Here is a 72,089-nt window from a genome sequence, read left to right on the forward strand (position 1 = left end):
TTTTTACATGTTTAGGAACATATGTATTAAATGCCTATTAAAAAATTCAAACGACTATAGCGACCTTCGATTATGTTCAGATCTACGGGAGTGTAGGGAATTGTCCTCGTGTTAATCTTGTCATCCTCATACAAAATATACGGGAGAACAAACATTTACAATTGTAAATATATATTTATATTTGTTTTATTAAAACATTTGTTTTATCCTGTTTGTCTGAATTGCCTTTTTGGGAAACTTTATAATGAGCCATGGAAAACATGACTTTAAGGATGTTCTGCATTTTTTTTTTTTTTTTTTTTTTGTTGTTGTTGTTGTTGTTGTTGTTTTTCAGTCTTGTTAGCATCATGACAACTGATGCGAAAATGTTTACAGCTGCTATTATTTAAGTTATAACCTACCTGATTATTATCCTATAAAAGCATGTCAGATTATGTTTTTATCTTCACATCCAAAGAAATTGCAATTTATTGTGTCTTCTTTAGTAGAAAAGAATAATCTAGCATCCGTGTAGCATATGGTTCATTGCGACATTTTCCTGTATCTAGAAAACAAGAAACCCAGATTCCCTTGAAAATGACTAATTGTGGAAAACATTTTTGTGAAATGCCATTATTTCTTTCTTTTTTTTTTTTTTCCTTTTACTTACTGTTTGGATGAACATTAATGGAAAGCTTTGTCATGTCAAAGTCAATTCCAATACAATACTTTAACTTGCAGTGGTCAGTATCTTTTAAAAGTGCTCCAAGCAAGGAACAGTGATGAATCGGCGACAGAGTCATGGGCGGCCAAGGCTTATTGATGCACGTGTGTTCCGATCCGACAGACGAACTTTTGCAGCAAAAGGGGGACCAACACAATATTGTCACACATGTACATTTATATAATATAATAAATAAATCATTGTTTCTGAATGTCCCATATGTTTTCTGTTATTTCTACCATTACAAATTACATGTATATTTAGTAAATACCTCTTTTTTTATTTTATTACATTTAACATGTAATAACTACAGTATATCAGATGCAGATTGCCCTTGTGTATTTATTTATTCATATTCTATTTGGGCCCAGAAAATACTGCTGCTGTCTTGGTTCTTTGACAATCGTTTCCTAAAAAAAATAATTTTAATCAATGTTTTCTTCTGGCAGTGGTAATAAGGTATTATAATGACATTGATGCTATTTATACAGTGCTTCCCCAAACTGTTACCACCAAGTTGGAGGCACACAATCGTATAGGTCTTAAACTACGGCCTGTGAGCTGAATACTGCCCACCCCCACATTTGGAACAGCCCTGTGAACAGTACCAGAGACTTATTTTAAAAACTTAATTTTAGACCTGTATTTGACAATGAAGGTTGGCTTTCAACCTAAAATATTACTTAGTTATTAATGTAGCCTAATTATTTGTTAGATTCACCCACCAACACACAGAATGGTACATTCAACATAACATTTCATCGTAATCGAGCGGGTGCTACTGCACGCAACCCTGCAGAATGAAAAGTTAAAGTGACAAAAAAAAAACGTCCAAACGTTTGGAAAATTTTTATTCAAAAGTGGACAAGTGATGTTTTTTTTTGTTAAATGGAAACAAATGGCTTTTTGTCTCATCTCTTAAGAAGCAGTGTCTGTATTGAAATACAATGATTAATATGCATAAGTAAGTAAATATTTTCATAGAAATCGCAATGAATATGAACAAATATCATTATAATAGAAATAATGCTTTTTTTTAATAGGTGATATATCTCTTGAAAAGTAATGCTCAATTCAATTCAATTTCAATTCATTTTTATTTGTGTAGTGCTTTTAACAATGAACATTGTCTCAAAGCAGCTTTACACAGATAATGTGGTGATTAAGAGTGAATATGTTCTTTATGAGTAAGTTTGTCCCTGATGAGTGAGCCGGTGGCGACTGTGGCAAGGAAAAACTCCCCGAGATGGCATAAGGAAAAAACCTTGAGAGCAACCAGACTCAAGAGGGAACCCGTCCTCATCTGGCTTGCACCAAATGTCCATTTATAGCAGATATACGATGTTGTGGGGTGCTGTGATGATGATCAGAAGCGAAAAGTAGTCCTGAGTCAGTGTAGCAGACTGTTGACATTAACTACAGTCCAAATCCATCCTCAAAGCGCCCGTTCTTACTCCGGAATTTCATGGAACCACCCAAGGCGTTGATGAGGAACCGTCCGAAAATAAATTAATCTAGCATTAGGATACATCATAAATACATTTAAAATCTCTACAATAATACTGGTAGTCACTCTGGCCCATGTCACTTCCCCCATTATAGAAAGGAAATATTATATTAGGGTGTCTATGGATTTGGTTGCTTCAAATTTCACTTGATCTAGGAGACCCAAACCTGTTCCAGCATGACTCTGTACCTCTGTATCCCAAAGTCAACTCCAGGACAATATGCTTTACATGGGTTGGAGTGGAAAATCTTGAGTGGCCTTCTATAAACTATTGAACACCTTTTGGGTGAATTGCAATGCTGACTGCACCCCAGGGCTCATCACAACCAGACTCTAAAATAGATAGATAGATAGATAGATAGATAGATAGATAGATACAACTTTATTGTCATTGCATTGTACAGGTACACAGCAACGAAATGCAGTTTGGCATCTACCAGAAGTGCAAAATGTAGCAGTAGTGCAAAAGTGCAGATAAATATCTAGCATATTTACAGTGCAAATAGAGGAACATCTCAAAAAAAAGAGTGAAGGTTATTATAACACCAAATGGGGACTATTGTAATAATGTTGGCAATGTACAGACTAAAATGGAATGAATCTCACATACATTGACGATCTCCTGCTTTATCCTATCTAAACCACATTTCCCAGAATACCTTGAAATCCGCCTATTGCCTCACACTTCCAACCATGACTCGGTTGTAACCTTGTCTGTGTTGTGTTTTAGATGCACATCAGACCCTTGTCCAACACATCTTTCTGATTTACTGTCCAGAGTCAGAAGCAAGCTGTGAAAGCTATCTTGATTCTTTCTACAATCATGAGAGCAAACGATCCTCTACTTTTCTCATCTAGACCCCAAATAGGCGTGTTATATGAGGCGGGACTTAATGACAGATGTGTCGGTGAGCCAATCGCTGTCGGCATGTGATGTTTCCTGGCGTAAGCGCTCGCGTCAACCAAGCTTTATTTTGCGTGCGCGCCTCGGAGTGGCGTGCATTTCGGCCAATCGAGTTGCAGAATCGCGGCGCGCGAGCCAATCGTTGAGGGGCATTTCGCACGTAGGCGGTACGATACGGAAATAGAACGACGTGGGGGTAGGTTGTAAGAAAGTTAATGGCTTGGGGGAAAGAGAATCTCTTCTCGCTTCAGGAGAGTTTGAGGGTTTTTCTGAAGTAAAACGGAACCATTGAATAACCGTAGAACCCCGGAGAAAGTGAGAGGGCAACCTTACCTTTACAAACATATACCTTCTTTAGGAAAGTATGCAGGATGCAGTAGCCGGGACGGCAATGCTGACGGACGGCTTCGAGGACGAGATTGACTCGGTGACTCCGCGCTCCTCGGCGCTCGGGATGGGGGTTGGAGCTACACCAGGAGCCGGACTCGGAGGCCTCGGGTTGGGTGTCGGTAGCAAAAAAGTCCGCTTGTTCGGCGAGCCCGGCGGGCCCGCAGCAGATAGACTCGATTTCAAACTCACCGCAGCCGCCGTTCTTTCCTCGGGCCCTGGATCCGGGAGCGACGAGGATGAAGTCTCTGAGGTGAGCTAGATCGTGGATTGAGCGCTAGCTATCAAGTTAAGGCTAATAGCTCCTCCGTAATTTTAGCTTTAGCTTAGCTAGCGTTACCCAACCGGAGGGGGGAGAGGGGAGGGGGGTGGATATGACGGCAGACAGGATTCTTCAGGTACTAAAAAAATATATATTTTAAGGATAAAGTAAGGGTGAGGGCTCTCGCTTAACATCATGCGCTTTATTTTCACCCTGTTTAGAGGCTTGTGTAGGATTTCGGCGCTGTTTTATTTGATCACGCGAGCCCACGTTGCGTTTCAAGATAGCTCGGATTGTGTGGCAGGGCTTAGCCTGCTTTGCTAGCTAGCTAGCTAGACTGACGAAGGCTGCGATTCGGGCCTAAAAGACAAGCAGCGGGCAGCACCTGCTGTATTCGCCTTCAATATTTCTCTCCTCGTTCACACGTTTTTTTTTGTTTTTTAAATCGCATGTTATCTGGTTATGTGGCATGTTAAAATGGGGCAGAAGGTTTGAGAAAAGGGTTCTTTTAACACACCGTGGTGCAGACACGACGCTAACTAGCTGCGTAACACACTCTCACTCTATTTATTTATTTATTTATATATATATATATATATATATATATATATATATATATATATATATATATAATAGCTCTGAATGCAGACTAGCTAACTTATCGCTGGTTATCTGGTCAGCAAAAGCCGACTGATTCTTTATTTTTTTTGATCTGGCCACTTATTTAAAAAAAAAAAAAAAAAAAAACTAAACTGTGTGTAAAACAACCCTGATGTCCAACCAAGGATTGTGTTTTTCCCCACACATATCCAGCTTTCCAACTAACATCTGACACCTAATGTTGTGGAAAGACGGCGCTCCATGTTGCAAGTCACCTTAGTGTCAACACTAGGGTTAGGGTTGAGGATGTGCTCCTGTTTGCAGGATCTCATCTGGGCTCTAAGAAACATGTCTGGTGTCTGAGACAGACATGTCAGTACTTCGGGTAGTGATCTGACCGGAACGTAACTGTGTGTGTGTGAGAGAGAGAGAGAGAGAGAGAGAGAGAGAGAATGTGTGTTACTGACTTCCTGCAGACATGTTTTTAGTTGTTATACATCACATGGACTTTTAAGATCTGGTGAAAAATTTGATCCTGATTCTCCACTGCAATATTTCATCATGTCCAAGACCTCCTGCTGCCCTCATGGTCATCTAGAATTACACCTAAGGATGCTTCAACTTTATTATATCAGCGAAGTCAAGCACTTTGCTTTAATAATTAACGTATTATAACTATTGAGCATTCTGTGTGACCCTCATGTCAACACTAGGGTTAGGGTGGAGGATGTGCTCCTGTTTGCAGGATCTTCTTTGGGTTCAGAGGAACACGTCTCAGTCTGGTGTGTGAGGTAAACATGTAGGTAGTGTTTTTCAGGAAAGGAGCACTGTCTCTGTTTTGTTGACTTTCTACATACAAGTCTTTTAGTTGTATACATCACATGGACTTGCAGTGCCCTGATGGATTTTCAGGATCTGTTGGAAACAAGATTTGATCTCCTCTGCCGTTTACATCACATTTCAAACTACTTCACCTTCAGCATTTAATGATGAATGTAATATTAAAACTGTTGTACCTCTTCTAAAGGATCATGTCAACACTGGGGTTAGTGTTGAGGATGTGCTCCTGTTCATATAGTATCTAATCTCGGGTTTGAGGAACATGTCTGGTGTGTGAGACAAACATCAATTGTTCATGTGGTGGTCTGGCAGGAACATTTTTTTGGGGTGTGTGTGTGAGAGACTTCCTTCACACAAGTTTTTAGTTATATACATCACATGGACTTGCAATGTACTGATGGACTTCCAGGATCGGGGGAAAAAAAATCTGGTCTTGGTTATACACCGCAATATTTCACCATTTTTAAGACCCTCTGCCCTCATGGTCATCTATATTACGGTTAAATCAACTTCAACTAATTTTACGGTTATTTCAGAGAAGTTTGGCATATAATGATGCCTCAATAACAAATGGATCATTATAACTATTGAGCATTGAACCTTTTCTATTTATATTTATACCGTTGGACATTTTTTTAATCCCACCCCCCAAGGAATGTGATTTTCATGGATGTGAAAGGAGACTGAAAAACACACACACATAAGCACTGTGCAAAAGTTGTGCGCGCACATTTCGTTATATAAAGTAGAATTTATAGACTTCTACACTTTCAAGTTGGAAAAAAACTTTAGAATATTATAATTTTTTTTTTTTTGAAATTGAAATTTCTTTGTAGATTGCATGCCAATGAACATAATGTAACGATCATAAAATAACCAAGTAGGGTTTATCTGATTATTTATTTTTCTTAAAAATAGAGGTTCAACACCAAATACTCATTCCATTTAGCTTATTTCAGTTTACAGTGTTTTATTATAGTTTTATAAAATGTACAAGCGTTTAATTAATTACCTTTGAAAGTGTTCAGGATTACACTGCAGCATTTCTTTGCGCTGTATTGCATACCTGATGCTTTTGCTCATCTCCTCTCTGTCTAATGGACAAGGGCGTGTCTGTTGTCTGGTGTATCTGGTAGTGGGTGCGAAGTCCCGTCTCGTGGTGCTGAAATTCGGTCTGGAATTTCAAGGAAGTAGAGGGAGGAATGGAGGAATGTCGTCTGGTCGACATCACTCTCTGGTTGCACCCAGACACCTGTCCGGATTGGTGAATAGATTCGTTTAACACGTTTCTATGTCACTTTAGAGATTATTCTAATGGCCTAGGTGTTGTCCATTATAAACGTGACAAATAGAGATTTGCCATAGGAAGTAAGTGCGGTTATCGTGTTAAAAGTACGCAGCATTTCCAGGTGGAACATTATTTTGGAGGTTATCTCGCTGTCACTCGATGGTTCTCAAAGATGATGTTTGTATTTTGTGTATCAGTCCTGGTTGCAGGTTTTAACTAGCTAGGAATACCAGATTTAGCTAAATATAACCTGAAAAGAAACTGTTAGATTGGTTTTACTAAAGTGTATTATATATATTATTTAGTTAATGAAGAAAATGCGATTATATATTTGGATTGTTTTGCCCGTGAAAGGTCAACATGTCTCGGGTTCAGGGATCCTTTTCGTGTCCAGGTTTCTAAAAATCGAACCTGTACCCGGGCTTTTAACAGAAATCGTCACAGTTTATTTCAGACTGCATCGTATGTATACTTTCAGTGTCCAAAACCTATTAATTATTTTATAATTTGTTAATTGGAAAAAACATTGCATGTTGTTCAATACACATTGTCTTTCGCAGTCACCTCATAATTAAACGTATTTAACGGTGAAACATTCGTTATGAAAATTCAGTTTAACAATCGAGGGAATTCCCTTAATCCGAGACGCAGTACATGGATCAGACTGGTTTATTCCTGAAATCATGTTTTAGTTTAGAATAATGTATCAACATTGTAGCGAAATTGGGGAAAAAAGTTTACAGGGTTTCGGTTTGTTACTAAATTACAAAGTAAGATTAAGTGCTTATTATGGAGTCTGGATTATAAAGTGCCATTCTGTCATCTACAAGGACGTCGAGTCAAACATTATACATTAACACACCTTTGTGTGTATAAAAAAAAAATTATATCAGACTGCACACATGCTTGGAAAAAAGTTTCGCTATTGGAAAATCTTCAACTGAGAAGTTTGATCCAACCTAGATTCCAGATCGCAGTTTGTAAATATTAGCAGAGGGGGAAAAAAAAAAAAAAAGTACCCGTTTTTGATTTGACTTCAAACCCTTTATTTGGATACAAATTTTCATAATTACAGTCTAACTTTTGGTTCTTGGTGTGAACTTGTGGAGCCTGTTCAACATCAAGTTCTGATCACAAGTCAATTTTGTACCTGTTCGTTTAATCAGGTGTAAAATAAGTCGCGGCGTGTTTGCTAGACGTGTGGATAGCTAGGAATGTTCTAGGGTTTTCTGGATGACCAGCTTTTATTCTAACGGTGAGATGAGGTGGTAATCTTTCTGCAGAAAAGCCTTTGTCACTGAGTAGATAAACTAGTTTGTGTGGCTGTTGCTTGATCCTTGCCCTGCGTTTTTTTTTTAAGTTGTAAATGTCTCAAGACTATAACATAAGAATGTATATATGTACATCCTTTATTATTTATTTTATATGGAGAGAGAATAAAGACCACAATGAGCAGGTAGACAGTTGATGGCTGCAGTATGTCAGCACTAAATGTTCTGTCTATAGCAGGAAGCGCGCGCGTGCGTGCGTGCGTGCGTGCGTGCGTGCGTGCGTGCGTGCGTGCGTGTGTGTGTCAGTTGTACAGACACTTGTGTAGGATTTTTTTTTTCCCCACAGGTGGTTGAAGGAACTGGTGCCACACTGAACTCATGACCTACACGAGCTACGTTTATTCAGGAGTTATACAACCCCTGTGAATGCGCCATGCTTAGTGTTTTATTTATTATTTTTTTATATATAAATATGGATCCAAGACTGACTCTTTCATTAGACGAATAAATATTAATCTAGTAACTTTTTTTTATTCCAGTTTACACAGTGAAACGCATACACTGCAAGGCTTGTTCTTCATAACATTGCAGAGTTATAACGTTATAAATAAGTAAGGAATCACAGTAATACTGGACTCTGAGCGAACCGAGTCTCATCCCTCCGGACCCCTTTTTTCATGTACCTGTGAGGTGTGAAGTTTCTTATTCCACTTATATAGCAGCCATTATATTTCAATCGTTACAGTATTTACTTGATTGATGAGCAAACGTCACACATTTTACCCTTATTAGTGAGATCTAATGCTTTGGGATGTTTGAGACATGTTAGTTCCTGTTCTTACTTATAGCATTACTGTAATGAACAGTCATTCCTTCACCAAACCTTATCTCTCTTTCTCGCGCTCTCTCTCTCTCTCAAAAACTTTAGCTTTCCAATTTACCAAGAAGCATTTTAATAGAGATCAAGACTCAACCATGACCCCTTCAGTAAATGTTAAATATCCCCTAACAAAGTCAACACGTCAACGATTGTTGTCGAGATTTTTTTTTTCAGCCTGGATACGATTTTGTCATTAACTTATCCTGAGCTGATTTTATAGATTTAAAAAAAAATGCGCCGATTCCAACTAATCAGATATGTGCATTAAGCTGTGCTTCGTTATAAAACGCATTAACAAGTCAAATTTGTATTTAGTAATGTTGCAAAGATTCGGGATTTGTTCCTGTTAGTGAAGTACATTTTTTGAGTCAGAATTGCTCGACGTGTCAGTAAGAGCTGATCATCAAGAATATACTGGTTTGATTGTTGTAATAATTGAAAAAATGCCTGGATTGCTGCAGAATGTCTGCACAGTCTGTTAGTGTGGCATCAGGCCCATGTAATATTATATGGTAGTTTATTTATTTTTTTACGTACAGGTAAATCGGCATGGTATCAGACAGACACCTGATATTAATATCTTTACCGATGCATTGCTAAATGAATCACGTGAATAGAGGTCGTCCCATGCAGACGCTCGTGTCTGGAGGATGAGGCAGCAAAAGATAACAGAATTTAGTTGATTAGTTTTGTCGATTCAGAAAAGTCGCACGGGTTCCATACACGTTTGTGTTCTGTTGATTCTTCTGGGGCGGTTGTGAGAAATTGAACACGCACATGTGTAGAACTAGTTCCTCGTTGGATAGTGACCTAGCCTAGAATTTTACCAGTGGGGTGGGAGGTACAGGAAATCATGCAAATCGTATAGCGATCTTTGTGTGTATTGTAAGTAGTTCTGCAACACCAGTCTTATACAGATCTGAAGATTTTCGGCCAGGTTTGATTTTCACGGCGATTAATCATGTAGTATGAGTGTCCCCTGGCATCCTATGGCATGAGCAGCGGATCCCTGAATCCAGTTAATCATCAGTCAGTTTGTGGCGTGGGAATAAATGTTCAAAACACCAGCGCACCAATTTAAAACATGACCATTTGTAGAAGCTTTATTTTTTAATCTTCTCCTGTTTTCTTTGCAGAACAGACGATTCTTGTTTAATCGCATCTCCCCAATTAATCATTTCTGTTTTTTTCTCTTGGACAGCTCTCGCCTTAATTACTAAAACAGGAATCAAATGAGCTTCTGGTCTTTAAAATTTAGGTGGATTCAATATCTGAATGTTTTCTGCCCATTAAGTGCTGCCCCTTGATCCATTGTGGTCTTTAAAATGACTGACAGTAGGTGTGAACAAACACAAACAAACTCGGAAGTCTGTTTTCCATACGGATTAATGGATTTTTTCTTTCTATAATCTTCAACAAATTCAGGCTGTTTTAGTTAGAAGTTAGAAGTACAACTTGGACTATTGTCCTGTTTTAAGTGTAACCCCACCCCATTTTATTTTGCGGCAAGACTACTTTCAATAAACGCACATCATCCATATTTCTCACGGCCACTTTTCAAACGCATTCGAAAAACACGAGCAATCGTACCAGTGCAAGCAGTTTTACTTCTTATGATCGTTCACAACCTGGTCGTGAAATATCACAGGGGACCGTAATCTATTCATGTGAGGAATGAGAGGAACTGATCTCCTGAGACATTTGTTTGTACCTTAGATCTTATTTATTAATTTATTTTTGCAATCTCACACCAGAACCAACACGCTGTAGATGTGTGTAACACGACTGGATCACGGGATCAATTTGTCTAAATGCTACTGATCTGAGTAGGAGAAACCCAAACGTGTGAATCGCATGCAGGAAAGTAAAGTGTTTTGCATTTCCGTACGAAAAGAGCTGCCTACAGTGACGAAAGCAAAGGTGTGGGAAGTGCCGAGTGTCACCATTTTATTTTTTCAGAGTATTTTATTTTTAGTTCCTATTTTGGCTGACAGTTTGAGTAGTTATAGTTTTCTTTCATGCACATGCTCTTTTTGGATACATTGTATTTTTTTTTAGCAGACATTTTAGTTAAAGAAATGACACAATATATGCCTACTGGATCAGACCGGTTCATCAAATGGCTTATAATGAGTTTAAACCAAACTAATCCCAGATTAGTGGAAGTAGTTAATGGTTATAGTTTCTATTCCATTCCTGCATAATTTCCTCTCATTATATCTGGTTATAGTGCAAATCTTTTATGTTCAAATATAAACATTTATGTACAAATAGTGTCGAGTCTCAATGTAATATTGGCTTTGTCGTGTGTGTGTGTGTGTGTGTGTGTGTGTGTGTGTGTGTGTATATATATGTTAGCAAGTATTGTATAGTAACTGTAGCAGCGATTTCTAGCTTTACCTGTTTTGTATAATTATTTGTTCTATAAGTCAGAAATGCTGTAGATCTGAAGCCTGGACTGTGAATAGATGTAACTAGTTGTTCGTGTTTTTTTTTAGTTTGCAGTGAGTTCACCCTTATGAGCAACACAGTTTTGATTTCATGTGGCTGTATTTATTCGGCAGCATCAAGGGAAGACGCTAAGACGCACCGGCGAGGGTGGTTTTGTCGGAGTGCAGGTCGCTACAGGATCCACAAAATGAAATAATGAAATAAAACTTGGAGTACGCGTTGTATGCCGAAACAATCGTTTGAAAGCTCTCGATTATTTTTTTGCTTTTCTGCGAAAACGTGTAAGGTGCGAGATGTGTGTAATGAATTCGTAGTGGATGCTGATTAAATGCCTGCACTGTGGATGTACAGAACAATGTCTCGCTTCTCTCCCCAAGCTAGAGAATATACACATCGAATCAGAAAGCATAACGATATCTATTCTCCTTCAAATCTAAACAGGGCAGGACTGTGGGAAAGGTATTTTTTTTTTCCCCCTCCATCTTTGTTTTTCCAGTTGTTTAAGGGTGGAGGAAAAAGACAAGGCGCCCAAGTTGCGTCTTTGAGTCACAGCAGTGCAAGAAAATCTTATTGGTGTGTATTTGTAGCCCAAAAGCAGCGCATTTTACAATACTCGGAACATTTCCTGACCTGTGTGTTAACTAAGCTGGAGGAAAAAACACCCCTTCTTGCTTTCAGAGTGCTGGTGAGGTAATCAGATTCCCTGGATGGACACGAAGCCTCTCTGTCTCTCTCGTGACTGGGCCTCTCCCTCACTATATCTCCATATTCATTCTATCTCTTCATCGGCCTTCCTTGCATCTAGTTTGCTCTTCTGCGTTGATTATACATCCCATAAGTAGATCGTAGAGGCGTAAAGGAAGAGTTTCGAACCATCCGAACTTTACACGCTTTTAATTATTCTGCCTGCAGATGGACTTTTCGCTGACCACACCCACACTCGCTGCCTTACTCATTTTTTGTGGGTCAGCTCCTCTTGGCAAGCCTTGATTCCTGTGAAAAAATGTTTACATGGAAGACTGCTTTTGTAATGTAATGCAGCAGTGACACTTCATTTTTTTTTCCATAAAAAAAGAAAAAAGTGCTCATGTGGCTGATGCGACACGTGCGCAGACGAGCACTTCCCCATGGTGGTGTAGTGTGCTTGTGGGGATAAGATGCTGAATTATTTACACGCGGATGTCATTTAACTGCGCTCGGGAACTCTGCCTTTTTGCATTACGCACATACACGGCGTGAACAAACACGCTTTCCTCGTGTTCGAATCCGCAGAAGCGATATCGTAGTTTTACACTTTAAGAGCCGTCGCTGGTGAAATCTATTTTCTTTTACGTTTTCCGAGCTCCGGGTGGACATCCGTTCATGTAGCTGTTTTTGGAAGGTGTTGAAGCATATCCGTATCTAGCAATACGTATTGAAAACATTGAGCATTGAACATTTATTTTAGAATACAGGATTTCTGTGTGTTTAGGGAAACATGAGGCTTGATGAATATTTTCATGTGCTGTATAACATCTGTGTGTACTAGAAAGGGAATACTGAAGTGTTAAATTGGATCACATTTCATTTAATGTCATTATAGGCTCACAAGCACATTGTTGTCAAAGTCACTAGTAATTATGTAGATTAAACTCTGCTGTGTGCCCGAGCTGCTGCTCCTTCTAATCACAAGAGTCTCTGTGGGTCAGCAACACTGGTGTGCAAACACACACACGCCCGCATTTGCTTGACTGCTGCAGTGGTGTGTGTGTGTGTGTGTGTGTGTGTGTGTGTGTGTGTGTGTGTGTGTACTAGACGTTGAGCCTTTGGGGGGGGTGGAGCTGCAGGTGTGAGAAGGTCAAGGACACAGCTAGGGAAGGGGAGGGATAACCTGCTGATCAGCTCGTCTTGGTGCTTACTGTAATTCCATTGAGGCTCAGGGCCTAAATATTGCACGTTCCCTCTCCAGGCAACACGCCTGCAAGGCCGGACCTCGTGGCCCATGCGAACTTTGTCACCAGAGCCCTCTTTTGTTAATTACCTCACCAGGCTCTGCCAGACAAGAACTCCCTTAGTATTATGGTTCACATAAAGAATTTATTTAACTAATTCTTTTATATGTAAAGGTTAAAAACAGGGTGTTGGACCATTTATTTTTGTAACATTGAGGTTTCTGAGCCAGGAAGATCCTGCAGGTTGATCAGACATTATTAACTAACCGGTGTTGTGAGCTTGTTTTGCAATAATACTGAAAATAAACCCAAAAAACAAAACAGCAAAGTACTGAACTATTAGTGGTAATGACAAAGAGCATAAAATATTAACATTATAGTTAAAATGAATCATAGCATTAGAGCTTCATCTTAAATTATCACTTTTATGGGGTATGTGGATCTAAGTGAAACCAAAAGATCAGACGTCATTATGCTTATGTAATTATGGAAAAGATATTTTTGTAGATTTATTTATTTATTCATTCATTTATTTATTTTTTTTCTTCACTGTGCGCTTTCATCACGCTGTCGTTATTAAGCTGGAAGAGAGAGCGGCTATGAGAAAAGGCGCATAAACATCAAGTCACTCGAACCACATTCAGAGGTGGTCTGGGAACAAGCAGGACCACATCTCATTTGTCTGGTGAACAGAAATGAGTCTTGATGCGTCCCAGACAACAAGCAAGGACCGGCTAATCGACTGCATCATTGCCTTAGCTGGAAAAAAAACACACAATCATTGTGAGATTGTTTGGATATCGTGCTGAAAGGGCAGAGTGCTCCACGGCCAGGCTAATGGACAGACGCAACTCGAACACCAAAGACGGAAAACAGCAGCTTTTCATGGCTTCATTATCGTCTTCGTCTCACATCCGTTCATCGGTTGAATTAGCAAATCAAAACACTTTTGAAATGGCCCATAAAGATTTGTGAGGTATGATTGATAAATGCAGAGGCGCGAGTAGGACTAATACACGTGTGTGACGGCCTCGCGCTAGCGGAAATGACGTGTGAAAACGTAATGATCACAAGCGAGAGGATTGGGAAAATCTTTGGAATTTGGTTGGGAAGTTGCATCTGGATATAAAAAGGATATATGCCGATCAGGCATAACATTATGTCCACCTGCCTAATATTGTGTTGTCCCCCTTTTGATGCCAAAAAAAGTCCTGACCTGTCGAGCGTTAACTTCTTCAGCAATTTGAGCTACAGGTGCTCGTCTGTTGGATCAGACCACACGGACCAGCCGCTCCCCACATGCATTTGCGTTCAATCATCTACCACTGAACACCTCGACAATGATGGAACTGTAATGAATGGACATTCGGTGCCTCCCAGATGAGGACGGATTCCTTTTTGACTCTGGTTCCTTTCGAGGTTTCTTCCTTATGCCATCTCAGGGGGATTTTCCTTGCCACAGTTGCCACTGGCTCACTCATTAGGGATTAACTTAAAATTATAAGGAACAAAATTATACATTCTTTTATACAACTTTATACCCACCATATCTCTGTAAAGCTGTTTTGAGATGATGTCCATTGTTAAAAAGCGCTTTACAAATAAAAATTAAATGAACTGATATATTTTGATACATATCTGATGTTTTCCCTCCCTCATTCTCACCCTGCAGGTGGAGTCCTTCATCTTAGATCAGGAGGATCTGGATAACCCGGTGCTAAAGACGGCGTCAGAGCTGCTCCTATCCAGCGCAGCCGACGGAGCTGACCTCAGAACAGTAGATCCAGAAACACAGGCGCGGCTGGAGGCGTTACTAGAGGCAGCAGGTACGTTCCCTCTAGACACTCGCTCGCTTTGAGTTCTCAGCACAACAGCAGCTCTGACGGTTCTCACACGCCCCGCATGCTTTTACTCATCTGTTTTCTTGGTTATTTTCAAAGCAAATCTGAGCTGCTGTCGCTTTGTATGCACGTTCAAAAGAATTCTTGGATATAAATGACTTCATATTCATATCCATTTACCTGATCTGGGAACAAAGCTCTTCTCAGCAGACTTGCAGCTCCTTCGAGGCATCTTGTTGAATCGTGCACTTTGTTTACAGTGTACATATACAGCAGAGCAGCTTTCCTGTAAAACACGTTGCGTGTGTATATTAGGATACGACCCATAGTTAAAAAAAAAAAACTAAACAAAAAAACCTGCAGTGTTGATGTGCAGCGTCCTGTAGGAACAAAGGGTCTGGGTTGATGGCGATACAATTACACGGATCTACTTAAAGGTGTATTTTTATCGAGTAGATATTTGGTGCTTGTGTTTACATTCAGCTGGAGGCAGGTCTACAAAAAAAATAAATAAATAAATTATATATATTATACCTGTTATTTAGACTAAGTTGCAGCCTTGATTAGACAAGGCTCAGCATGTTAGGCCTGACGGGTGAAGAGGTACAGGCTAGCCCGGTCCTGTGAGCTGATCTTTTGCTCAGAGCAGCACCAGGGGAGATTACGGGGAACAATAGATTTCAATACAGCAGCCTCTGCTCTGATCATGACTCAGCAGTGGCATTTAGTCAGCTTGCTGTATGTGTCTGTGTGTTTAAACGTAATCATCTGCGGCCATGCAGCTGCCTGTGTAGTATTAGTGCACAAGTATTGTCCCTATATAGTTTCTTAGATACTATGTTCATTACTGTCTATGAATGCTGCCTCTGTTCTCCATCTGTGTGTTGGAGTTAATACGGCAGGCGACTCGCTGTCCAACATCAGTGTTAATACGTTAAGCGTTTATGCAAGTTATTCAGGTATTTGTTCTTTCACTTTGTTCCCATGTTATTCGTTGGTTTGGAAATTATGTTTTTACTTATACAAGTGGATGCTACAGTTTAATCTTCCTCTCCGGGGTTCTTGGAGAAAGCAGATGTTGCGACTGTCTTGCGTAGATGCATTTGACTTGCTGCTCTTATAGTTTGGATTATAAACCATCAGGAAGAGTTAAGGATAAGAGACCTCGTTTTCCGGTGGGTTCTGGCCGTTGTAAATGTTTCGGGAATCCAGGTCTTTGCATAAAGCCTTATAATTGGCAACTTCTACTTTGATCCTGATTAGAGGTCCCCTGATAATGGATTTTACCAATGCCGATAGCTATGTTGGATCGTACTTGCCGATAACCGGATTTTTTAAATGGATTCTGGATAAACATAAAACATAACGCTCCTTTTAAAACAGCACAAAACTTCATTACAAACAAAAAAATTACTGAATCATAGAAATGTGCTAAATTTAATAAATATGAATATATTCATTAAATATTCATATAATTATTACATTTAGATAATTTTATATGGCGCTCTCCGTGCAACGCGTAGTCTCAGGTGTAAAAACAAACAGCACGTGGTGCCAGTGAGTTGCCTCTAGAGGCCGCTCTCTCTCTCTCGAAATGACAGTGGAGCGGAAGAAGGAAAAACTTATCGGTATGGGTTTTTGCTGATTGTTCGAGCAGTCAACCTTAAACTAAATCTGTAGTGAAAAGAACAAGAGAATCGGAGATCTTTAATTGCTGGGTACATTATGCAGCACGTGCTAGTGTTAAACGTTTGTACTCCGGTGACATTTGCTCTCGAGCGTGATTTTAAGTGGCAAAAGTTCACTTGATTTCCTGTTCTGCTGAATCTGCATTTTGTACAGGATTAAGTCACTTCTCCATTTTTTTTAGTCGTGTTCTAGTTTTGCTAATTACGTGCTAATATACAATGCAGCCTTACTTTTCGGTCTGTGTTCGTGCGATGCCGTTAAACGGTATGCAAATTCAGCAACAAACATTTTCCTTCATGCGTAATTAAGCTTACTATTTCACAATCATCTTGTGTACTTCACCATGCTGCATGGTTGGTTTTAAACATGACTAACCTGTGTGTGTGTTTGTGTGTGTGTGTGATTTGGGCGTGCACTAACTCTGGATGGCCTTGAATGCTGCGTGTTGCTGGCGTGTGGCCGACGCTGCAGGCATTGGTAAACTGTCCACTGCCGATGGCAAAGCCTTCGCAGATCCCGAGGTGCTGCGCCGCCTGACGTCATCGGTGAGCTGCGCGCTGGACGAAGCCGCCGCCGCCCTCACACGCATGAGGGCCGAAAACACACTCAACGCCAACCAGGCAGACAAGTAGGCATCTCCTCTCACTTATACTCAGCATATTTTTGCCTTTTTCTTTCTTTTCAATACTTTCTTCTTAAACAGAATTGTTGTTGGTGTTCTGCCTCTCACGGTCCTTTAATGAATGAAGTATATTTTACCTATAAATTCGCAATTATTGTTAGCTAGCTTTTTGCCAGTGAAACACATTTTCATGGCGATTTCTTTTAATTCGTCACCTATCTGTGTAAGATCAACACAAGTAGCAAAATAAACCGAAAAAAAATTTACTCCTCAATTTTAGTCACTAATATCAACTTACTGTTTCTTCTGAGCCATTTTAAGTTTTAATTTAGTAAGCTATTTGTCTGCACATGAAGTAATCTTTACGTAAGCTTTGTCTTTGTAGATCATCTGTAGTATAGTTATAATGTTGGAGGAGCGGTCAGCGTAGCTAGCTTAGCTTTGCCTGCACAGTCGCGGTAATTGTAGCAGTCTGGTTATTTTTAGCCGTAGCCTGCCTGAGGCCTGCTCTGACGGAGACGTAAACGCGGTGAAGAAGCTGCTGGACGAAGGCCACAGCGTCAACGAGCACACAGAAGAAGGAGAGAGCCTGCTCTGTCTGGCCTGCTCCGCTGGATACTATGAGCTCGCACAGGTAGGGCTCTCGCATCTCCTCCCTCTCTCACACACACACACACACACACACACACACACACACACTGCTCTTTTATACTACACTGATCAGCGATACTCCGGAGTGTTGCTAAGTCTGTTCTTCTCTTCAGGTGCTCACTTCAACAGTTTTATTCTTAGAGTTGGTTATAGATTTTTTGCCTTAAATAATATTTTGTTTTTTTTTCCCTTTTATCATCTTTACAGGTCTTACTGGCCATGCACGCTAACGTAGAGGACCGAGGCATCAAGGGAGACATCACGCCTCTCATGGCTGCTGCTAGCGGTGGTTACGTAGATATCGTCAAACTGCTCTTAGTGCACGGAGCAGACGTCAACGCACAGTCGTCATCAGGTACAAAATGTCTTTAGCCCGACTGTAACGTACTAACACAGCCACCTTTTTACCCAGTATCCAAACTGGGTGGGACAACAAATATATACCCTAAGGTTCAAGGGGATGGCATGAATCATAATGTCTTAAAAAGGGAAAATAACACTGTGCAAGTAGGGTTGCGAAAGTACAGTTTTAAAAGACTAGAAACTTTCCATGGGAATTATTTAAGAATTAAAGGGGAATACATTGGAAATTTGTAAAACTGTAGATAGAACGTGAACGTAGTAAAAAAAACAACCAGATTTACTGCAATTTCAGTTGAATTTTTACCCTGCACATATTCACTAATCGCATGCACACAGCACACTTACTGCAGGGGGCTACCGAGGCCACGCCCCCTACATGCACTGTGCATTCCTGCATCACACACATTTCTTGAATCCTGCACACAAAACAATGTCAAGAAAATGTCCATCTTAGTATTTTTGTAAATGAATTAAATTAAATAAATGTTGTTGTTGTTATATTAGGGCTGTTCATCGATTTAAAATATTTAATCACACGATTAATCACATGATAAATGAGTTAACTTGCACACACATTTTTATCTGTTCTTAATGCACCTTAAATTTATACGTTTCAAGTTTAATACTCTAAACAACATGGACAAATATGGATGCATTATGCAAGTTTTTTATTAGTGAAACCAAAGTCATAGAGCATGAATATAAAATATTCTTGCTGTTTTAAAGTAATAATGGGTGCTGAGACTTGGCGCTTCAGTGAAAAATATTTTGTGATTAAAAATAAATAAAAATAATTGTTATATCTGAGTAAAGAAAGGATGTCGTTTTTATATTTACTACTTTGATATTTATTTGTTGATATTTTTAATAAAAACAAACGCGCGTTAATAAAATTAGTGCGGTTAAAATTTATTTACGTTAAGGCACTAATTTTGACGCCGCTGGTTTAATATGCAAATAAGCAAATAACCATTCGTTGTCTTTTGCAGGTAACACGGCACTGACGTACGCATGCGCCGGTGGTTTCCTGGACGTGGTCAAAGTTCTGCTTAAGGAAGGGGCCAACATCGAGGATCACAACGAGAACGGCCACACGCCCCTGATGGAGGCAGCAAGCGCAGGGCATGTGGAGGTGGCACGCGTGCTCCTGGAGTACGGAGCAGGGATCAACACACACTCCAATGAGTTTAAGGAAAGCGCTCTTACACTAGCCTGCTATAAAGGTGTGTGTCGAAGTGACCAGTGCACTCGGTTTCTAGCAAATGTTTGCATGTGAAAAAGTATTTATATATATTTAAAAAAAGTAAATGTTTATACTGTGGAAAGGCACAGAGTGAGTCCTCTGGCTTTAATACAGGGCATTTGGACATGGTGCGGTTTCTCTTGGAGGCAGGAGCTGACCAGGAACACAAGACGGACGAGATGCACACGGCACTCATGGAAGCCTGCATGGTGAGAACACTGCATTCTTTATTCATTTCATTCACATGTAAACACACCTTTGCTTCCTTTTGGACCGTTTTTTTCCTTTTCTTGTTTATGAACGCTGTATTTTTTACATTTTATTTTAGGAAAATGTATTTTATCAGCATTAAGATGACATGAAAGAGTCAAGTTATTCATACTGTAGTGTTTAGTCACAGTGTGCAACATAAAAGGATGCACCCTGATGCACAAGAATTGTGTAAATGCCACAATTTCTTTTTTTGTTGTTCATTCAGTTTTCAGCTCACAAAATTTCTTCATGTGCAGGACGGACACGTAGAAGTGGCGCGGTTACTGTTAGACAGCGGTGCGCAGGTCAACATGCCGGCAGATTCGTTCGAGTCGCCGCTGACCCTGGCGGCCTGCGGAGGGCACGTGGAGCTGGCAGCACTTCTGATTGAGAGAGGGGCCAATCTGGAGGAGGTCAATGATGAGGGATACACTCCCCTCATGGAGGCTGCACGCGAGGGTCACGAGGAAATGGTGGCTCTGCTCCTTGCACAAGGTACTCTAATTCCCTTCAATGACTTTCTCGCTAGATGGATTTTTTGGATGTGAGGGTGAGCTAACTGCATTCGAACGTGTGGCGAGTCAGGTCACAAACGTATAATTAATAGTGTATCTTTTCACATTTAAATATAATGCATATTTACGCTTATATACAGTTTTAATCAGGTAAGCAAAACAGAAATATTTCGTTCTTTAATGCCCAAAACGACAATCTGAGTTTTTCCTGTGGTTGATCACATTCTTATACTCGCATGTATTTAACCACATTTTAGGTCTGTGTGGTTTTTTTTTTTTTTTTTTTTCTTGGCTACAGTTTTCTCAAGAACTCCTTTGTTTTTGCTGGAATACTTGATCACATTCCACCATTTAAGGCCCTTGTCCTATGCAGCAAGTGAAAAACTGTTCAGAATCCATCTTTTCTGTGATGAATGGTACAGATTATGAAATGGATTTAGCCTAAAAACATTCCAGTGTAAAGCTTAGTGATTCTGTTTAGAAGGTCCTGAGTTCAAATCCCAGCCCCACCAAGCTGCTCCTGTTGAAGCTTTGGGCAAATGCCCTGAACCGAACCCTGCTTATCTGCGGCGATACATGCAACACATCCTATTAAGTTTATACAACAATATATTGTAAATCACTCTGTTCTGTTGATTATATACTGTAATTTAAATCAACTAATACCAGTATACTACCCCATACTAAATACCCTTCTATAAGACTCCTGGCTAGGCCATGTCTTAGCGTACAAAATTGTTTACACAAAGTTACGATGGAGCCTTGTAACGCATCGCCATCAGAAGTTTTTTGATATTCATTCTGTATTAGTATAAGCATGTTGAGGCAAGAGCAGCAGGTTATAACCGGTGTGCTGCGATTAGGTGCGAACATCAACGCTCAGACAGAGGAGACGCAGGAGACGGCACTGACTTTGGCCTGCTGTGGGGGGTTCTTGGAGGTAGCCGACTTCCTCATCAAGGCTGGAGCCGACATCGAGCTCGGATGCTCTACTCCTCTCATGGAGGCTGCACAGGAAGGACATCTCGAGCTGGTCAAATACCTGCTGGCTGCTGGTGAGCCTCCGCTCTGAAGTATGACGCGTGTTGCTGCTTCGCTAAAGATATTTGTAGGTTTTGACCTCCGCTGTTCCTCTGTGTTCAGGCGCTAACGTTCATGCAACAACAGCTACGGGGGACACAGCGCTGACTTACGCCTGCGAAAACGGTCACACAGATGTGGCCGATGTTTTGCTTCAGACCGGAGCTGATCTGGCGAGTGCCTTTCCTTGTTGGGCTTTTTTTTTTGGGTTCTACCCCAACTTTGTGGTGATATCTTTGACTTTAGCACTGATTGCAGTTCTTTTTTCCTCCCATAGGAGCATGAGTCTGAAGGTGGAAGGACTCCACTGATGAAAGCAGCTAGAGCAGGACACCTTTGCACCGTGCAGTTTCTAATCAGTAAAGGTATGTCCTGGATGTGTGCTAGTTAAGCTTTTATGCTCTTTGGAGAAAAATAGGATGTCTTGTAAGCAGTTCTGCTTTATGATTAATGAAACTGAGAGAAAATATATATTATGAAAGATTTATAATAAACTAATTAATTCTCTGGACTAATGTCTGATGTTTTTTGCCTGTAGGTGCTAATGTGAACAGAGCCACAGCCAATAATGATCACACAGTGGTGTCTCTAGCCTGTGCTGGTGGTCACTTGGCTGTGGTGGAGCTGCTGCTGGCTCATGGTGCAGACCCTACTCACAGACTGAAGGTGAGTTGAAGCTCCCAAGTTGAAGCTTCTGGTTTCATACATTTTTTCAAACATACTCGAATATTTGCAGTAAAGAAGCATATCACAATATGATTAAAACAGGAGCAAATACAACCTTGACCAAGCAAGTGGGATTGAATAAAAACAAATCTATTTATCTTGTGGTAATATAGGGTTGCGAATGGTATATGACATACATCAGAGATCGTATCGTTATGTAATATAATGTTATTAATGAAATTTGAAATAATTATTTCAGATGTTGAATATGTTCTTTAGAGTCTTTTTTGAAGTCTGCATATTTGTGTCTGGAAAAGTAAGGAATTTCGAAATAAATGTTTCGGCACCCTGTGTATCAAACGCTAATGCTTTTCTCTCTTCCACATAGGATGGCTCAACGATGCTGATTGAAGCTGCTAAGGGTGGTCACACCAATGTGGTGTCCTACCTACTAGACTACCCAAACAACATTTTGTCAGTCCCTGCACCAGATTTATCTCAACTCACGCCCCCCTCCCATGACGCATCTCAGGTTAGATGATGCATCTCTTTCAGTTTGGAAAAGCATGTCATCATTTGCAGAGGAGATTTGGATTATGCAAGCACATGTAAATGTCTGGAGGTCTGCATAAAGTTGTTTTGATGACAATTGCTAAATTGAAGTGTCTTTTCTGTCCATATGTCCAGGCTCCTCGAGTCCCATTCCAAGCTCTGGCCATGGTAGTACCCCCTCAGGAGCCAGACAGCGTGCCCTCCACCATTGCCACACCCCCACCAGTCACAAACAAAGGTTAGTCCAGTCACAAACCGGAATATGCCCAAATGCCATTAAGACATGGTGTTATTTGTATGATCTTGATTTTATGTCTGCTTCTCAGTGATGTCAAAGCAAAGGCTAAGCACTCTGCAGAGCAACACTGTGGCCACAGGAGGATTGGACGCCGACCTCCTCCCTCCATTCCACCCGTACCAGCCCCTCGAATGCATCGTTGAGGAGACTGAAGGCAAGCTAAACGAGCTGGGCCAGCGAATTAGCGCCATCGAGAAGGCCCAGCTGCACTCGCTAGAGCTGATCCAGGGCGAGCCGCTCACCAAAGACAAGATCGAAGAGCTGAAGAAGAGTCGTGAGGAGCAGGTCCAGAAGAAGAAGAAGATCCTGAAAGAGCTGCAGAAGGTAGAGCGGCAGTTGCAGCTCAAGACGCAGCAGCAGCTCACCAAAGAGTACATGGAGGGCAAGATGAAGGAAGAGCCGGGGCAGGCGGCAGGGGTGGAGGCGCCCGGCACCCCCCTGCCACCGCAGGCCACGCAGCTGGGCTCCAGTACAGGGTACGAGGACAGCAACAATGCCGAGGACCTCCAGCCTTTCCCTCCTGATGACGACGACGATGAGGGGGACGATGATGACGACGACGACGACGATGACGACGAAGATGAGGACGAGGAAGACGGAGATTATGCTGAACTCCCGCAGGTGGAGACAATCCTAAATCGGGAAGCAGGACAACAACCAGCACCACCACCTCCACCTCAGCCCCACAGCCTACAAGGCCCCCCGCCTCCCCCGCTACAGTCCAGCTTCGTCCCCATTCAGCCTATGAATGCACAGCAGTCCACAGATTTCGGCAGTGCAGAGTACCCTGGCAGTAGCAGCCCGGACTTGCAGAGAGTAATGTTGGGACAGCAGCTGTCTGGACTTGGGCCTGGTCTCCTCACACAGGCACCTGAAGGACTTATGGTGGCCACACCTGCACAGACACTTACAGACACGCTGGATGATATCATGGCCGGTAAGCTTAAAGCAGCTACTTTTATTTATTTATTTTTTGGACCTATTAGAAGGATTCTATTGGTTTATTGCTAATGACCCTTTAATTCTTGTCTGCAGCAGTGAGCAGCAGAGTGCCTATGTTAAACACTACAACCTCACCCATACCTCAGCCCACAAATCAGACGCCCATGAACACTGTCTCCCCACCCTCCATGCTCCCATTCTATCCATCTGTAGACATCGATGCACATGTAAGCTATGTACACACAAGGTTTTTTTTTTCTTCTATGTAATTTACTCAGTTTGATTATGGTTATAGCACAGCATAGAAGCTGAATGAGAACATTTTAATGAATGGTAAACTCATAAGTGTAAACTATAAGTAAATAAGTATATTGGACTGTATACATTCTAAACGTTTGATGGCCTCTTTCTTTTTCAGACGGAGAGCAATCATGACACGGCTCTGACTCTGGCTTGCGCAGGTGGACACGAAGAGCTGGTGTCTGTACTTATTGCACGTGGCGCTAACATTGAGCACCGGGATAAGAAGGGTAGGGCTCTACTTAGACTAATGTGCATACGGATGTGTTCAAAATAATAACACTTCAACATTACTAACCAGATCAATCACTGTTTTTAGTAGAAATTGTATTTCTACATGGCAAATATTTCACTAGTAGGTGTAGTAGAGTAATTAAAACAAAAACCAGCAGTAATAACATGCATGCTGATGATTCTGTCTAAATAATCATTAATTGAAAAGAGTGTGTTTAAAATAATAGCATTGTGAAGTTCAATTAGAGAGGTAAATTATTCTGTGCAAAAATCTGGTGTCAATCAAGCGAGCGAGCTTTAATAATCCCAAATAGAAATTTTCTTTTTACAGATTGTTCAGTCAAACAACAAAGTAACTACATAAGGTGTACCAGCATTTTGTAATATTAATAAAAGGAAAGAATAAAAGTACACGATCATATCGGCGCCACCAGGTGGAGAACCTAAGAGACTGTAGATTCGGGTGCATGGATGGATCAGATTTTATTTATTTAAATAATTTTACCCTCTTTTGTTGTTTGTATTTTGGTTTATAATTGGCAGCTGTAACAGTTTTCCTTTGGAAATGAATAAAGTTTCTGTCTAACTGACTAACTAACCAACTAACCATAAAATCTGTTCACTTTTACCTCTTTGTTTACAGGGTTCACTCCTTTGATCCTGGCTGCCACAGCGGGTCATGTCGGTGTGGTTGAGATCCTTCTGGACAAAGGAGGCGATATTGAGGCTCAGTCTGAGAGGACCAAAGACACCCCTCTCTCCCTGGCATGCTCAGGCGGGAGACAAGAGGTTGTTTAAACAGCTAATCCAAAAATTCCCAATTTCCACCCGAGTATTAGATTTGTCATTAGACTTTTAGATACATTTTTAACAGACAAACTTGATTTAGTTAAATTAAGTTAGAGAAAGTTAAGAAAGTAACTTCTAGCTTCTATTCTGCAGGTGGTGGAGCTATTGCTTCTCCGTGGGGCTAACAAGGAGCACCGGAACGTGTCTGACTACACCCCGCTTAGCCTGGCAGCTTCAGGAGGATACGTCAATATAATCAAAATTCTCCTGAACGCTGGAGCTGAGATCAATTCCAGGTCAGACAACATTGTCTAACTAAAGTGACCGTGGTGGTGTTTTTTTTTATTTATTTTTTTTGAGTCTTCACTTTAAGGATTGTCTGTAAGAGTTTGCAAGTTTGAGTTTGACTTTTTTTCTTTTTAGGACGGGCAGCAAGTTGGGCATCTCTCCTTTGATGTTGGCAGCCATGAATGGGCATGTACCCGCAGTGAAGCTGCTGCTGGACATGGGGTCGGACATCAATGCTCAGATCGAAACCAATCGCAACACTGCGTTGACGTTGGCCTGCTTCCAGGGTCGAGCTGAAGTGGTCAGCCTGCTGCTGGACCGCAAAGCTAACGTGGAGCACCGTGCTAAGGTCAGTTACTGAACCTTCAGTATGTCATGATGTTGACTCGAGTACAGTTTTAAACATGTTCAGTTTTGATTTGTGGTGCATGGGCTTTAATATCTCTATCTATCTATCTATCTATCTGGAAAATTTTGATTTATTAGTTTATGATTGCAAAAGGCATTTTTCGGGCACCAACGTGTTGCCGCATGCACAGTGTAGTCTTTATTACTGGTGACTTGTTTCTCAATGTTTTCATAAAAAATTATTTAATATTGTATGAACTCATTTTCATTGTATTGGATAATTGCTTGACTGATATTTTTAGTTTGCTGACTGCTCAGTACGGTTTTTATTAGTGATCAGCTGAGATCCGAATCTAATTTGAAAAGCCGTACAGTTTGTCTTCTTAGCATTGACACGTCCAGCCAATGCCAAACTAACAATGTCAATCCCAGCACTTTGAACAATCCAACATTGAAATTGTGTCTGAATTAATTTGGACCAGAGCTTGAATTATAACCCGAAGTATTATTGACGATTTGAGCCATTGTGCTTTGGATTAATTGTGAACTTCTCTATCTTAGACGGGACTCACCCCTCTTATGGAAGCTGCATCTGGTGGTTACGCTGAGGTGGGCCGTGTGCTGCTTGATAAAGGTGCTGATGTCAACGCTCCTCCTGTCCCTTCTTCTCGTGACACCGCCCTCACTATAGCTGCAGACAAGGGCCACTACAAGTTTTGTGAGCTTCTCATTAACAGGTTAGTAGATAAAAAAAGACACTTACAAACCTAGAATAAATGTATTTCTGAACTTCCTTTAGTCAGTATTAGTGTAATCGTTACTCTTGCTTGTAATTGTAGAGGAGCTCACATTGATGTGCGTAACAAGAAGGGGAACACTCCTCTTTGGCTGGCTGCAAACGGGGGCCATTTTGATGTAGTGCAGCTGTTGGTGCAGGCGGGAGCAGACGTGGATGCAGCAGACAACCGCAAGATCACACCTCTCATGGCAGCATTCCGTAAGGTAAGGAGCTTTCTGCAGGAGACTGATTCCACTGCAGTTGGGAATAAATATTTGATTTCCGAACTGGAATGATTGACTTTTTTTTCTTTCTTTTTCTTCAGGGGCATGTTAAAGTGGTCCAGTATTTAGTGAAGGAGGTGAATCAGTTTCCCTCAGACATTGAGTGCATGAGATATATCGCCACTATTGCAGACAAGGTATAGACGTTTTTTTAAAATATTCTATAGGATGAAAGGTTGATGTAAACGTTTTAGTAACTTTTGTCGTTTGCGTCCAGGAGTTGCTGAAGAAGTGTCATCAGTGCATGGAAACCATTGTGAAAGCCAAAGACCAGCAGGCTGCTGAGGCTAACAAGAACGCCAGTATTCTGCTTAAGGAGCTTGATCTTGAGAAGGTATGCCTTATTTTTCGACTGAGAGACTCCTAAACACAATTTTAAGTCTAAGCTGAATTTTTGGTTCAACATATAGTGGTAATGGATTGTAGTTTTTGTAAAAAAAAATAAATCCCTTAATTTAATCAAAATATTTGTATAGTCTCGCTCAAATGCCATGTTCCCCTCTGTCTGTGTAACCATAGTCTCGTGAAGAAAGCAAAAAACAAGCTCTGGCAGCCAAAAGAGAGAAGCGCAAAGAGAAACGCAAGAAGAAGAAGGAGGAACAGAAGAAAAAGCTTGAAGAGGAAGAGGCAAAAGTGAAGGATACATTTTCTGAGACACAAGACCAGAAGGAGGACTCTGCTGAAGGTATATGGATTTATTTTTGTTTACTTTGATTATTATTTAAAAAAAAAAAAAAAAAATATATATATATATATATATATATATATATATATATATATATATATATATATATATATATATATATATATATATATTACTCATCACACATCGCTTTTCAGAGCCAGAGGTTCCCATTGAGCCCCCAAGCGCCACTACCACCACCACCATTGGCATCTCTGCCACCTCCACCACCTTCACCAATGCCTTTGGCAAGAAGCGCGCCAGTGTGGTTACCACACCCAGCACCAACCGAAAGAGTAAAAAGAACAAGACCAAGGATTCTCCCAATGAGCCCATCATCCTACAGGACTCTCAGGTGGCACTGGCGCAACAAAAGGCAGACAAAAACAAGATTCATGGTGAACCAAGAGGCGGTGGGGCACCTGGAGGCACCAGTGACTCGGACAACCTGGACAGCACAGACTGCAACAGTGAAAGCAGCAACGGCAGTAAAAGTCAGGACCTGGCCGACCTGTCGTCTTCATCCACTTCGTTCTCTTCTTCCGCTCCAACAGGGTTCTGTCAGCCTCTACCTATGACTGAGAAGAGACAGGGCCTATCGCACCTCACTTCTCGGGAAGAGAAGGTCACCGTGTCCATTTCCAAACCACAACAGAAGTAAGACCTTTTACCAGCGTAGGCAAAAATCTACTGCTTGTTATAAAATTCAGGTTAAACTCAATGTTCTATTGGAGCAAAAAGTCATTTATCACTGCAGCAGTGCATTTGAGGTCCTGGAACAGGCTTTTTCTTTTTTTTTTTTTTTTACTTTTTTGTTACAGCATATTCACTTTAAAATGATTTAATAGTTAGTACAAGAGCCTTTTCTACTAGAGCATGCACAATATTAATCTATTCTATTATCCTGTTCATGTAGAATAGTGTTTAGTGATTGTTTGTCTGTCTGTCTAAAATTATTTATTTTATTCCTCCCCACAGATCACATGAGATTATTAGTGACTTCAATCCCACTTCCTTGCACTCATCATTCAAGACCATTTCACTGCCAGTCACCTCACCTAACAGCAAGATAAACCTTACCAGCCCTAAGAGGGGCCAGAAGAGAGAGGAGGGATGGAAAGAGGTTGTTCGAAGGTAAGTGACAGTCACTGGCTGTTGTGCTTTTCCTGTTTTTATTTCAAGATACAATCTCTTGAATTTTGTGTGTGTTCAGGTCAAAGAAACTCTCGGTTCCAGCCTCTGTGGTGTCTCGGATCATGGGCAGAGGTGGCTGCAATATCACAGCCATCCAGGATGTGACAGGCGCACATATTGATGTTGACAAACAGAAAGACAAAAACGGCGAGAGAATGATCACTATAAGGTGAATGACCTTTTATTTGTACTTTAAATAAATTTCTGAATTCTATTGCATAATACACTTCCAGGTTGGGTCATGCAATCAATAGCAAAATATTAAACTTTTAAGTCTTTCTAACAAATATTGTAGATCTCACCCTGGTTTCATTTATGAGCTTTTAATTAGCCCCATGATGGGCAGCATTACTTGTGGCACATTGCCAAATAACGACTAACATTTTTAGGTAAAAAATAAAAAAATTTTGGAAACTTTTGTATGTTTTTACATCTAATATTAGGTTTATAGTACAAGTCTATTTATGTGAATTGCCCTTTTTTTTATTTATATATATATATATATATATATATATATATATATATATATATATATATATATAAATAAATAATATAATTATATTATATTGCTTGCTGTTAAATGTCTTTTCATAGGTGATATACATGCACACTCCCTTACACACTCTCACTATGTTTCAGAGGTGGCACAGAGTCCACACGACATGCTGTCCAACTGATCAATGCGCTTATCCAGGACCCTGCCAAAGAGTTAGAGGACCTGATACCTCGCAACCACATTCGTCAGCCTGGCACCAACACCAAAATTGGCTCCACCTACACCACCTCTACAGGGGCTACCAGCACTACCGCGGCTAGTTCAAAAGGCCTGTCGTCAGTTGTGCCCTCGTCCAGCGTGTCTTTCCAGTCCTCCAACTCCACCACTCAGCAGGCGGGCAAAATGGGCAAAAATATGGCTCCTGGTGTTAGGCCTCCATTTGTCTCTTTACCACCACTGGCTTACACACACCCCCAGTTGGCTCTGCTGGCAGCGCAGACCATGCACCAGATTCGTCACCCACGTCTGCCAATGGCGCAGTTTGGCGGTACCTTCTCTCCGTCACCCAACACATGGGGCCCGTTTCCTGTGCGTCCTGTGAGCCCTGGCAGTGCTAACAGCTCCCCCAAACACAGTGGCAATGCAAACCAACGTCCTTCCAACTCTGCGCCTGCGACCACTGAGCATTCTGCCTCGGTCTCAAGTGCTCACATTGCCCCTGGTTCCACTGCCTTACCACCCAGCACTGCCCCCTCCAAAACACCTACACCCACTTCTGTAAGAAAGCAGCTTTTTTCTGCCGAGCCTAAGCCCACAGCGGCGCTTGCTATCACAACCACTCCAAGCAGCACTCCTGCTGTACAGGCCCCTTCTGCTTCCCTCAGCTGTGCTCCCACCACCCCTACAACCCCTCCACCTATGCCTGCCTCCATTGCCCCACCTACACAACATACTCAACCCCTGAAAACAGAATCCGTTCCCGTTGGTACGCCTGCTAAGGAGAAGCCGGTGGCTGATCTGGCTGTTCCTGTTTCTAGTGCCCCATGTGAGGGATCGAGCCACTCGACCCCCCTGCACTTCCCTGCATCTCCCTCTACGCAGCCTGCAATGTCTGTCCAGCCTGAGGGCAGACAGCAGCTGCCCTTGCCCTTCACCTCCAGCACAGAAACAACTTCCTCCCACACGGTCCAACCAGGCGTCACCCTGCCCGTATCTCGTCCTGTACCGCCCAGCACGGTCAGCAGCACAGTCGCAAACACCAGCAGCACCTTACCTCACTACGCTACACCTGGGGTGTCGACCCGCTTACAGCCCCCGACGACGTACTACACCATGGGACCCGGAGCCCCTATGCAGGAGCAGTCAGTTTTCGTGCCCCAGGGTGCAACACAGGAGTCTATTAAGCAGCAACAGCAGCCCACCCAGCCTAACTTAGCCACGCCCAGCATGCCACCCCTTCACTTCAGATATCCTCTACTATGGGCATGATAAATGGTTCACAGGTGCACCTACACAGTGGCAAAGCTCAGTTGCCACCCAACTTTGGCCCTGCCGCTCTTTTCAATCACTTTTCAAGTATCTTCGACAACAACCAGGTGGGCAACAACCAGGTGTGGGGGGCCTGTCATCTTCCAACTCGCACTCCACAAGAACAGCCCTACAGTGCCCCACCTGCCTACATGGGAGGGATGGGGCAGATGGAGAATACCATGCCTCCTCCTGATGGCTCCAAGGCCCCAGGATATCGCTGCACCTCCCAACGAGTCGTCTCTAGCCCCATTGGTAAGTTGTCTAAAAAGAACTTTGAGTTCTTTGAAAAGCGTTGCTTTACGTAAACTTTTTTTTACCAGCAGATACATTAACAGTATCCAGTATAATTAACATCTGTTGGAAACTAAATAATCACACTTTTTTTTTTTCTTATTAAACTTTTAATTGGAATATAAAGAAACATTATTACGTTAAATTATTTCAATATGAACACGGTTTTTTCATTAAATAGAAAAATTTAATGAGAATTCAAATAGTATCTGTATCTGATCAAATTTACAATAATATCTTAAACTCACTTGTGCTTCTGTTTTCTCGCTTTTTATTGACACTGTCTTTTGTGTGGTCTCGTCATTCTGTAGGCATGCACCCCATGGACCCCTCAGGCAACTCCATCTCTTCTTCCACTGCCCTCACCAGCTTTGCCACGAGCATGTCAGCCAGCCCCGTTTACCTCCAGGGCCCGGCTCATGTTGGAACTCCCTCTTTCAGTCGCCAGCACTTCTCCCCGCATCCTTGGAGCGCCTCCACGTCCTGTATGCTGTAGAACAATCCCATAACATTGCTTCACTTTTGGACATGACATGCAGGCAGAGGGTTTTAACAAATGCTTTTCGTTGTCTGTGTTTCTAAGGCGAGTCTCCAGCGCCCTCTGTGTCATCTGGAGTGTCTTCCCCTTTGTGCACGTCCACCGTGACACCTGCGTTGATAGCTAAGCCTAGCAGTTCCAGTCAGCAGGACCGCAAAGTGCCCCCGCCCATCGGGACAGAGCGTCTGGCTCGGATCCGGCAGACTGGCTCAGTCAACCACGCAATGCTGCCCACCAGCTACACCCCGCCAGTTGGACAGGGTGGCATCTGGTCTTTCGGTGTGGGCAGTGCCTCGGGTGAGTGAACAAGAGGAACGGTTTGATTTTACCACCGGCTTTGAGTCAGCCTATTGTACAAATAATAGTACTAAATGGTTCTTTCTCCATGCTCTCTATACAGAAGCGATGTCAGGTTGGTCTCAGCCTATGATGGGAGGTCCTGTGATGCACCAGCAGCTGCAGGAGCAATCGGCCTTCTCCCAGCACCAGGCTATGGAAAGAGATGACACCGGCATTGTGGCTCCATCAAACACCTTTCACCAGCCCATGCCCACTAACTTCATGGATTTTCCCAAGGTTTAAGTGACACTAAGAACTTTTTGTGACGTGCCATCATTGAAAATGTTTTCCAGGGAAAACTATTTAAACAAATGAAAAATTATTTTAAATTTATATATTATAAATTATTTTTTTTTTATTTAAATGTAAGAAATTAGGTCATAATTTGCTTTTTTTTTTTTTTTTTATAATATAAAAATGTCAAACCTCCTGTTTTCTCCCTCCTCTATGACTAGGGGTTGCCAATGTCAATGTATGGAGGCACGATGATCTCTCCTCACCCACAGATGGCTGAAGCTCCTGGAGGCCCCATGTACAATGGGCTCCACACCACTGACCCTGCCTGGAACCCCATCTTAAAAGTCGTCCCCAACTCGGCTGAGAATTCAGACCCACAGCAGGTAACTACTGTCTCATTAGCAGTTAAACAGAACAAGAGATTTGAGCTGTGGTTCATTTACACTTTGATTGATTAAAGTATTAGTGTAAAGAGAACTAATGTCCCTTCATTTTTATTGTTTTATTATTAAAAAAATAATTTTCTGATTGTCCACCTTGTTTTTTCAGGTGTGGCCTGGGACTTGGGCCCCGCATGTGGGAAACGTGCATCTGAATCATGTCAACTAAACCCAAACCTAGAGACTGAGAGGCATAGGAGCAGTAACAAGACGTACACATTAAAGAACAAGATAATTTCCTAATTACCAAAACGTTAACCTAGGCGTGTCCCCTTAAAAAGTAAAATCGAGATTCATGCGATTTGAGTGACGGACACCTTTGATGTGCCTAACAAAAGAAAAATAAATGAATAAAAGAAAGAATCCAGTGTGGGCTTTAACGTGTTTACCACTGTCTACGAACAAATCGATTGCCTGTTCAACAGGATACATTTTGAGTAGTATAGCCATTTTTTTTTTTTTGACATTTAAGCCCCACATAAAGCGTTCTTGGTCTGCAGGGCTCTATAGGGCAGTGCGCTATTTATACTCGGCCAAGAAATAGGTGATTACACAACGAGAGAAATCAGACCTTTTAGAGTGGTAAATACATGTATAATTGTTTACATACTGAAAAAGGGTTAAAATGAGAGTAAATTTCATGTCGTATAGTGGCTCTACTTTATGTAGCCTGTATTAATGTGAAATATTTACCTTAATATTCAATAAAAAGTTGAAAATGTATACAGCTGGTGTCAGGCATCTGATTTGCAGTTGGTAGACTTATAGACTTGGTATCTAAAGTGTTTATTATTACCTGCAGAAGGACAACTGTGTAAACAAGTCCATCATTTTAAAGTCCACCAAAGTGACTCAAGGAGCGTAAACCAGAAATTCAAGCACCAATACAATAATCAACCCTGAATTGTTCCAGGTCAAAAACATCAATTTAATGTGCGTGTCTATACCTCAAATATTACTTTTGTGTCCAAACTCTTAATTGTTTTGGATCTTACATCATTAATGGATTCTTTCAAATTCCATTTGGTGTTTTCAGTTTTGCTATTCAGCAGGTTATAGGATCCGTATTGTTTTGCAACATATTTTCATCTCTGGATTCTGAGGAAAAAACCAATAACTCTAACAAGCCGTATTATAAAAAAAATACTTTTGGATCTAAAGAAATTATTGTGAAAATGCCTTTCGCATGTTTTAGGGTGGAGAATATAATGATTTGTATAATTGGTGATTGTGAAGTAGCTGATACTTGTCACCAAATTGTCATTTAATTTTAGACAAAAATGCTTTTGCAGTTGTATTTTGCAAAAGCATACTCTATTATTTTGCCTTTCGGTACAGATTTAACACATCAGCTTACACATTAAAGATCTGAACACTGAATCACCTGATCATTTTGAGTGATTCTGTTTAAAGCTTAGCACAACTAACTGAAATAAAACCTTCTGACCTCAGAAATGTCTCATCGTTTCAAATCAAGGCATAACAAAGTTGTCTACACTAGGTGCCACTCGGGGCTTACTCATAGGTTTCTACTGATGGGGTGAAGCTCCCATTTATGTCTCTGATGTCAAGTTCCCTTGACTATTAAACACATCTTGTTAGACTGTAACTTTGACGATACTGCTAGGAAACGATTTAACCCTAAACATGTTTACAAGGGATCCTTCATGACGTATCACCTGAATGTGTTGAGTTTCTTTCTCATGTGAAGCGGACATTTTTTATATAGTAATTTAAATATAATGGATTTGTTGACACTTCTCAGTCATGTTTATAGCCCTGAAGCTAACATGACTTTAAAGCTTAATAAACAAACAAAGATTAGCATGATCACTGGCTGAGATGTACATAATCACATGCGGAATTGAAGAAGCAGGTTGAAACGAGTAAACGCAGCACACTCGTACTGTTATTCCTGACTGAAGAACGTGATCGGAGACGTGTCGGACATAAAGTGCATAAAACTATAAATGCTACCTAGAAATGAAATGCCACAGTCTACTAAATGTCTTCACATAGGGAATAAAACGTTGCGTATTTCACACCTCCAGCGTGAAATCTAACGTATGCTTCTGATTTGTGGCATGTTTACATGTCTGCTAGACAGATTGGAATATTACTCTTTATTTACTGTTACCTTCTGATTCAGAATTACATTGTGATCAGAGTGTTGGGGATGTCAAAGGGACGATGACTGCTATTTTGATGGCCCAGGGCTTAAATTCCAGCAGCACCAAACTTCAGCAAGGGCATTTAACCATGAACTGCTCTGTAATGTTGTACCACGTCTGAGCTTTGACCTAATCTTCCTGCCAAACTAGGATGTTTATTACGCCATACAGTACATATGATCACATGTCTAATGTCGATAAAGCTTCCTCATTCTAACCTCAACCTTCTACAGCAGCACATATACTAAAATTGGAAGCGTTACCACATATCGTGGGTCTGGGTAACAGATCATAAGGTTGGCAGTTTAAAACCCAGCACCACCAAACTGGGCCCTTCTGTCTGCCCTTATCCCTTGTCTCCTCCAGGGGGCACTGTTTCGTAGCTGAGCTCTTCAAAGGAAGGTTGTGCTGTAGTGTAGATGTGATGAATAAAAAAAACCTTCCAACCTGAAATGTATTTTCATATACATATATATATAAAAATTTTAAGACACCTAAATAAAAAATACAATATTAAAACACCTGTATACAATTGTATAACCAGACTGTTTATAATTGTAAAAGACTTCATAATAATTACAGTCCTCCTTGGGTTGCTCATGGATCTTTAGGTGGTTCATGTTGAACCCTCCTCAGCTGCACAGAGTGGTCTCTCTTTGAGAAGAACTCTATCCGGAGGTAGAGACTAAAAAGAAAGAGACAAGTTTGCTGGTCATTGGTACCACAGCAGCATGTTTTACAAGAAAGAGAGACTGAGAAAAAGGGATTATTTTGTATTCTTGTAATGTAAAGGTTCTACACTGTACAGTGTGATCAGGGTGTAAGGTAGGGACTCTGGCAAGACCAGTTATGGCAGCAGAACTAAAAGAAAAGAGCTAGAATTTAGCACAGACCTGAGGGATCTTGGAGATAGACATCAAACAACACCAGCAACAAACCTGAATGAACAGTTAAACAAAACACACTATATCCATCAACCCTCCAGATCTGATGTTTTACCAAAAATAAAAATAAAAAAACCCAAATATAGTTTAAAAGACTTTTATCTAAAGATATTTTAGACAGTACCTAAACATGACCTGGTTTCACAACACTAAGTGATGACGTCACCTAGTTATTTTGTTTATCGGCTTCGTCCTAGCTCACATGTCAAAACATTTCTTCATCATTTAACCCCGCCCCTGAACACAGGTTCAATACTGCGCACAGGGGCAGGCGATCAGGTTGCACCACCTCTCATAGGAGCTTAGAGAACTCGTAAACAACAAAAAGCCTACCTTCTCCGATTTACCCACAGTCCCTCCTGGTTTAGTCTGCATTCACTGAGTAGAAATCATGTCCACCACCTGTGATGCCACGTCGGGTTGCCCGATACCGAGCCGCTCTTCACTGCCACACTGCTGGTCCTCTCTGCACGACTCGTACAGCCAGACCCCGGGCGGCACCGTGTTCTCCACCACCCCTGGAGGCAAGTAGTCAGTCTGAGCTGATATCTGCATTGCTTCCAAATCAGGTTTGATGTTGATTTTGCATAAAGAAATAGTCTGTACAATCCTTGCGCCTTTGCGCATTCGGAAGCAATTTATACTTTTGTTGCGCAACAACAAGTCAGTGCGCGCTCCAGAAGAAGGAAGTTCACATCAGACCTATTATTATGCTTGATGTCCCAAGCACTTCTCAAAGAATAAAAACATCTATGTTGAGTTATAACTATTGTCTGATAACTCATGAAAAAAGCATGGTCATGTTCTGGTTTTTATATATGATATGCCTTTTATATGCTCAGCATTTTCATATGTCCCTCTTAATGGATACTCTTGTTTGTTTACTTCTGGATTGGCTGTCAGACAACAAGAGTCTCAGAATTTTCATCTTCCAAAGTATCCCAAAGAACAACTATATCAGATAAAACTGTTTCAGGCTGGAAATATGCTCTTGTCAATACCTTGATTATTATAGTTTGTGTCCAAACCCCTCATTGATTTAGATCCATTGTGGTTTCTTTCAAATGCCTTTTTGTGTGGTTTCAGGTTTGCAAAAAAAAACCCAAATACTGACATTAACCTACATGTGATTTGGGTTATTTTGGGTAATCCATGGAATGACTAACAATCTGTATTGCAATAATGAACATATTGGGTCTAAAGAAATGATTGTGAAAATGCTTTCCTCAGTGTTTCGAGGTGTAGGAATGTAATAATAAATGTGGAAAAGACCAAAACGATTAGCTGATACTAAAGAGTTATCAGTCACCAAAGGTTTCCGGCTTTATTTCACAAAATTACTGTTTATTATATCGCTGTTCAGCAGTGGGGGACGAAGTACACAAAACACGTACTTGAATAAAGGTACAGATACAGTAGATAAAATGTGACTCCAGTAAAAATGAAAGTGCTCCCTTTAAACTATCATTTGAGTAAAAGTACAAAATTATTTGCCTTCAAATGTACTTAAGTATCCAAAGTACTATGATTTATTATGGCTATAATGTTCCTATTATCATTTGTATCACAAGAATCTTTACTTTATCAACTCGGTTTATTTGAGAAGACTCTTAGCACTCTTAGCACACCAGTCTTTTAATAAAATGATATTAATGAGTTAAACACTGATTGATATCTAATAAATGATCATAGCCAAAACCTTATTTTCAACAAAAAATATATAAATAAATAAAACTTGCAAATTTTGCCATGGGTGTTGTGGCAAGTTAGAGTCAGGAGTTTCTTCCGTCATTTATTCCTCTTAAAATGTTCTGCTTGATATTGATGATACCCATTGATTAGTTTCAGCTTTGAAAAGCTCCCTTTCTGCTTTCCAGCTTCTGTCACTGGATGAGTAAAACATATTCTCAGAGCAGTCCACATATCTGGATACATTTCTGAGAGCTCGCTTTCATGTAGAAATATCACCCTAAATGCATTTATTGCACAATTACATTCACGTCACATCATTCCCCTGACTGGGCTCAGTTCAGGACCATTACAATCACAGAAAGCCTTTATGACATCACCTCAATCAAAGGTAACCAAATAATAAAAATGCTAGTTTAACTACAATCTAACTAGACTAGTTAGCTTGTAATTGTTTTGTGTCAAGCTACACACATATGATAAACTACATACTATAAATTACAATGTTAAGCAAGCTAAAAAAAATGTATCCTCTATGAGTAAAATATAGCAGGCAACACAATGTATGATGTTCAATTATGAGCCAATTTCATTAAATACATTAGCCGATATTTAATTCTTATAATGAGAGTGATAGAGCTGCATATACATCTTTTTTTTTTTTCCATGTTTTCCCCTACTTCTTTCCTCTTTTTCTGAATTGGGCTCCTGAGTCATCCATAATTTTAATTTGGATTCAGCCGTTCTTACTGACGTGACATCACCCAACCCCACCTTTGCTTTCTGAGTGTAAGATTGAGGAAACTTCGGGCAGTGGGTGCACACTCCGAGTCCTGACCAGGTTTATTGACTGTGACATGAAATAATAATTGACGCGACCATGTAAATCTTATTCTTTTTTTTTTGGCTTCTTCCATTAGGGGTCGCCACAGTGGATCATCCGTCACCATACCCCCCTGTCCTCTACATTTGCCTCTTTAAAACCAACCACCCGCATGTCTTTACTCAACACATCCATAAACCTCCTCCTTGGCCTTCCTTTTTTCCTTCTTCCCCCTTCCTCCATACTCAGCAATCTCCTACTGATATACCCTTATGTCCCTTCTCTGCACATGTCCAAACCATCTCAATCTCGACTCCCTTACCTCTCATTCAAACACAAGTACTCTGTCTTACTCCTACTGACTTACATTCCCCTTCTCTCCAGCGGGTACCTCCACCTCTCCCGGCTCTTCTCAACCTGCTCCCTACTCTCACCACAAATCACAATATCATTCGCAAACATCATAGTCCAAGGAGACTCCTGTCTGACCTCGTCCGTCAACCTGTCCATCACCAATGCAAAGAGGAAAGGTCTCAGAGCCGATCCTTGATGCAGTCCAACCTCCACCTTGAACCAGTCTATCGTTCCTACTGCACACTTCACTGCTGTCACACTGTCCTCATACATGTCCTGCACCACCCTCACATACTTCTCTGACACACCTGACTTCCTCATACAGTACCACAACTCCTCTCTTCACCCTGTCGTACGATTTCTCTAAATCCACACACACACACAATGCAACTCCTTCTGACCTTCTCTATACTTCTCTATCAACATTCTCAAAGCAAATAATGCGTCTGTGATGCACTTCTTCAGCATAGAGCTCCAGTAGTTATTCTTAAAATCTATAGAAGGCATAAATGATTGACATGGATTTGTAATTCTAGTTATTCAGCAGATTTACATGCAAAATTGTTTATTTTAGAATTCTAAAAACATTTCTTTCACATTGTACTCAATGGTTTTGGAAAGAAAGGTCTGGTATATAGCACTTTATAGAGTTTCTTTGGTTTAAAACTTTTTCATATTTTATATAAACACCCTTTTTTCATTTCTTTTCAGGTGTAAAGACAATTATATACCGATTCAAATTAGCATATGGACACATAGCATTGGACACTCTTGCAGGATAAATGTTTTCTTACGGCCACTGCAATGCTCTGCAGTCATATTTCCTTTATCTATGCTATATTAACTGTTTACAGGGCAGTACAAATCAGATAAACAGAACCGTTGTCTTCAAATCTCTACTGCACAGCACCCCAATGAGCCTTTCGCTCTCTCTGATTACCACATCAGCCTTGTTATTTGTGTTACACAACATGTTTTTGTGTTTAGATCCAATAACCGAACACTGTACAGGCTTTAGGCATAGTGAAATGTAAATCAAGGGCAGGCATCCTGCCAGCTCTAACTGTGCATACATTAGAAGAGGCAAGTCTGCATGATTCATCTTTGCCTTCTTTTGGCTACTTAAACTCTGATCATTGCAGGGACCAGAATCATCTACGATAGGAAGTTTCTTCTGGAATGCCGCAACTCGCCGATTGCACAGACTCCACCATGCTGTCTTCCTCACATTCCAGGTGTCACCATGCCATCTGCACACCCACTGGACAAACTGTCTGAGCAGGATGACCACAAAGACCTCCCCTGTGAGACTTTTATTATTGCATTCTGTCATTCTCTTTATATACTGGATTTCTTTTAGATTTATTTTCAGAAACCTCTTACATTTTAATTAAGGAATGTGTATTTAATCTAATTTCTATTGTATAGTTAGTATTACGGATGTTATTCATTTATTTATTTATTTTTGACGAATAATTATTTACACTGAACAAGATTATTATGAATGTCTATGGTTAGTAGGTATGTAGTAGTAAGTACATTTTTTCATTTTTAAGAGTATGAAAAAACCTTGGTAAAGGTTTCGATTGAGATCGCAATGAGGAATGAGTTTATATCCAGTTCGAAACTTTGGTTTAATATAATAAATCTTTTGTGGTCTTCATGCACCACTATACATATTTTCAATACAGAATATTATACACAATAAAGAAATTATCTTTCAATGCCTTTAGTACAAAAATGTTTTAAATGGATATTTATTTATAGTACATCTGATCTTAGACATGGGTGCAGAAATTACTAAAGAAATGGTACTTTTGGAACAATAAATGTGCCCAAATCTCACTTAATGTGGAATGTTCTAGCACAAAAGCTATTTAAATGACAATCCAAAAGTTACTAATTCAAAATGTAAAACAGGCCTCTTCCCTGCATTATCCTTTCTACTCTGGTTACTTTCAAATTCCCAGCCACTATTTACTAATCAGGGAGTAACACAATTAAATGTGGAAAGTAAATGAGTGTGAAATCTGCCCTCTTTAATATACAGACCCCCAGGACAGGGTATTCTCACTGTGACTGTATGCTCCTCCACCCATAAAGCATGGCAAATTTTGCTCGCTTTGGTCCTGGCCATAGATGACTTTGGGGTCACCAGTATTTAAGCTCACGGTCTTTTGATGTTTGGCCTTTCTTTTCAAGAGCCAAAAATAAATATGCACTATTTGAACAAATGTTCATGGACATCTTTCCATAAGATTTCTATGTGCTTTTTTCAACATCAAATCCACATTTACTCGACAAATCCCGATTTGGAGTGTGATAGTGGAGATTTGTGCTCATTCACAAGGGTGTTAGTAAAGTCAGGTATTGATGTAGGTGAGGTGAGGAGGCCTGTGGTGCAGCCAGTGTTCCCAAATTCATCTCAAATGTGTTCAATAGGGTTGAGGTCAGAGCTTTATAGAAGGCCACTAAGATCTTTCAGTCCATGCTGGAACAGGGTTGGGTCTGCTATTTGAATGAAATAAAATTTTTAATGCAACTGAATTTAAAGACATTCTATATAATTGTGTGCCTCTAACTTTGTGGTAACAGTTTGGGAAAAACCACAAATGGCTGGAAAAATCAGGTTTCCCAAAACTTTATGTTTGGAATTTAATGAAGTTAAAATGAATATATTTTATTTCGACATTCAAAATAATACACAAGTTTACTTACAGAATTTAATTACTTCATTTTCTCAACATTAAGCTCCAACATAAGCGAGTCGGACTAACTGCGTTATTTTCTTTCTTCTCACCTTGGAAAAGGAAAACTTATTCGTAATGTGTTTTAATCGCTAAGTAGCAGTGAACAGTTGTTTTTTGCCTTTTGAATTGCCCTCCAAACAACATGATTTTTGGCAGAAGCCAGCCCTTATCAATATTTACTTCTGCTTTCTGTTGCCCATTTCTATTAATCTTAAGGTCACCTTTTGTGGTGACTGTTTCATGAGAAATGCAAACAAAAATACATGTGATCCGTTGGCAAGTTGGTTCCTATAACTTCACTGTGTACAGTACACCATGTGCAGGGCATGACTCTCATGAAGAGGTCACTGTCTCCAGACTCTGAACTCACTCACCTTACCTTCTCTCTCCACAGCTGATGACAATCAGTTCATCCTGGACATCTGAGAGTGCAAAACAGCTCCTGTGGAGAATTTGTTGTGGTGTTGTTCTCCTGGTGTGAAAAACCATTGGGATTTTTTTTTTGGTAAACCAACCATGTTGCAAAGTATTAAAGAAAGAAGAACTTTGAAAGTTAAAGTGCTTTATTTCATTGCAACTTCCCACTTGTCTTAAAGATAGACAGAAGAATGTAATAATTTTTTATACTGGATATTTTCCAATAAAGAATTTTTATTATATACGCTCTCAGGGTGATTACTCAGTACCTGTTTTTTTGTGGAAACATTGTATTCTAAATAAAACCCCAAAAGATCCACAGCATTTGATCATTTCAGTGTCTTTGAGGGTTCTTCGGGTCATCTCTGAACCCTTAAAATAGCTCCAGGAGTCTTGTGAAAGGTTTTCACATGCGCATGGCACATTAAATAACCTTAAAGTGATGAATAGCATTACATAGAGCTCTAGTAGTTAGTCTTAAAATCATTATAAGGCATAAATAATTGTAATTCTAGCTATTGAGCGGATTGACAAGCTAAATTATATATTTTAGAATTTTGCATGATCAAATTTTTTATATAAAGCCACAGAATTGGGCTCTGATTTCTTTTCAAGTATAAAGACAATTTCATAGACACATGAATCAAGTTCAATTCAATTTATTTTTATTTGTAGAGCGCTCTTAACAGTGGAATTGTCCCAAAGCAACATTACACAGATAAAGAGGTTATAAAGGTGAAATGTATAGGTTTGGTAACTATAAGTTTGTTTCTAACAAGTTTAAATCTAATGAGAAAGTCAGTAGCGAATGTAGCGAAGAAAACCTCTCTGAGATGGTATGAAGAAGAAAATTGAGAGGAACCACGCTCAAAAGGAAACCCGTTCTCATCTGGGTGGCACCGAATGTCCCTTCATTACAGTTCCATCATTATTGAGGTGTACTGTTCAGTGATAAGTGCTTAAATGCTTAAAATCTGTTCGTGTTCCTGAGCCATTGTAGCAGACTGTTGATATTATTCACAGTCCAAAAATCCATCCTCGTCGTTCTTCAGACTATGTGATTGTTTTTTGTTTGTGGTGTTTTTTTCCATTAATTTGGAGAAGGTGGTTTTCTTGCTTCTCATAGCTCCACTCGAGATGTGGTATTACATGATGAGATTGTTTGAATGATTTAAACAGCTACACTACCTTCCTGGGACAAGGGTGTTGTGTCTAAAGAAGCCTGAAGAAAAAGTGCAAAATAGCAACAGCATCAAAGTGACTTATCACAGTAATACATGGTCACGACCTTAGGAAGCATTGTGTGACTTGGTAAACACATACAAACACAGGTAGAGTGGATTTTATGGGGTAGACTTGTCTAGTGGGGTGTCGGTTTGCCAGCTGATCTATTATTGGACTTGTTCGAGTGTTTTTGCTGAGGCTTTTTGATGGAGTTCATTTTAGGATGCACAAAATATATTGGGCTTAAATATTGAACCTAAAATATTATATAATGAGTAACTTTTATGGACTGTTAAAACCACTGGATAGATGGATAGATGGATGGATGGATGGATGGATAGACGACTCAAGACCAATCACTTCACATTAATATTTACTTCTGTTCAATCTGCACATTAAAAAAAAAAGGATTCCCTTCTATTCTCTTGCTATACTTTGTCATAATGTGTATTCGTTTTTTTATTTTAGACACATGATTAAGCCACAAAGACCAGTGTTCACTACATCTGTGCCTCATCAGCACCTCACTTTTTCCATTATTTTCCTTTTCAGCCCACAAATTAGGTCAGTTTGTTCACCTTAGCAGCAAAAACAACTCTAATAATAGACGTGGAAGTGTCATGTTTACGATATGTAGAGGTTTTACTTGCTATGGTTTCATTTGTATTTAAAATAGAGCACAGGTTCAGGGCTGTAGAGGTATAGATTCCTAAGAGAATACACACCAGTAAAGAAACAATTACTTCCTCTTGAAGCAAAATGAGCTGCAAACACCAAATTGTTCAGCTTCGCTTCCCTAATTAATTGTCTGCTTCAAACCATCAAATCCACACCGATTGACCCTGTGTTGGTTCCTTTTTTTAGGATTAGAAGCTAAAACACACAATTCTATATACACATTATTATTAATGTATTTTTTTTTTCAAATAAATACTTAAAAAATAAAAATAAAATGTTATTAAATCTTTATATTTTTTACAACACACAAAATGCAGGGCATGACAGACAGGGGTCACTGTTTCCACAATTAACCTTTTTTTTTTTTTTTTTTAAACATACAGTCAATAAAATACAAAACACTGTCTAGATATAGAATAAAACAAATTCCGTGGCAGTTCTGAGTAGAAACACATTGTTGATATGATATGAGAGAACTGGTTTGACTCAAATGAGCACTTTCTCCAAATGTGGTGAGCAGAAAACCATCTCCAAAAGAACAACGCATCTACAACACAAAAAAAACCTCCAACACATCAAAATTTGCAGATGGAAAGACTGTTCCACTGTTCCACTGTCAGCCAAGAAGAGGAATCTAAAGTAATAGTGGGCGCAAACTGGACTGCTAAAGATTAGCAAAAGCACAAATAAAAATTTTGGAATATTGCCCCAAATGAGCATACAGTATAAAGTATACAGTAGTTAGCAATAAATTATCAGCTGAAGCATGACTGAAGTAGGTAACATGCTCAACATGCTCAAATGGTTAGCATGATTCTGCCAGCCCTCACCTTGACATCAGGGAGCATGTTGCTTAACTGCTTTAAATCATAAACATTATTTTGAGACTCGTTGTTTTAAATAATTACTGGACCCTGTTTTCTGGGAGTTCCAAATAGCTGAGGTGGATCATTTAGTTCAGTTTAGTGGCACGGACGCTACCATCACTGTTAAGGCAAATAGCTCAGGTAGAAGAGTTATTTAACAATTAAAAGTCTTAATGTCTGTCCACTGCTATAATTTCTTTTTTTCATTCACTATTACAAAACAAACAAATCTTTTTCTGGGAACAGATCACCTGCTACTCAGAAAATCTGGAACACAACCAGATGTGTGTGTGTTTGTGTGTGTGTGTGTGTGTGTGTGTGTGTGTGTGTGTGTGTGTGTGCGCCACGCTTATCTCTCTTTTTTTTTTTTAACTAAACAGGAGTTGTATCTGTCAATCACCAGTCAATCAATTGTTTTAGCATTTAATTCTATTTTAAATGCTTTGCTTTGCGTTTTTTGATCTCTGTGTTGTTTATTTGGATTAAATTATGACCTGATCATTTATATCCAGCATGTTGCATAAAATAAAATATTTATTCATTCATTCATTCATTCATTCATTCATTCATTCATTCATTCATTCAGGAATAATGGGTGGAAGGCAGGAATACACCCTAGCTGACTGACACACACACATTCACACCTAAAGCCAAAGTAGCATTTCTAATATGTGAAATCCTGGAAAAAGGATATACAGATATGGGAAGATTGTGTAAAACTCCACATAGACAGAGCGAAGTCTTTAACTGGAGATTTTGGTGGTGTGAGGTAACAGCTTTCCCAACATACCACCTTTAGAACTACTACTTTATTCATGCCAGGGTGTTAAAACAAATTTTTATATGCTACAAATGTTGTTGTAAGGTAAGTACACCAATCAGGCATAACCTTATGGCATTATAACTGGTGAAGTGAATAACACTGATTATCTCTTCATCATGGCACCTGTTAGTGGGTGGGATTTATTAGGCAGCAAGTGAACACTTAGTCCTCAAAGTTGATGTTAGAAGAAGGAAAAATGGGCGTCAGGATTTGAGCGAGTTTGACAAATTGTGACGTCTAGACGTCTGGGTCAGAGCATCTATAAAACTGCCGCTCTTGTGGGATGTTCCTGGTCTGCAGTGGTCAGTATTTATCAAAAGTGGTCCAAGGAAGGAACAGTGGTAAACCGGCGACAGGGTCATGGGCGACCAAAGCTCATTGATGCATGTGGGGAGCAAAGGCTAGTCCATGTGGTCCGATCCAACAGACGAGCTCCTGTAGCTCAAATTGCTCAAGAAGTTAATAATGTTAACACTCGATGCGTCTGGACTGTTTTGGCAGCAAAACTGGCCCAACACAATATTAGGCAGGTGGTCATAATGTTGTGTAATCGATGCATCTTGTCATAATGTTATGCCTGGTTGGTGTGTACTTTAACCAAATTGTATATTCATTTGCAGTGTACTTGACCAATAAAGCAGAATACTGCTCTAAATGTGTGTTTTACATGCAGAGTGTGTGCACAGAGGCAGCTGCACTATTTGTTTCGAGACCATACAGACTGTTGCTTTTTGTTTTTTTTTCATCAAATGCATGGCTCTCAAACTTATCTGACCCAGCAGGTTCTGGTGCCCTGACTCAATACGTGTGTTACATACTGTTCTTTCGTCATGTGAATGCCGCTTGATTGCTTTGAAAGCTGTAAATCTGACACGAAATAGATTTCAGAAACAATTTCAGGAGGTTTATATGCACTTATAGAAATATACCAAGCTAGGTGCACTGGTGAGAAAACAAATTCAATTCATAATATAAGTACTGTATTTGGTATAATACACTTCCCCAAAGTGCAGCACAGACACTACATGCTTGTGAACATATGTACCATCAGGTGCACAGGATTGTGACAGTCCCAGATACCAACACCAGCATCATGTTTCACCCCGAGACACAGGGACATGCATTAACCTCAAGTGCGCAAACTATTACTCTCAGTACCACAAGGACATTAATTTATGTATGTTTGGTGGAATAAATGCTGCACCTACATCTTTTCTTGCAAACCAATAAAATCTCGATAGTTATTTATTTAAGTTCTATCCCCTGTGTTTTCTTGATAGAAAAATGTACCATCTAGGAACAGTACATTTCACAACAGCAGTTGAGAAGATCCTGGAGAGGTGGAGGTACACGCTGGAGAGAATGGGAATGAAAGTCATAATGCGTTTATTAGGACTTGCAGGTAGTTGGGTTTAAAGAGGCAGATGTAGAGGACAGGGGGGGTATGGAGACCCTGTGGATCCGCTGTGGCGACCCCTAATGCGAGAAGCCGAAAAAAGAAGAAGATATCACATTAAGAGAGGTAGATACAAATGTTTTGGAATGATATCACCTGTGTTCTTCATTTTGTATATATCTATTATTCTATTTATATTCTACATTTACTTAAATCTTCAGTGAGTTCAGTGAGAGACATGGGTTTTAATCCCAGCCAAGCTGCCACTTGAGCAAGGCCCTTAACCTTCAGTTGCTCAGCTGTATAACTGAGATAACTGGAAGTCCGTCTGGATAAAGGCACCTGGAGACCAGGAGCCTATCCCTGGAACACTGGGTGGAGGATGGGAATACTCCCTGGATGTAATTCCAGTTTATCACAAATGACCACACACATAATCATTCACACATAGGAGAAATCATTTTTATGCTAGCATATATTTTTAAAAGGGGCTAAGAAACTGAACACCTTAAAAGATGGGAGGAATATACAAATCTCCACACAGTCGGAGCTCAGGACTGGTTCCTGGAGCTGTGAGAGTGCAATACAGTACCATGCTGTACTCATGTTATTTTATTCATTTACAAGGAATATAGAAGGTTTAATCCTAGCATAATAGGATTTTTGCTGTCAGTGTTGCTGCTATATGTTTTGCTCCTACACAACACAATCGTTTACAGCTCTTTTTCTGTGTATTTATTATTCTATTCTGTGTATTTATTGCCCTGCATTCATCTCACACCTTGTGTATTGCCCTTTGTGCACTCATAGCCAAACTATGTATTGATCCAATGTACATAAGTTATATAAAAGACTGACAATAAAGACCCACTTAAAGTTTAAAGTTTTTTGGCCCAGGCAATGACTTTCAGAAAGTTTTGTGCTTTTAAAAATACACTTTTAGATCATTTTAAAGGTTCTAAATATCTCTGAAGCCATTTCTAACTCTAATTTCCTAATTTCCCATGTATTCCCCACTATTTATACATATGCCACGTGTCTATACTGCCATCAAGTGGTCATAAAGAGTAATGAATAATTTTATATTGATAATAATAATTTGAAAAATTACCAGATTTACAGGTTTTAAGAAAAGGGAAAAAAAGGTAAACTCTTTCAGGTTTTTTAATTTTAAATTACAGCTCATACATTCAGCAAATATATATATCAAAAGAAATCATTACGTTATGAAAAAGAAATGTGGCTTCATCAACATGATGCAGATCACAGCTTTACACTGAGCTTCACGTGTTTACTGGTTGCTTCATTTGTCTCGTCCTTATTTCTTCCATCTTGAACTCATTAATGTCGGCTCTCAGGATGATGATTCTCTCCTTTCCTGCTCAATAGCTGCAAAAATCCCAAAACAAAACAAATATTATTGTAGCGAACAAAACAGTCAACATTTCAGCAACATGTTAGAGCTCATTCTAGACCACTTTCTTTTTATTTTCACAAGTGAGTCATTTTTTTTCTGTTTATTCGTCTTCTTCTTCTTCTTTTTACATAGATGTACTTTAATGTAATTTAACCAAAATATCTTTAAAAAGCTTTTTTTAACATATAATTTGTTCTGTAGCATAATGAAATTAAATAACATTTTATTCATTAGTCTGTCCAAACTGCCCATGAGTGAGCTAAATGTGAATTTTACTTCATCTGTGTCATAATTGATTTAAAAGAAAACAATCCCCCTTTAATACTGCTGCATTATTACAAGATGAACCATTTATTGATCCAAAAGAGTCGCCTATTAGTGGTGAGCTGAGTCAAATAAAATATGACTCTTCCCATATTCCGATTTCAAACGTACAAAATAAAGACTCAACTTCAAAGATTGAAACTGTATGAAGTGATTTAAATGCAATATAATGAGTTGCTGAAGATAGTGAGCATCTCCAGAACTATGAGGATGGATTGAGGTATCCATCACTGAGCTGCAAACCTCAACGATGGTGAAATTCTAATGAATGGACATTTGGAGTTTTTTCCTTGCCACAATCCTGCAATTATTTAGGGATAATCTTATAGGGACAAAACGTATAGGCACTAACATATACATTTACATTTTATAACCTATTTATCTTTGTATATCTGCTATAGGACAATGGCCATTGTTTAAAAAAGTGCTATAGAAATAAAAACTGTATTGAATTGAATTCTGTTGTTGACGGTGATTTTTCTATTGTTGTAATACCGTTTCTTGAATCTCTACGTATGAATGTATTTTCTTGAGCCGAACGAGCAAAAATAAACCCAATATAAAAATAAATAGACCATCCGGAAATGTATTTAAAGAAATGATTCATCAACATTGAAATGAAAACTACTTTCTATTTTCACCCTCTCCCATGGCAATGATTTCTTTTTTAATTAGCACAAGGAAAATATATCAAAGTGGAATGCCAGCTGTAATAGCCTTATATGTCCTTTATCTTTTAGCTGATTCATCTGACCAATGTGTTCCCGGGGTACATGGAAGGTTGTACACAATTCCTTTAATGTCTGACTTAACATAATATAAACTAGCATATGTCTAGACGCATGAGAACACGTGGTAAACCTGTAGAAATGTGAGTTGCGTTAATGTGAGGAAGCAGCAGCTGGCCGAATGAGCTCATTTCACGCATGTGACTTAGGCAGCAGCTGGGAATTTTCGCTCCGTATTCACAGCACACAGCTGATTAGATTAGAAATGACCCATGGGCTACAGAACCAACAGTCCACATGTCCATCGGCCCTCATATCCATTTTCTCACAATGAGTCAGCCATCTTGTTTCTCAAAGTACTGTGCTACACCCTGTTACGTTGTCCTCATTTTTATGGAGCTAAATTGGCATTAGATGCTATGATGAGATTATTTGTGTTTTGGGAGACAAGGAAACAATAAAAAAAAAATCACATTTACCTTCCTTGGTTGGTAAAGGGTTCTTTTCTTGGGTTTGTGTCTTCTTCAGTTTTGTTTTGTCGAAGCTTGTGATTTCCATCATGTTAGGTTTGTCGGCCATGACTGTAATGACTAAACAGAAATGGTGCATTTGTTACTTACATAATGCTCTTTATATCCACTTACTTAATTCATTCAGATTAATCTGTCTAGTCAAAGCAGGAACACACACACACACAGACAACACAATTTGATCAGATTAGATCTAATTTGAGATCATTTGGTTAACATTTGACAAAGATGCATGTTTCCATTGATGCACAATGATAGAATAATAAAAAAAAAGCTTAGAAAGTGGAATTAAATGTAGGATAGACATCAAGACTAAACACATGTTCGGATCATGCACATGTATTGTTCAGCTGATGTCCCTTCCCTCCTTCTGTGACTCCCCTTTGTTCTTCCTTTCATCCTTTTTCCAAGTACATTTGGACCTTCCTTTTCATTCCTTCTCACTTCTTATTTTAACTCATATAACCCGCATCAAAAGCAACACCATATAAAATCACACTCTCATACAACATAATAGATTGTGTCTTACCAGGATGAGGGTTGTGTCAGCTGTAAAGGCTGCAGTCGGTCTGTGAAGGTTGGTAAGACGAGTCTGCTTTTCTGTGTGTGCTTGGGATTGGGAGGGGGTTTCCCATTAGCTCTGGTCCTATCTGTATCTCCATCCTATACTGATGCCATCAAATATTCATGACTCAGAAAAAGAAATCTGAGTATGATTTGCTGCAGCAGCACAGCCTGGGACTGTATTTTTCCTTTTGCAAAAAGACAAAAAAGGACATTGAGGCAAACAAATTAATTTTAGACATTTTTTAATTTAAGCCATGGGAAAATAATGTCCACAGCTTTTCATTTTTCTTTCTTTTTTATATGTATCTTTATGAATCTGATATATTTTCTGTCAGAAGATTTTAATTACGTTCATTTCTTATATGGACTGAATTTTTTCTGCCTTTTTGTTTCACAAGGATTTCTGAAAATCATATTATTCAAACAATTAGCAAGTCAAATCCAGAGTGCCTGTTGTTTAAAATCAGTGCAAAATGGAGGCAAAGAAATAGTAAATCAAATTCATACTAGCAAAATGACATTGTGTCGACAAGCAAACAAATAACTAAATTACTTAAAATATGATAAATACATGGTATTCACTAAATCACAAAAATATTAAATCAACCAAGACATGTTTGATGTTTGCTTCTTGAGTTTTATACTGGAGCTACAATGCTAAATGTTAACAAAGCTAACCTATATAGGAGGTTTACTGACAGCAAGTTAGCACGATGATAATTGCATGGCAGAATGATTCCACACATAAACTGTCAGAATGTTCAGGATGTCCGACAGTCATGTTAATTTGGTTTCTCACATTGTTATCAAAAACTCCTTCAATTTAGTCTCGCACTACAATTTAGTAATGCACTATAGATCCCTGAACTGAAATCTAAATATGTTAACAGCTGAGATATGTGATGTGTTTTCCAAGAAATAGTTGCTCATGTCTCTGAGACAATAGAGGGCAGGGTGTGGCATGTGTCAGCTGATCTTTAAGCCTTGAGAAAGCAGTTGATCACTAAGCAGAACACATGGCTCAGTGTCTGAGGTTTTTTCATGTAGGGAGAAGCAAGCCTATCAATATCACCCAGCTGCCCCCCTGGGGGGGCCGTGACAGGAGGGCTTTTGGGTGTGGCCTGACCTTTGCGCTCTGCTCAACCGTGTTTCATCATGCATTACATTGTGATGTCTAAGCAGGGTTCACTGGGGGTAAGATGTCTGAAAGCACAAATGGATATTCCCCTCTCTTGCATTCTATAAACTTGTCTGTAGAGGGGGGGAAATATCCATTCCTTAGACCTGCACATGGCTGGAATGGGCTACAAGACCATCAGCAATAAGCTTGGTGAGGAAGAGCCCGCTGTTGACATTATAATTCAAAAATGGAAGAAATACAATATAAGTCCTTCACCCTCGTTCTGGAGCTCCAGGCAAAATCTCACCTCATGGGGTAAAGATGATTTTGAGAAAGGTGAGGGATAAGCCCTGAATTAAACAGGAGGAGTGTGTTAATGATCTTAATGAGGGAGCTGTGACCACTGTGACCACTGTCACCAAGAAAACCATTGTTAACACACAAAGGTCAAACACACTGCTTAAGAATGCACTTGAACAGGCCCATCTGAAGTTTGCCATTGAACACCTGAATGATTTAATGAAGGCTTGGGAGAATGTGATATGGTCAGATGAGACCAAAATTGAGCTCTTTGGCATCAACTCGACTCGCCGTGTTTGGAGGCAGTGAAATGCTAAATATAACACCAAGAACACCATCCCCACTATCAGACATGGTGGAGAAAACATTCTGCTTTGGGGCTGTTTCTCTGCTAAGGATACAGGAACCACATGAATGGGGCCATGCACTGTAGAATCTTGGATGAGAACTTTCTGAACAGTGAAGGGTTGTGGATGTGTCTTCCAGCATGACAATGACCCAAAACATAGAGCCAAGGCAACGATCTGATGTTCTTCTAGTCCATTCACAGACTTGTGCAGGTCTACAAACTTGTCCCTGATGTTCTTTAACAGCACTTCGATCTTGCCTATGGTGGTGAAGAGGTTGATTCTGTGACTGGTGTCTCTCATACACATAATGAGTTGATATTAGGAGAACTTTCCTAAAGGTACAGGACTAATTTGTATCTGTGGGAGTCAGAATTCTTGCTAATTTGGTACGGGATCAAATACTTATTTCACTCAATAAAATACAAATTAACTTATAACCTTTCTTTAATGTTTTCTAGACTGTTAATTTCTTTGTAAGGGGGGTAATAATGTAATATTTATTTTTCCCAATGTAAGTACAGTATTTGTACTTCATTACTTTCCATCTCTGATTAAATTACCTATGCTAAATGCTGATCATTTTTATGGACTTTCTTTAGAGCTAGGTTTTTAGCTAGGTTCTGTTGTGTTGTTATTTTTTGCTGATATTAACCTTTTAATGTCCATTTAGCTGCAAAAGCAATGGTGAAACAAGTACACAACATGCTAACTCAACTACTGTTACTGTAGTCATAATTCATTTCTCAAGGATAATAAGAAAGAAAATCTACTTGAGTGCTTTACAAATGTACATATCTATATTTGACACAGCTAATCTGAGGAATACTTAAGTTAACAGTACTTCGATATCAACAGTACACAAAGAAAAGAAACCAATAGCTAGCTTGCTAGCATAGCCAAATGCTGTAGGGGTTTTGCAACATTTATAGGCTAGCTAGTTCATGTTTATTCATACATGTTACTAGCGACAGTACATAATTAGACTATCCACGATATAATTACTACTGAATAAGTGACATCTTAGGTTTATTACAAAGATTTCATACTGTAGAACATTAGCAGATCTGGCTTGTCTAGCTTGCTCAGTGACTAAATGGCATATATGTGTATACATTTCTCCGTTTTAGATGTTCAGCTGTGAAAGGAAGATATCTCCACACATTATTTTGTCTCCTAAAATTTGCATATAGTAATCATGTTGTTTACTTTGAAGAATTTATACAAATTATAGTTGATCATTTGGACCAGGGACCCTCATCTGTCTCTCTGTCTCAGACATTGCTGCTGATGCTGACTAAACATTTGGCACCAAAAATGCTGTTTTATTCTTTTTTGGCTATTGCAGATATTGTCTTTTAATTGAATTACAGCCTTTTGGGGATAAATGTGTTTTTTTTTTTTCTTATTTTTTTTTTATTTTTACAATGCAAAGGTCATTATAAAATAGCAAACTTTAATATTTCTTTTAAACATTCAAGTTAACAGTCTATGACTTAATTACCCTCAAATAGTATTGTTACAGTGAACCATATTCTCTAGGATTGAGACTTTTCACCCCTGCAAATGAGTACTAAATCTAATATACTATACAATAAACCAGCAGTAATGACATTATTATGAAATATGAGTAAAAATGAGTGTAAAATGTATGCATTAGCTTCCCCTACAGTCCACCAGATGGACTCAGTGTATAAGACACAGAGAAAGCATTCGTCTTCTAAACACACGAGCGCTACACCATTAAATGATTTCTTTTTTGCACACTCTTTACGTTTCTCCATACAGCCAGGCCCTGTGTTTCTCACTGTCACGCACCACTGTGTGCTTGCTCTTGTGGAATATATTTCAAAAGAAATAAAAAAAAGCACACTCAAAGCTAGAGTAAGGCATGTATACAACCCTTAACCTTTTGTGCCTGAAGTCAGCACAGCCTGTGAAAGCACTGCTCAGCAGTGCACATATTATTTGTTCAGCTGGAATTAGATCTTGAACTCATGTTTCATACCCATGGGTCATGTGTGGGTTTGAAAGTGTAAAATGACAGGATTAGAGCCTCCCCCAGGCTACAACGTATAGAACTAATTGGATGCATTAACGTTTTTTAGTGCAACACAAGAGACATGGAGATTTTGCTCTTACTGAGTTACCATGTGTAAATAGTATAGCTAACGCTGTATAATTACACGTCTGTGCATTTCCTTAATATATATATTTCCTTTCACTTTTACTGAAAATCTTTGTCTAGATTGTCACAACAAATATTAGGTTTAATTCTGATTATATTCAAGTTTATATATTAATCCAGCTTTATGAAACAGGATTAGGATTCATCACAATTTCCTTTGAGATCTTATTCATACTTTGTTTTAGTTTTGTAGTTCATTTTAATCCACTTTATAACAAGGAGTCATAAAAGTCGGGAAATAATAAAAGTAAAACTAGCCAATACTTAATTTTGTATTTATTTATTTACAACATACTCTGTTCAACCTTATGCTTTATGCAAATTCTCAGCTGTTCATATTTCCACCCCCCTTAATTATAATTACTAAATACTATATACAGAATGACAGAGTATATTAACAATGGAAAATAATAATGGAAGTAGATCTTGTTGCTGTGTTTAGGCTGGAGAATTCATCATGGTAAAAATTCATATTACATCATTTATTGCATTGTGAAGATTTAAAAACAAATGTATGGCTTCTGACTTGCTCTTAGTCCAGTAGTGAGAGGGTGGGATCTGAAAATCTTTTTAATACTGTAATAGCCCCAAAACATCTATGTTCACTAATCAGCATTTAGTCGAAGGGTACAAATAATGACAAACATTATTTTGCAATTGACTGCATAAGTATTTACCCCCATTGCTGTGTAGGACCTTAGAACACCAGTCTGCATCAGGGCTTCAGGATGCGTGTTTGACACGAGTACACTCAATTGTGTTTGGTGCAACTCATCATACATATATTTTTTAATACAATCCTTTTTGTTTTTGTAGTCTGTTGATGTAACAGCCCTCACATGTCTAAAACACCTCTAAGTCCTTTTCTGAACAATGAAAAACAGTGCGTAGGTGTCATAGTTGTCCCCTAGAGGGTACTGTATAGCTTTGATGGTGCACTGAGGTTGAGCAGTTGGAGAGATTCTTATTACTCACTAATGCATTAGTCAGACACACTTGGACACCTCTAAACACTCTACACACTGTATTCACTTGACCATTTAACACTCTCCAGTAGACTCAAATTACAGCTCAGTGTAGCTGGAGTCTTCCTAACACTGATGTGATGTTATACAGGGAATAAAAACAACTGGATGGATTATGTCCTGTCACTTAAACACCTGACCTGAACATCCTGAGTGTTCTGAGTCAATTTCCCTTGAACCTGTGAGTAAATCAACAAAAGCCCATGGGCCTTGTTTAAGAAGTCATGTCCCACATTTCACATATGTGTTCAAAGTTCCCTCCCTCGTGTCCCTCTCCCATTCTCCTCTGCATCCTTGGAGCTGAATCCCCTCGACGTGTCGCAGCTGTGCGCAGCAGAGCGAAGTGATGTTCGCTCTTGTCGGATTCCACTTCCCACGTACTTCCGCCTCTTGGACTACGTCGTTATCAATTCATCCGCATGGTATTAATCACTGCTGCTCAGAGGACTGTGCACGGCTCCTCCCAAAACCAGTCAAGCGTTTAATGTCCTAAACAAGCCTCTGACTTATTCCCCATATGCCTGGAACATAGATAGAAACATTTCTCATTTAGATTATTGTGATCACGAAATTTGGCCTTTTATTAAAATCATGCAGACTATTTTAAAGAGTTTTACCAGTATGCCTACATACACTTTTAAAAGTAAAAGATCCAGAAGTTTTTTTAAATAGTGACATACTTACTTTTAATAAATAATAAGTCTTAACAAGCTCTTCATTTCCAAAAAAGCACAATTAAAAATGAATTAAAAAGACACTGTATAGGTTTTAGAAGAATGCTAAGTGAGTACAGGTTACTTTACACTAATTAAACTTGGTAAAACATCATAAAACACTCCAGATCTTGACCAGAGGCTTAGTCCATTAGGCAACCCTCGGTTTTTGAGATTGAACCTTGAAGACCTGCAATGTTTTGCACATTTCAAGTTACTTAACCTCAGGTAGAAGTTGGGTCATATAGTTGGGTCATTTATACTTAGCTTTATTTTTTATAAATTTTTTTTCTCCTTTTCGTTGCTTTGATATTGTGTGGTGTGAAAGAATCCATACTAATCTATCTATCTATCTATCTATCTATCTATCTATCTATCTATCTATCTATCTATCTATCTATCTATCTATCTATCTATCTATCTATCTATCTATCTATCTATCTATCTATCATGTGATCTTCAACACCGTTGTAATGAATCTTGTAGATGAGTTTGATCATTTTTTAATGAATATGTTAGTCTACCTTCACTTTGTAACATAGTTTCTTCCATGACACACATCAACCTGCTGTTAAAGGTCCCAGGATTTAGCCCTTGTGTCGAATCTAAATAAGAAGAGTGATGCAGTAGTGCTTTAGTCATTTAATCAGTGCAGATCTCTTGTCATATTTTTTCTACACTGTTCTCAATCATATCAGCATCTTAAACTTTAACTTGTATGCTAATACCACAGTCTTCCCCATCATATTAGTCAGCTTTGAGATTGAGTTCTTGGTGAGTCGAATATCTGCTGGAACGCAGTGCAAAAAATCAGTTGTGTTGCATTCTGAAGCCGTTTCTACACTAAATGTCTCATTAATAGGACGGTGAGAAAACAGTGAAACTTAACCATTGTCCTATATGTCTGAGATCATTGAATCTTTTGTCCTGCCACTGTAACACAACTGTATCTCATTACAGATCACAGATATTTCGTTCGGAAGATATTTAATGTGGTTTGGGGATAAACTTTCCTTTCCTTTAAGTGTGTGTGCATATAATTATGTGAGCATAGTGCCTTGGTGTCTCTGTCTATAAAGAACCCATACTATGCTCTATTCAATTGTACCCATTGACTACTTTTTTGGTCCATTTTCATTCTTACTTCTAGAATTTCTCTAGTGGAAATCGAAAGAGAGATATGGATGTTACAACAGCCCCAGGGCTGCCTGAAGGCAACGTCAGTAGGCCCTAATGCCCCTGGCATTAAGTCAGTGTACCTGGAAATTTAGTGAGGAACCCAGCCGCTCCAGCACATTGCACTTTTGAAGTCCTGACCTGCAGGTTCACAAACCCTCCAGTCATTTGATGGTAGTAAATTCATTACGCCTGGCTGTTTACAGACAAGTGAAATAGCTCGTGTTTATACTCCTTTGCTTTTTTTGTTTAGCACCTGTGTGAAATTAAGACTGTGAGAGCAAAATTCAAATCGATGCACAACAGTAAGTGAAGAAGACGACTAAATGGAAACGAGGCAGACATTGAAGAGGTCGCGCTAAATCACTAGAATGGCAGTGCGCTCATATTTCGTTTGTCAGGTAGCAAACCTGAGTTTCATGCAGCATCTGTTTTAGCGTCTTCAGTAACAGAGTGTTCTGAGGCTTGACTCCTGTCTTTTCAAATGCTTTTTTTACTTTGATACGCAATGCGGGACTTGCAAAATGTTGCCAGATGTTCTAGGTTCATAAGAGAAACCGACCAAGAACAACAGATGTGCTCGACTGTTCTCTGGCTCCAGCCATTAACCTGCTCTAGGACAACAGTAACATGTGCACCAATCAAAACTTGTGGAGTCCTTTAAAGAAAAAGAAAGAGACATATAAATAAATAAATAAAAATCTTGAAATGGCCAACAGAACATCCATGCTTGGAGAGCTTTCATAAAGGGGCCAGTTGTCATGGCAACCATGTACTGATAGAAATCCAGACAAAGGGATCGCAAGATGCTGGCCAGGACTGACAGAGACAGCACGTGGCCGTGAATGCGCGAGGACAAATGCGCACAAGAAATCGAGATGGAAGTTGTGTGGATTGTGTCAAAAGCTCTTTACCTTGTTGTGTGTATGTGTGTGGGTGTGTAGTAAAAGGCACAGGTGTGAGGGTTCTGAAACCCAAAAAGATCGAGTAAACACTGTAGACTGAACTAGGATCAGAGTGAAGTAGTGATTTCAGGTTCTCTCCGTCTCCCTCTTTTGCACTTACATAAAAGCATGGCTGTGGAGGCGGTTTATATAAGAGCTCCAGTGTAATGTTTCATCATGATGCCGCACACTGGCTGACAAATCGCACTCTACCCACCCTGTTCATGAACGATCCATTCTGGTGGTGTCTCTCTCTGTCTCTCTTTCTCTTTCTCTCGGCCTCCATAACTCACCGGTTAATTAGCACTTCCATGGTCATTTTCGTGCATTAGCTTGGAGATATGCTCATAGACACACTGAAGCTTGTTCACTATTAGCAAACCTCCGGGTAAAGTGAAGCTCATTCTGAGGAAAACAGATCTCCCTAGCTTCATAAGTCACTATCAGAGCCACAGAGGCAGCCGTTAAAAAAACCTGCTAAACCTGAAATGGAAATGCAATGCAAAATATTTCACACTTTCCTTTCAGTTCTTAATTTGCTTGAGATGTCCGGAAGGATTATGCCGTGCATGTTTATTGACTTTAATATATTTGTTTAGACAGTGCATTTTAAAACTAGTGTTTGCCTGACGGAAACCCTGGCTGACACGCAACCACACACACACACACACACACACACACACACACACACACACACACACACACAGTAATGCATCTGTTCTAGGAATGTGCTCTTGGGGATAGCCTGTTATACTGCATGAAACATCGACAAGGTTCACAGCCTTTCTGCCTCTTACTGTGCATGAATTTGCACTAATTTCTCAAAAAAAAATCTGCCAGCAGAATAATTTTTATTATATATATATATATATATATATATATATATATATATATATATATATATATATATATAATGTGAAATGAAAAACAGAAATCACTTTGCAAGCCAAATTATCTCTCGCACTTGCTTTTGCTGATTAGACATCAGTCTGGGCCATCCATCTGACTCATCGGCCATTTTGCATCTCATCTCTTCGCAGTGTGTTTGCAGCAGCATCAACCCCCAAGTGCTAGCTGCTTCTTCTCCATTAAAGAAGGAGGAACAAAGACAGAGAAATAAAAGATGGAATGCTTTAGGCAGTACTACAGCCAAACAATAAAGACATGACTGGAGTCAAGGGTCTGTCTTTGTCAGAGGAGACAGATATAAACTTAGCCTCTTTATAAGAAAAAAAAAACATGCCTGTGTACTTTCATACAATGTTTTTATTAAGCTAATTATTTAGCAACAGTACAACACATACAATCATGCAGTTCCTTTTCAGGAACTCAAGCTGCGTTGAAACGCTTTGGGAATGCCTCGCATTGTCCAAGCTCTGAAACACGTGTGAAATCCGGCCAATAGGCAAGTTGTGATGTTGCATAAACCAGGAAGCTACAAAATGGCTGAGCGATGGTAGCGACATTAGCTTCTGATTGTTCAGGTAAGCGCTTTGTGTGTGAATTTGTGCAACCATGGCTAAAAGACAAACAAACTTTCGCATGTGTATCCCTCCTTGCCCCTGTTTCATTATGGGGGACACACACATGAGCTTTGTGTTGTATGTTTGGGAGTAGAGCATGCTCAATCGGCTCTCGAGAGATTGTCCGTGCTATAGCCGTATGGCTATATGCACTCTTCGCTCCCGGAGAGCACTCTTTGAGGAGAGTGATCTCCCTTGTGGCTCAGGTCCCGAAGGTCGTGGGGCTCGCAGGCCAACCTAGCAGAAGGCATGGAGACAGATGAGTCCTCTCCCGTTCCCCGAGGAAAGCACTCGCTCCGGCGCTTTCTTCTCCCGGCGTGTGCGGCACCCGATGGCTGAGGCCCAGGATACGACCCCGAGTGCCTCTGTGGGATTTGGCCGTGGTGGCTTTAGGTACCTGTCGGTAAAGACCGCCTTTCTGTTGGTGATATCCTCTCTTAAGAGGGTCAGGGACCTACAGGCTCTGTCTGTGGCCCCGTCTTTCCTGGAGTTTACCCCTGGCATGGCCAGTGCATTTCTTTACCCTAAACCTGGGTATGTGCCTATTGTGCCTATGGCTCCCTCACGACCTGTCGTTTTGCAGGAATCCTGCCCTCCTCCTTTCCTAGCCCCAGACCAGGAAAAGCAAAATCGACTGTGTCCAGTGCGAGCACGGGATACATATCTCCACAGGACGAGTCTCTGGAGAAAGTTGAAGCAGCTTTTTGTCTGCTATGGCCTGAATAGGAAAGGGTTTCCTGACAATAAGCAGACTCTCTGCAGATAGATAGTGAATGCTATTACCAACTTGTTATGAGTCATCTGGTCTTTCCACTTCTTTCGGAGTCAAGGCTCATTCAACCCAGAGTATGGCGGCCTCTACGGCCTGGTCCGCAGGGGTTTCCCTACAGGACATATGCTATGTTGCAGGCTGGTCCACCCCTTTGACCTTCGTCGGGTTTAAAGACCTTGACATCAGAGCCACTCCTGGTCCAAGATGCTCTCTGCATCCCTGTGGCTCTTACCTTCTCTTTTTCAGAAGCTAATGTCGCTAACATCGCTCAGCCATTTTGTAGCTTCTTGGTTTACGCGACGTCACCCGCCGATGATGTCACGACTTGCCTATTGACCGGATTTCACACGTGATTTAGAGCGTGGACAACGTGAGGCATTCCCAAAGCGTTTCAACGCAGCGTCTCGTTCCCTCAGGGAACTAAGGTTACATACATAACCTAGAGATGATACAGTGGAACCCGGTTATCTCGCCCTCGGTTACCTCGACAACCCTATTAAGTCGACGTTTTTGAAGTGGAACCGCCAAATTCTTGCTTTTTCTAAGCATTTTTTATCGGTTATGTCGACTTTTTTTATGTCGCCGAACCCTAATCTCGAGCACAAGGGGGGAAAAATTTGCCATTTAATGTCGGTTATCTCGGTGCAGCCGCAGAAGAACTCGGGAAGTGGCGGAAAAATCAAGTCTTACAGCTGCTACAGGTGTTGTATTGTATACTGGTGAATCTCTGCTCATATGCCTTTTGTTGTTAAATGTTATGCGATGAATGGGAGGCGAAAGCCGCGTGACGTGTGATGACCATCCAAAATCATAGAATGAACACCGGCAGGATCGGGGGGAATCCGCGATGCGCTTTGGGAAGAAAATCGCAGCCGTTGAGAGAGTGCCGGTGTGAAGGCACGTACCGGGATACGCATGCGCGATAACAACGACCGCCGTGAATCAACATATACCAACAATAACGGACAGTGAGAGTGTGGAAGTTTAAATAGGAGCTGGTGATTATGATAAACGAGCACAATATGTACGATTGAAGCCGGGAGCTTCAGAGAAAGCGGCCGAGAAAGCACCTGACACGCTGAAGGGGGCCGAAGGGGGCGTGGCAGGTTGATTCCTGACAGATAAACATGTACTGTATGTATTTTTATAGCATGCCTTCATCAAACAAATCGCGGCAACGCTGTTGTGTAAAAAACCCTTCAAAAACACGTGCATGCACATTCTCATTTATTAACGCACATCATGTACATAAAGAAATTTCAAGCACGTTAATATATTGCCGCCATTTTGATTTTCGTTTATCTCGATCATCGGTTACCTCGATGCTTTTTGGCGACCCCCTAGGACATCGACATAACCGGGTTCCACTGTACTTCAGTTATCAAATATCTGAATAGTGACAAATGTTGTCTCAATAACTTAGCATGTTTGTTGGTTCTGGAGTGTTTCAGAAATTTGAAATAAAAACAAAAAACCTCTAGTAAGCGGCTGAAATGTTCCCAAAAGGGATTTAATAAAGAATATCCAGAGAGGAAGGGCTTTTTATGAGGTAAATATTAATGCTTTTGCTAGAGATGATGTATGCAGCTGGTGCAGCTGTGGCTGTAGTGAAAGGAGACTTGTTGAATTGTGTTCACTGGGTTTCTTGCTTTAGTAATGGCATTCATTCTGACTGTATAAGATGCCTCTCTGTGATGCAGTGCTCTGTTATACTGCGTTTCTCTATAATATTGACTGTTTCTATGGCCGGGGTATCATAATTATCGCATTAAGAGGTGGATTGATTCAGGCAGGATGCCACTGAAGGCCTAGGTGTGAAATGCATGGCCCGCCACTGGTGTATACCTATATATAAAACTTATAAAGAGGAGAAAAAAACGGTAGCAGGAGTGTGGTCTCTGTCATTGGAGGCAGCTATTTAGGAGAACTTAGGTTTTCTTTTTTTTACAGTTCCAGATTAAAGCTGAGAGATGTTTTAGTGCTGACACAGACAGTGGGGTAAAGTGCTTATCTGCCATGGCAGTGACTGAGCCTCAGAGCTTCCTGTGAAGTCGTCAGGCTTTGTCATGGATTATGAATCTTTATGCAAGATTGGATGTGCCCAGTATTCAGAAGTACACTACTGATGCGGCAATTTGCATTTCAGAAGCATCTGTTCTTTTCTGTTTTCCCGGCCACAACTTCAGCTAGAGAACTACATTATACTGTTTTGAACATTGAAATCAAACAGCTGTGTACAAAAACTACTTAGCATGACATATTCAGGGAAAGAGGCTTCATACATACAGTCCTCAAGTTCCCCCGCGATGACAATTTGATTCGCATCTGTTACTTTTGTATACTGGACTTAAAAACGCACCAGTGATTATGAGTTTAAATAAATACAATGTCAGCTTTAATTTAGGAGTTAAATACATGTAGGGTGGAATTAGATAAACTTCATGTAAAATGATAAGCTTGTCTTGGCTCTTTAAATTTTAATAGCCACTTGCTGTGGATAATTTCATACTGTCGCTACAACAGCACCTGACATTGTGGCAAATTTTATGAGGATTTGGTGAAGAAATTATACAACACAGTAACAACAGTAATGAGAGCTTGTATAGATGCAGGGTTCCGTGGTCAGTCGCTAGCTTCAAAAATGAGGAAACCATAATGAATGAAAATTCGGTGCCACCCAGATGAGGATAGGTTCCCTTTGGAGTCTGGTTCCTCTCAAGGTTTCTTCCTCATGCTATCTCAGGGAGGTTTTCCTTGTCACTATCACTACTGGCTCGATCATCATAGAAAAAACTTATAGGGACTAATTTATGCATTTTAATTATTATTTGTAGTCTTTTTATTTCTTTAAAGATGCTTTGTAACAATATTTATTGTTAAGAGCGCTACACAATATTATTGTGAAATAATTGGGTTCAATATATAATTTAAGTAAATCTTACCTAAAATTAGATGATGTCATTGGGCTGGATAATAGATTGCTTTAAGCAGACATTTTGAACTATATAACTATATGAACTATCGTTAAAAAACCCCAATAAAATTTCACAAATTCTCTCGAATTTAAAACATTTAAACATCACTAAAAGAGATGATATAATAAACAACTGCTTATGTCTTATAAAAATGCATGCCTATAATCCATAACTGCAGTAACTTGTGCCTCTAGGGTAACTATTTTTGAAAAAGCAAAAAACAAACTGAAACAAGACACAAAATAGAATTGTGGGCTGATTGTAATGATCTGATTTACATATTAATGTAGAATACAGCAATTAGTTTTCAGTCTGTGCAAACAAAGACACATTTGACTGTCGCTTACAATCTTATCAGTACAATTCAGATACAGAAAGCATGAAAGCAAATATGACATTTTTCCTGTTATGGCACTGTAATAAAAAAAGTGCAGTAAATAAATTATTTTCCTGGTTCACAATGCTTGTTTTGTCAATTTAGCCAAACAAGTGGTGCATTTTACCTGAAAATATCTTGGAATGGGGGCATTTGTTCATTAATCTTTTAGTAAGTGCTTTATCCTGTCAGGAGGGTGGGGGATCTGGAGACTATCCCAGGAACACTGGGCGCAAGGTGAGAATACATTCAGGATGCATTTTCAATTCAATTCAATTCAATTCATTTTTATTTGTATAGCACTTTTAACAATGAACATTGTCTCAAAGCAGCTTTACACAGATAATGTGGTGATTAAAAGTAAATATGTTCTTTGTAAGTAAGTTTGTCAGTGATGAGTGAGCCGGTGGAGACTGTGGCAAGAAAAACTCCCCGAGATGGCATAAGGAAGAAACCTTGAGAGGAACCAGACTCAAGAGGGAACCCATCCTCATCTGGGATGCACCGAATGTCCATTTGAAGCAGATATACAATGTTGCGGGGTACAGTGATGATGATCAGAAGCGAACTGTATCCTGAGTCAGTGTAGCAGACTGTTGACATTAACTACATTTTCATTTTCAATTGAATTTAATCATTTTTTATTTGTATAGTGCTTTTAACAATAGCTATTGTCTTAAAACAGCTTTTCAGAAATAAATTGGTTATAATGTTGTATTAAAGAGTGTATAATTTTAGTACCTATAAGTTTGTTCCTTATAATTTTTAATGTTTATTCCTAATGAGCGAGCCAGTGGCGACTGTGGCAAGGAAAAACTCCCTGGGATAGCATGAGGAAGAAACCTTAAATGCAACCCAGACAGGCTACTTTTTCTATACATTTATGTCAAAAGCATACACGTTCAACCTAGGAACAATTTATACAAAGTATACAATGAGCAACTGAGGTTTAAGGGCCTTGTTCCTGGGCACAGGGGCAGCAGTTTGACAGAGACAGGATTTACACTCACAACCCTCCAATTAGTCCAACTATAAAGAAGCGTTACCTTTAAAAAGTTCTGATAGTTCTTAAAAACCGGCGACTCCGGTTAGAGAGTAAGAGCTTGGAGGGTTTTAGCTATACAAGTCCCTCTAGTGGTGAAGCATGGAAATACAATTGAAGGGAAAGGCTTTATTACACCAGCATCTAACTAAGCTACCACTTCCCTATATTGTACATTCTTTGCAACCAATCTTTACCAAATTTCTGTAACTCATACACATCATGGAACACTGTGTACCATTTCTGAATAAATCTCTACGAGGCTGATGATGTGGCTATTTCCTGTACTTGCTTGTTTGCTTCAAAGTTCTTGTCAGTAAGTGAAATGCATGCTTATTGGTGGTATACTTCACTTGGCACACCAAAAACACTAAAGAGCTCTGGAGATGCTTTAGTGGTGCATCACAATGAATTGTTTACCCTAATCTTTGATCATGCCTACAGAAAATAAATATGTGAAGAAATGATGCCTTTAACCCCAGAAGACTATAAGCCAATAGGAAAATTACTCTACACTTAGGTGCCAAATGTTTATTGAGCAGCAGCAATGTCTGAGAAAGAGACGCCTGACTGAGCATCCCTGACCAAATTGACCAGGTTCCTTCACATCAACATGCTCTAAAAAGAAAAGTCTGAAAATAATCTGCATTTCTTAAGAGATACAATATCATTATCTCAGTGCTAAACATCTATACAGTTCAGTGCAATGTACATTAGCACAGTAGCTAGCTGAGTGAGCAAAACTAGCTAACCTGATATACACAGAGCACTGAACTTATAGGTAAAAAAAGGTAGAAAAAATATTCTGGAAATGTCAAAGGATGTGCTTTCATAGAGCTTGCAAGCTGAAAAAGGATGTAAAAATGAATTTCATGTACTTCAAATATATTCACATTGCATTGCATAAACGTCCTTTTTTTAGTGGTGTATTTAATCGAAAATACTAGGGGTTCGATTTGTTTTACACATTAAAAAATTGTGATAAAACACTGAAAAAATAATTAAAAAAATTTTTTTTTTTACTAAAAAATCCACCTAGATCCTACAGATTTTATTCAGAATGAATTATCTAGAATTCCTAGTGAAAAGTAGATGCTTTGAGAGTGGATCAGAGGAGTCAAACCAAAAGCTATTAAATTAAAGTGCACCTAAATTTATGTTACATGGAAATATCTGATCTCTCTTAAGCACAAACTGGCTGTTAGCTGCTAATATGTGTTAGCTAATGTTGGATTTGCCTAACTAGACAAAGAACACACAAGTATATGACACACTGAGTGTTTAACTTTACTGTAGACACAGCTATTTGAGAATAACAAAACTGTTTGCTGTTTGTTTGCCTACACTGAAAATCAATTTTTTACTGGGAAATCAAAACATGTACAAATGAATATCATAAATAAAAATTCAATAAAAAAGATATATACAACTCACAAAATTCATAATGTGTACATTTATCAACTGAATATACTTGTTTTGTGAAATCCATAATGTTTGCCTCCTTCATTCAATCTTTAAATAACACCTTGCATTGTATTGAAATGTCATGTTTTGCACTTTTCTTTTTTAAGTGAAATGAAAAATATGAAAAATATGGTGCATTAATGATATGTTGTTTTACCAGCTGAGTGGCCAGGGGCGATAGGGTTTTACCTCAAGGGCAAACATGTTTACTGCAGGTAATTGAGTTGTAAAGCATAATGCATGCAGATATAATATGACTTTGATTCTAAATAGTATTACAAGCTGTTTTGTAGTGAATAGGTTCAGGACTGGTAGCTGGAATTAAGTAAAATCTACAGCACCAATCATTTTTTGAAATCCAAGTCAATATCACTCCAGCCTGGGACGAATAAGCTGTCAACCAATGATCAGTAATTACTCCAGAAGTGTAGCCTAGGCTGTATGTTTTATCTGTTGAAGAGTGTGGATATTTTATGGCTTACCAAGCAGAACATTTACTGAGATTCTCAACATAAATATCTTCTTAAGAGTAAGGAACAAAGAGAGCAGTAGTGATGAGTGAAATTTGCAATATCACCACCTAAAAACTGGCAAGATGAAATACTCCCTCTGAGGAAACTGTGTATCTTGGATATGAAAATAATCAGGCAAAGCAGAAGTACTATACAATTTAGGCAATCTAAATTTACACGCCTACCTCGGTGAACTTTCAAGGAAGTACAAGTATACAGGGAATTCGTCTTGGTGCTGTATTCGCACAACAATAAATGCACAATATCAGCTGCAGCTCGTGGCCATCGATTTCGGTGAGGCAGGCTGACACTAATAACGACATAGCCTCGAACAAAAATAAAGCCAAAGCCTATAACGCTTAAAAAAAAAAGTTATAGACCACTTGTGAATTTTAGAATAACCACATAATACAATATTGATTCAGCATAAAGTCCAGTAGTTTTGTTTCAGTGGTTGCGTACTTGATACAGTGCGTTTCCTGTGCATGGACGTTTACATTACACAATTCTTCTGCAAAGATACTAGATACACACAAACACACACACACACACACACACACACAAACAACACCTCCTTTATAAAGCGTTTATTATTAAAGGACAGTGCCTATTCTATATCCACATTAATGCTGTGTACTGGTCGATGCTGCCCTGACACTGTGCTGTTGTTTGTATCGTACTGTGCTTCATTAGATTACATTTTTGACTAGAAGCAAGAGTTTCTGGCAAAATTACATGTTAGACAAAGTACATTCGCAGCTGCATATGTAATGAGGTTTCAGTAATGCGAATAATGTTTTACCATAATTCTCTTGTAATGAGTACTGTGTTTAATTCGCTATCGCATCCGTGATGCATACTGTAAGTAGTTTGTATGCATGTGTATGTGTGGTGTATATCCAAAACATAACAACTAAGCCAACAGGCATCTCAAGATGCAGAGAAACTTGGGACACAATAAATTTCACTTCAGAGTTGTTTGTCATAGATAATTCAAGTCATAAAAACGAAGACAGTTAGTGTGGGAGTTTTATACGATGTTTGATGATTTTCAGTATTTTAATATTTCTTTGTAAACACAGATATATGTGGCAAGCTTCAGCTTTTGCTGTCCCCAGTATTGGTTTTGAAAGTTTGTTTCATTAAATTCTTATTTCGACTGCTGTTTATTACTTTGAATCGAGTGACAAAGAAAGATCAATGGCACTTTCACGTCAGAGGTTGTTACATATAATTGCGCTGCAAATGGCTGTTAAATGCAAGTGTCCTTGTTGAAGAAGATTATAGCGTAGGGAGTCATTAGGGTTGTACTGCTCAGACTTACTCTGAAAGGGGAATCACTGGTAGACAGGGTGGCCCACGTGAGAGGAGTTTGTTAAAAACTCGTTTAATGGCACCACTATAGTAGAATATAACAGAAAACAAGTTTAATTTTCAAAGGATGGTTGGATTAAGAGCTGTTTACTAGGTGTTTTTTGAATTGAACCTAAACTTTAGCAGGTTAAATGTGTAGTATAAGTTGCAGTGGTGAAAGCAAACCACTCACGTAAGCCAGAAAATCCAGGGAAAGATCAAAGTAAGCTCAAAGATAACTCTTGAGCCAGGCCTCAGGGGAATACCAACTCTACCGAGGTTGGTATTTTTTTCTATTCTGACACTAAAGTGAGCCTGTGACTGCTCTGGTATTTAGCTGGTTAATCAAATCACAGAAGTGTTAAATGAAGAAGAACAGTAAACTCTGCAGTAAAGTGGACATCAAGGCTCTATTCATTCTCACACTCTGGTAAAGGTTAAACCGTCTGGTCTTCTGTTCTTTTCAAGCATAATGGCATAAATATTATGCAAACATTGTGTCATTGCAGTCCTCTTTGTTCTTCTGGTGACTTTGACTAATTACTAGACTTGCTGTAAAGTGGTCGCCTCTGTCAAACACCAAACTTATGGTTACGTACATCTGATTATAATGCCTTATATATATATTCAGAACTATTCTGTACTTGTCGTTTTGGTTGATCCTGAACTCATTAAGTTTGGATTTCCCTGATTTAAACCTGTTTGCTTGTTTTATGACTTTTGATCATTTCTAGTCCCTCCGTTTTTGGTTGTCTTGTATTTCTGCTTCTACCAATTGCCTTTTACTTTTATCTCTTTGTCTCAGAAGTCCACTGAGGACAGTTGAAATGAAGTTTTATCCAATCAAACTATGCAAATATTCGGTTAATTAGTGCATCCAACACGCTTATTGCAGAACAAAAGTAATGTGAGTTTTTGTAAAACAAAGAAGTTCAAGTTCGATTTTATTATAAGGTTAAACATAGTAACGGAAACGGATGATTCTTCTACTTCCTTTCGGTTTAATAAGGTCAGACTGTCTGAACTAACCTGACCTATTTGCCAAACTGACAGGACTCATAAGCTTCTTGTTGTTGTGGTAACAAAGACACTAATGCCGTGTCTGCGTTTTAATCAGGTGCATAAATTTGACTTTGAGTATATGTAATGTTACATGACTAAAATATTTGCATGGGAACACTGGCACTTTTGTGGTGGCTGTTTTTGAAAGACAACATCAAACAGCTCCATATGCAAATAGCCCACATAGAATAAAGTCAAGACCTTCTGTTAGCTCTCATAAACATGAGCTAATGACAGACAGCTGGCCAACAAATAACAAAAGCATTTGTTGGTGGTTGAATTGTGTTTAAACGCTGTATACTTAAACTTTATACTATATAGAACTGGTTTATATGCAAATTTTTAGCCTTATAAGATATTCTACTTGCACGAAATAAAACTTTCCCCCATAGGAAAAGTGAAGAATCCATACAGGTGCTAGATTTAACCTTTTTTTTATTAACTAATTTATGGACTGAGGTTCAAAACAGTGTGTTTCTGTAAGGTTCATCCTGCACTCTAATTAAGACGGGTTAAATCTAGGGTTAATTTGTTTGACCCTTAGAAGGAAGTGTTTAATGAATTAAAAGCCAAATATAACGCCTTCAGGAAGCTCCACATGCTATGCAAAAAATCGTTGAGGAATCTTTTCTTGCCAGGTCCAGTTTCGAGATCCTTCACAAAAAGATCATAAGGAGCACATAAAGGATTATGACTTACTTAATGATAAAAAAAAAAAAAGCTCTTCTCTGGTTATAACCAGATTGATCCGGAGTACTATCATTCACATTTACACGTCTTTTGGAAAGCCCTGCGACAGACATTGATAAATAAGCATGGAGATCCTTCTTCCCAGCAGCTTACAGCTGTGACACTGAATGATGGCTCTAATCATTGGGTTTATTTCTGTGGTCTTTTATGGAAGGCACTGAGGACAAGGCGTAGGGTGACAGCAAGCCAAAGATCAGTCACAAAGGACAGTAAAAAAAAAAACTATACAAAACAAAAAAAAAAAAACATCAGTCACAAAACTTGCACAAAAAGATTCATCAACTTCATATTTCTAAGGGGTGGTCTTCCCACACACTAATTATACATCGTATTTTAACAAAGCACTCGCACAACGGACTTTCATTTGGATTGATTGGCAAAAATCGACGGAAGAAAGCGTAGGAAGATTTCTCTTTTATCTTATAGGTAAAACATGACAAGAAATGAATGACGGCTGAACCGCTTCGGCTATTGTACATCATTGATTTTAATCTTTATTGTTCAAGCTATTACAATATGTTCTTTTATTTCTGGATTTTGGAAAGCGAGCACACTATATATGTAGCGACTCATAACTAATGATTGCGATGGGGATGGATATTAAATAACAAAACATCCTTAAAAAAAAAGTTGTGTTGCCAGCATAATTGACTTGCTATTAGCTATTTAATTATCTAATACATTTTTTGAAAGCCATGAAAATCATGAAAAACCAACAATGTACACAAGTTTTCAGTGAGTAATAAATGGTTTAAAATCTGGCGAGCCTAACAAAAAGCAACATTACAATTCTCTTGGTTGATCATACTACGCTGTCAGGCGGAAGAACGTGCCGGAAACCGAAGTGCAGTAAACGATGTTTAATGAAGTAACACAGGGCAAAAGCAGAAAACAGCAAACCAGAGTATAGGACAAGGTTTAGTAAATCCTGGTAAAGTCCAGGAGCAGACAGCAGCTCAAAGAGCTAAACAGAGCCCCATAACTATATAACCAAGCTTCTACACGTAGTGAAGGTAGCTTGGGAAGTCCAGCAGTGTTTGCCAGTCTAAACTGTAGAACGGACAATGTACTTGGTGAGGAACGAAGGTTATAAAGCCTGGAGGCTGATGAGCTCTAGGTGTAGATGATTAGTACGTAGAAGAGCTGCTTGGAGTGATAGGTGGGTTCTGTGAAGGTGCGGCTGGTGGATCCCTGACATATGCATCTCTAACATAATTTGCGAATTAAATAGATCTTTCCGTTTCTGCTTGATATTCACTCTCTGAAGACAATTAACACTTGAGCAACATAGCTAGTTAAAGGTTTAGTCTAATTTGGTGGATTTAACTTGTTAATACTATCGACTAATGGCTGATAGCTGAGCTCATTTAAATGTATTTATTTTAATAAAAACTGGCTTGAACAATTTTTTTTGCATAATGTCATTCATAATATCAATTGTGTAACATCTTGAAAGGAAGCTAAGCAGCAGCATCATTCCATTGGTTATATGGTACACATTTTGTATAATACTACAGGTAAGCTTGGCTTTAACATGGACATTAGATTTGTATCAGCGCACTCACTTTAATATGTTACCGTTTCTATAGTAACTGCTCAGGCACATGAACTTGTACGATCGACTCTCACCATAATCTAAGATTAACAATAAGCGGATTAAAAATGTGTTTAAGAAAGCAAATACCCAAAGTAATTCACATGGTGATACTTATTTAATATTTATTCAACTCTCTGTTGTAAGCACCTTTTAATATTATATTCAGATTCAGAAAACATTTGAGGACAGAAGAGTTTATGCTTTCTGGTTTCTTAGTTTTGATTACACTGCGTAAAAAAAATTCTCTGATTTTCACATTTACTTATAATTGTTTTGAGAGCAGATGCCTTATAATCATTAGGAAATCCTTCACTAGTTACACAGCTGGCACATAGCACGTTTATGAACAGATGAGACATATATGGCCATGAATTTCTTTGAGGACAGTAAGGTAAAGGAAAAAAAAAAAAACCTATCTTATACTAAATTTTTATTACAGTACTTCAAATTATGTTTTACACATGAAAATGACATTGAAGGCTTTAAACTACAGTGCATAATAACTTTGCTTATACATGTCTCTCAGGTTTTGACTTCTTCCCGTTACCTCCATACTCCACAAATTCGAATCAAAAGAAATGAAACATTAAAAAGAAAAAAAAAAAACATTTATATATATATATATATATAAGCATCTTTGACA

At 39.4% G+C, this 72,089-nt stretch overlaps 3 protein-coding genes and 1 long non-coding RNA gene across 5 annotated transcripts in view; 3 read left to right on the forward strand and 1 right to left on the reverse strand.

Annotated features, from left to right (window-relative positions):
• The window catches only part of zgc:110540 (deoxynucleoside kinase), a 4,332-nt gene extending 4,126 nt beyond the window's left edge, over nucleotides 1-206 (forward strand). The window contains exon 7 of the mRNA XM_046867129.1: nucleotides 1-206. This exon is cut by the window's left edge and continues 116 nt beyond it. The gene's annotated coding sequence lies outside the window, so the exon portion shown is untranslated.
• A 3,107-nt stretch (nucleotides 207-3,313) lies between these two features.
• ankhd1 (ankyrin repeat and KH domain containing 1) lies at nucleotides 3,314-33,229 on the forward strand. The gene is given in 35 exon segments (XM_046867316.1): nucleotides 3,314-3,754; nucleotides 14,697-14,850; nucleotides 17,026-17,182; nucleotides 17,663-17,810; nucleotides 18,035-18,182; nucleotides 19,180-19,413; nucleotides 19,548-19,642; nucleotides 19,943-20,180; nucleotides 21,064-21,255; nucleotides 21,344-21,453; nucleotides 21,558-21,645; nucleotides 21,819-21,946; nucleotides 22,335-22,478; nucleotides 22,634-22,736; nucleotides 22,825-23,733; nucleotides 23,832-23,965; nucleotides 24,157-24,268; nucleotides 24,916-25,061; nucleotides 25,215-25,357; nucleotides 25,485-25,698; nucleotides 26,259-26,434; nucleotides 26,537-26,699; nucleotides 26,801-26,896; nucleotides 26,977-27,093; nucleotides 27,279-27,444; nucleotides 27,600-28,098; nucleotides 28,420-28,575; nucleotides 28,655-28,804; nucleotides 29,275-30,557; nucleotides 30,560-30,913; nucleotides 31,264-31,437; nucleotides 31,536-31,787; nucleotides 31,891-32,066; nucleotides 32,285-32,449; nucleotides 32,616-33,229. Coding segments are annotated over 35 exon segments (7,860 nt in total). The 5' UTR covers nucleotides 3,314-3,478; the 3' UTR covers nucleotides 32,676-33,229.
• LOC124397678 lies at nucleotides 32,614-36,080 on the reverse strand. 2 transcript variants are annotated; one of them, XR_006927949.1, is made up of 4 exons: nucleotides 35,955-36,080; nucleotides 35,571-35,615; nucleotides 35,258-35,362; nucleotides 32,614-35,124 (listed from the first exon to the last, which is right to left on the reverse strand). It is a non-coding gene; the product is annotated as an uncharacterized LOC124397678 (long non-coding RNA). The 2 variants fall into 2 exon arrangements; XR_006927948.1 differs by lacking the exon at nucleotides 32,614-35,124 and having other exon boundaries at nucleotides 35,162-35,362.
• eif4ebp3 (eukaryotic translation initiation factor 4E binding protein 3) lies at nucleotides 35,855-41,896 on the forward strand. The gene is made up of 3 exons (XM_046867317.1): nucleotides 35,855-36,145; nucleotides 39,630-39,791; nucleotides 41,632-41,896. The coding sequence occupies exons 1-3, from the start codon at nucleotides 36,013-36,015 to the stop codon at nucleotides 41,661-41,663; spliced, it is 327 nt and encodes a 108-aa protein (XP_046723273.1). The 5' UTR covers nucleotides 35,855-36,012; the 3' UTR covers nucleotides 41,664-41,896.
• Nucleotides 41,897-72,089: the final 30,193 nt, after the last annotated feature.

The sequence above is a fragment of the Silurus meridionalis genome, chromosome 15, assembly GCF_014805685.1.
Source record: "Silurus meridionalis isolate SWU-2019-XX chromosome 15, ASM1480568v1, whole genome shotgun sequence".
Taxonomy (NCBI): domain Eukaryota; kingdom Metazoa; phylum Chordata; class Actinopteri; order Siluriformes; family Siluridae; genus Silurus; species Silurus meridionalis.

Bases quoted from the DNA above. Each gene is read 5' to 3' on its own strand.
- eif4ebp3 (XM_046867317.1), top strand. From the start codon at position 36,013: ATGTCCACCACCTGTGATGCCACGTCGGGTTGCCCGATACCGAGCCGC. The intron at 36,146-39,629 runs GCAAGTAGTCAG...TGATCATTGCAG, and splicing joins GTTCTCCACCACCCCTGGAG to GGACCAGAATCATCTACGAT. The intron at 39,792-41,631 runs GTGAGACTTTTA...CTCTCTCCACAG, and splicing joins TGACCACAAAGACCTCCCCT to CTGATGACAATCAGTTCATC.